The sequence below is a fragment of the Nicotiana sylvestris genome, chromosome 10 (genome assembly GCF_000393655.2).
Source record: "Nicotiana sylvestris chromosome 10, ASM39365v2, whole genome shotgun sequence".
NCBI lineage: Eukaryota > Viridiplantae > Streptophyta > Magnoliopsida > Solanales > Solanaceae > Nicotiana > Nicotiana sylvestris.
In genome coordinates this window covers 82,394,884-82,466,972 of record NC_091066.1, presented here as the reverse complement: position 1 = coordinate 82,466,972, position 72,089 = coordinate 82,394,884, and the positions used below count along the sequence as shown (strand labels likewise).

At 38.3% G+C, this 72,089-nt stretch overlaps 3 protein-coding genes across 3 annotated transcripts; 1 reads left to right on the top strand and 2 right to left on the bottom strand.

Moving 5' to 3' along the window:
• The first annotated feature begins 3,988 nt into the window (after positions 1-3,988).
• On the top strand, positions 3,989-5,751 carry LOC104226492 (uncharacterized). Its single transcript, XM_009778502.2, has one exon. It carries the CDS (start codon positions 4,535-4,537, stop codon positions 5,561-5,563), a length of 1,029 nt encoding a protein of 342 aa, XP_009776804.1. The 5' UTR covers positions 3,989-4,534; the 3' UTR covers positions 5,564-5,751.
• A 4,820-nt stretch (positions 5,752-10,571) lies between these two features.
• LOC104226491 (PHD finger protein ALFIN-LIKE 4-like) lies at positions 10,572-15,559 on the bottom strand. Its single transcript, XM_009778501.2, has 5 exons — positions 15,242-15,559; positions 15,064-15,096; positions 14,054-14,282; positions 12,003-12,135; positions 10,572-11,129 (listed from the first exon to the last, which is right to left on the bottom strand). The coding sequence occupies exons 1-5, from the start codon at positions 15,336-15,338 to the stop codon at positions 10,860-10,862; spliced, it is 762 nt and encodes a 253-aa protein (XP_009776803.1). The 5' UTR covers positions 15,339-15,559; the 3' UTR covers positions 10,572-10,859.
• Positions 15,560-34,513: 18,954 nt separating this feature from the next.
• LOC104226490 (protein ENHANCED DISEASE RESISTANCE 2-like) lies at positions 34,514-62,213 on the bottom strand. The gene is made up of 22 exons (XM_009778499.2): positions 61,633-62,213; positions 60,512-60,586; positions 57,543-57,596; positions 56,176-56,241; positions 55,955-56,058; positions 55,058-55,125; positions 54,859-54,975; positions 54,640-54,680; positions 54,434-54,534; positions 50,726-50,821; positions 42,417-42,481; positions 42,254-42,325; positions 41,957-42,112; positions 40,517-40,746; positions 40,407-40,446; positions 40,152-40,306; positions 39,957-40,058; positions 37,048-37,092; positions 36,826-36,966; positions 35,947-36,042; positions 35,714-35,815; positions 34,514-34,878 (listed from the first exon to the last, which is right to left on the bottom strand). The coding sequence occupies exons 1-22, from the start codon at positions 61,768-61,770 to the stop codon at positions 34,768-34,770; spliced, it is 2,175 nt and encodes a 724-aa protein (XP_009776801.1). The 5' UTR covers positions 61,771-62,213; the 3' UTR covers positions 34,514-34,767.
• Between the last annotated feature and the right edge of the window lie 9,876 nt (positions 62,214-72,089).

Here is a 72,089-nt window from a genome sequence, read left to right as displayed (position 1 = left end):
CAGGGAAATAAGAATAGAAGAGCAGTAGTAAAGCCAAATTGCAAACACACAGCCAGAAGATTTCAGAAAAGAGTAGAGTGATGAATTGAGAATGTAGGAGTATTGAAATTGAAAGTGTTCAATAAGTGTTGTGTCAGTGTTGAACTCAAGGTCCTAAAGAGCATTGAATTGGAAGTCCCTAAAAGTGCAGAAGGGTCGTGCCCTTTATAGTGCAGAAAGCAAGTAATAAAATGTAAGAAAATAGTTTTGAAATCAATCACATAAGGTCTCCCTTCAATTAAGAGATTCTGATTTCAAACGGGCAAGATAATTAGGGCAAGAGTTTGATCAGGATCTTTTCCAAAGTAGCACAAGATGGGTAAATACACAGAAGTTATTTAAGAAAAGAGTTTGATAGCAACACGGTTTGTGCAAATAAGGAAAGGCAATCAATCAACAGCCAATAAAAAAATCAGAAATTGAGTTTTGGTATTAATGAATCCAACCAAAAAAAGGTGAAGAAATGTTTAATTAAAGAAAATCAGTAACAATCAATCGATCCTTATTAAAAGGAATTCTGAATCAATCACAAGTTGACAAAACCTTTTGAAGGAAAAAATTCCTCATATATAAAGCATACAGACATATCAAACAAGAAAGAACTGTCATGCTAAAAAGCCTAGTATAGAAGAGTTCCAGGTCAAAGAAGTTCGAGTTCAGTACAAAGACTCAAAACGAGTCTGAGAAACCTAGAGTTCCAAAATAGAACCGTAGTCTTAAACACAATATCAAAACTCGCCAAAAACCCCAAACCATAGGGTTTTCAACTCGAGTCAGATACAGAGAAAAGAAGACAAATAACGGAAACAGGCTCAGAGGTCTTTTTCAGAGACTTATGAAAAAAAAGATGTAATAGCAAGTTTGAAACAACAAAGTGAGAAAACTGATTTGAAGCATAAAGAACACGTTTTAAGAAAGCTTGGAACTTAAACAAGTTTCAGAAGAGAAACAAGATAGTATAGGACTTAAGAGAACAATAGAGGAAACATATTTAACAAAGAACTCAAACAAAGTCCAGAAGAAGGCAACTAAAGACCTAAAAGCTTAGTGGAAAATACAGTAAAGGAACATAGGGGTAAACGAACACATAAGATAAACATGTGAAAGCATGATATAGAAACCAGTAGAAGAAAGAACGGAGCATAATAGAAGAACATGCAAAATAAGGCAAACATAAAGATACAGGAGAAGAACATGCTAGATAGAAAAATAAAACATACAAGCATAGCATAGACAGATACACACAAAGAAAAGAAGAGGAAGAGTCAGAGAAACATTTCGAAAAAATTTCAGAAACCCTAAATCGAAGAGAAACAAAATTTGAAAGAAAAAATTGGGGAAAACGTTTTAAAGCCCCATTAGAGCACAGATATAGCATAGATTTAAGAAAATAACCAGATAAAAACCTCGAATGGCTAGGGTTTCAGAGAAACCTTAGAAATGAGAAAGGCTTGGAAGAAAAGTCTGATCTTGAGTCGGATGAGTTAGAACCAAGCTCGAAATGTTTTAGATGTGCCGGAGCAAAGGCCGGAGAGGCTTTAAAACCATGGATCTGAGAGGATCTGAACGGACACCACTGAGGTCAGACCTCAAAGCTTCGAACCCCAAACGTTTGAGAGTGGAGGGAGGTGAGTACAGGCCATCCATGGCCTGAGAAGCCATGGATTCTGGTGAGGTTGTGGTTGGAGAGGATGAGAGAGGCTAGGGTTCCAGGAACCTTCGAGAGAGTTTGAGAGAGTGAGAGTATTCAAAGGAAGCCAACTGATTGAAATGAGGGGATTAGGTTAGGGTTGGGGAATTAAAAAGGCAAGGGACGATCGTGGCCATTGATCAAAATGATCAACGGCCTGGATTGAAAGAAGGACCGAGCGGGTTAATTGGTTGGGTCGGGGTCGAGTTAAAATTGAAATTGGACCGGTCTAATTGGGGGTCAAGATTGGGTCAATTGGAGGGTCAATTTTGGCTATAATTGAAACAAATTGGGGTAATATATTAAATAGCCAGTTTTTCCCTTTTATTTTACAAAAAATAGTAAAACTAATTTTTAAAACAAATTAAAAGCACTGGATTACTTAATAACACATAAATATTAATTTAAAAATACTAAAACCAATTTTATGATTATAAAAATGTTATTAAATCTTAAAGTAGGCTAGAATTGCAATTATATGCAATTTAGCTTTAAAAATACCAAATAAATTTGAAAATATATATAAAAATTACCTTAACTATATTTTGGTATAAATATGGGAATAAAATAAATTATTCACCAAAATTGATGATTCTGGGAGTAATTATTGATTTTGTACTGCTAAAATGGACAATAAATTGGTTTTAAAAATCTTTTAAAAATTGGGAAAAATACTAACACACTTGGGCATGCTCGTACATATGTTATTTTGAAAGTATTTTGTATATATAAAAAATATACAGGAAAAAATTGGGTATCAACACTAGCTTCCACGAGTAGGCGCCATCACGACTCCCGAGGGTGGGAAATCCGGGTCGAGACATTGACGTTTAAATATTTTTTGGTTGTTATAGATAAACTTATCCAAAAATCAATTATTATTTTTTTATATGTTACATATAAAAGATAAGAAAATTTTTTAAATTTAAAAAATCTCAAATATGCATATTTCACTAGGTATATATTGAAGAAAGCTAATACATTATTAATAAATTCATAACTAAGCATACAAAGATTTAAACTCTAAGACACACATTTTAAAGCTACTAGGAAAATAAATTCTTTCAAGATTGATGGAAGAACTTTGTAATTGTAGTTGTTTCGTAGATTTCATTCTCTTACTACCGATATAATGCTTGAATTGGTGAGGATTCGTGTCTAAATTTTCAGCAAAAAGATATCTAATAGAAAATGTATCATGTGCATATCTTCAAATCTTATGTCTTCTGCGAGATAGAAACTTTGTTCAATAGAAAAGATGGTGTGCATATTTTTAGAATTATTATTAGTAATCTTAAAGATTCTATATAGCTATTATAGACGAATAATTTTATAAAGAGCGTGTTACTATAAATATGATTGTTATTGTTATAAAAAGGTAAAAAATCGATTATAAGAAAAACTTGACTTTTATAGTGAATGATTGTTATATAAGGATGCTGCTATAGAGAGACCTGACTATATACGCATATTGTTTAGTTTAAATTGATCCGTCCATGAACCAAACAAATATTTTGCGAATATGATCCTGTTTGTTTATTAATTTTGTTAACTATTTGCTAAAATATACTTAATCCGTCCACTTGACACAGTCGACGAGCTAAAGAAATTCTTTCAAAAAGAAATATAATACCTTAAATTCTGAAAATTAAATGGCTGCCAACGCCAAAAGTGATGAGCCCACTGGTGCTAGCCACCTGTTTACCCACAGTTTATGTAATCAGCATCCCATCCATCTGCACCCCTTCTTCTAATTGGTTGAAATCATATCCCTGTCAGTTCATGCACACGCTCCTACATTATTTACAATTAATTGTATACACGTACTTACAGTTATAAAGAATTGTTATATTATTAAAATTATTTAAGAATCTAATCCCAAATAATTCTGTAAAACAAATACGGCATGAATAAATAACTTCCTAAACAACTGTCTACTCAAATTAGATTGTTAGTACACAAGTTTATTAGGTTTTCATTTCAATATATTCATTATATTCTGAGTGACATAAATATTTAGCATAGCACCAGAAAACATGAATGTGTTCTTGCTTTCTTAAATTTAGTACTAAAACACATAATTGAAGTGAATGACGTATAAACGATAACACTTTTTAACTTACTGTATGTTAAATGGTCATGATCTCATATGTTGACTGACACGTGTCCACATGCACAAACCCTCGGCTTCAAATCCACAGCCCTCCCTTCATTTCTACAGTGTTCAGCCACCTCTTGACTGTTACACTCACTATAAAATGAGCTTTATTTCCCCCGAGGAGATGATAAATCATTCTATGCTGAATCATTTTAGCTCTCAAATCAGCCTCCACAAAAGCAAAAAGCAATGTACATTTATACAAGTATTGGATATATAGTGTATACATTGTAACTTTATATGTGCAGCTTTCATTGATCTATTTGAGAACTCCACAAGTTAGTACTAGTAGGGTTGGTTTTAGTTTTCCGTTTTTCTCCTCTTTTATCTTTTTTTTTATTATTCATTCTTGGTAGGGTTCTTTTTCTTTTCTTTCCAGTAGATATTAGGTGGTTTTTTAGAATATTTAATTTGAAGGGAGTTGCTAATTTTTAGGAAAATATATAGAGTATAGAATTTAACTGATTTGGTTTGAAAATATAATGAACTTTTAGTACTTTTGCTTATTATTTTTATTCTCGATACTCTTGGCTTGACGGTTCAGAATTCATATAGTCGGCCTCAATTTGCTTGGGATTAAATCGTAGTTGCTGTTGTTAATTAGTTTGAGGCGTTTTAATATATAGCGAATTTGAAAAGTGGTGAAAATGAGCTTGAGTATGGCAGAGGATGAATCAACTTCAAAAATCCAACTTCCTGCAGATATAGATTGGGAAATGCTTGACAAATCCAAGTTTTTTTTCTTAGGTGCTGCGCTATTTTCTGGTGTCTCGAGCACACTGTATCCGATTGTAGTGTTGAAAACGCGGCAGCAAGTTATGACTAAGCAAATACCATGTCTAAAAATGGCAGTATCCATGTTGAGGAGTGAAGGGTACAGAGGATTTTACAGGGGATTTGGTACTTCCCTCACGGGGACCATTCCTGCACGCGTCCTTTACATGGGCGCGCTTGAAATGACCAAAAGTAATGTTGGAACTGTTACTGCTAAGTTGGGATTGGCCGAGGCATCTTCCTCGGCCATTGCCAATGCGGCTGCTGGTCTCAGCGCTGCATTGGCGGCCCAATTGGTGTGGACCCCGGTTGATGTTGTGAGCCAGAGATTAATGGTCCAACGAAGTGGAAATTCTAGGTATGGTGTTGTTGGATTGAAGTATTATAATGGTGGGATCGACGCGTGTAGAAAGATAATTTGTAGTGATGGTTTAAGGGGATTGTATAGAGGATTTGGCATTTCAATACTGACTTATGCACCTTCAAATGCAGTTTGGTGGGGCTCATACTCTATTGCTCAAAGAGTGATATGGGGTTCAATTGGCTGCTATTTTTGCAAAAAAGACGATGAGTGTAGTTATAGGCAGCCAAAGGGGAAGGCAATGTTGGCGGTTCAAGGGTTGAGTGCAGCATTGGCTAGTGGAATATCTGCATTAGTGACAATGCCACTTGACACTGTCAAGACAAGATTGCAAGTGTTAGATGATCAAGAATGGTGTTGTAGGAGAAGACCAACAATTATACAGACAGTGAGGAATTTAGTGAAGGAAGGTGGATTAGGTGCATGTTATAGAGGATTAGGTCCAAGATGGGCATCAATGTCTATGTCTGCAACAACTATGATCACTACTTATGAGTTCCTCAAGAGGTTATCTACCAAGAATCAAGAGAGCTTTGTTTGATGAAATCTTGCATACAAACAGCAAAGAAACTAAACAGGGAAAGGGGAGAAAATGTTGTTCTATATGTTCAATCCTTTTGCAGCTTTCTTTTTTCTTATCTTTTGACTAAATTGTAGTATAACACAGTGTAGATTTTGTAAAGAAAAATGTAGGAATATTTAGTAAATATTATTTTGTCTTTCATGTTATCTCTTGTCCTGCTCCTATTCTATAAATTAAAAGATGATGTTTCAGTCTAGAAAAATTGAAGCTTCTTTAGTGTAAACTTTTTGTGATTGTAAATTTCTTGAATATCAGGAAATTAAAGATTGGCCTCACGCTGCTTGATGCTAAACTCTACTCTTCAGAGACTGTACTTTGGAATTTGCAGGACATTTCTTGCCTTGCTATTTTCCTTTTCTTTTGACTGTATAAAAAGCTTTGCTCTTTTTGCCATTGGCCCCTATTTTACCAATGTTATTGCTCTTTTATCAATACAACCAACAAATTGCTCAAATTTGAGTCTTCAAAACGAAATACTGTCTTTTAGGTGTTTGGAAGCTGGTCAAATCAGTTTTTAAGCTTTTTTCAATGTTTGACAAAATAAAAAAGTACTTAAAATAAGTTAAAAGCTCCTTAAAACAAGTCAAAAGCAATAAGTTGGGCAAACCCAACTTATTGTTTTTTGACTTAAAAGTTATTTATGCTGAAAAGTCACTTATTTAAGTCAATCCAAACGAGCCTTTTATATTTCTTTTCTTTTTCTTAATTAAGCAAAAAGAGGTAAGTAAAGCATAGAAAGAATCACCTAGATTCCCAATTGTGGTACATACATATTCATAATCTCTAGGGTTGTATTGGTTGGTTGAAACTTGTAAGCACGAAAAAGGTGTTGGGCAGCTTAATACACAAAGTATCTCGTGTTCACATTTGGTCCGAAAAGGGCCATACTCAAGGGGTGTGAAGCAGATATCCTACCCTAATACAAGTATTAGTGGTTGTGTCCACGATTTGAACCCCTAAATTATAGGTCACACAACTTTACCGTTGCTCCAAAATTCCTGAAAAGGTGTTGTGGTGGGAAAATGGTTGTAAACGAATTTAGACCTGCCCTTTTTTTTAATCTCAAAAAGTTCTTCAATTGTTTGACTAACAAATTAAGAAACAAAAGTCATCAAGTGTTCTAAGTCCTATAATATAAGAAAATATTATCACATTGTTGCTGAGGAGTGCAATTATAGAGTGGAGTAAAATTGTTGAGGATTAAGAGAGTCGTTTTAGAGTGCATCAGCAGAGAGCATTGAAGTGTGATTGTCCTTGTCTTTCCTCAAGAGACAGCAACTGTTGGTCAGAGGTTGGGTGGCTCCTGAGTCCATAATCGAAATGTGGTTCTTTTGGACTCAAAATACTGTTTTAGGTGTAAAAAATAAAGTTAGCATTCTATATAAAACGCGGTTATGAATCGCATTTTACCTTAACAGCCGTCTGGGACGTTAAAGTAAAATGCGGTTCATTACAGCGTTTTATATAAATCACGGTAATGAACCGCGTTTTACATGTTAGCTGATAAGACAACTATATAAAACGCGATTTATTATTGCGTTTCATATTTTGTGGGCCCACCAATAACTCTTCTGCGCTTAACTAACATAACAATAATTCAAATATGTAAAACGCCCTTTTAAATTACATTTTACTTCCAAAAATTTGAACCCCCCCCCTCCCTCCCCTCCCCTCCCCTCCCCGTTTGGGCATTGCCTTATTTAAAGACGTTAAGGGTTTTGAGAAAAATCATTCAGAAATACTCCAACTTCGTGATAAATTTTTCTTGTTGTTAAATTCTCAAGTTGTTTTCTTAATGTCTAAAGAACGAAAAGTAAGGGTTTCATTATGTTGGGGGAGGGTGAGGTTGTAGTGGCGAATAACTCAGTGAGCTATAGTTTATCTCCACAGAGTCATGTTAAGTTGCTATTTACAATGGAGTATGATAGACTGATATCGTTGTTATGCAATAAAATGAGGTTGAGCAAATATTTGGTGAATCTTAAAATAACCGGAAGATATCTGTATTTTGTGACTCCGCAAGGGGTTGCTTGTTATGCTGAGTTTAACATCGAGGATGATGCAACTCTGAGAGATTTTTTGGGGACTCCGGATGAATACCGGGAACTTATTTTGATAAAAATGTTGGAAATGTACGTGAAACATGAAGACATTCGCAATAATGATGTTGCGCAAAGCAGTGATAACCCTCAATCATCGGGTGGTTATTCTAGAGCAGTTTTAGCCCAACAGGTTCCGGCTGAAAGAGTTTGGCCGGATCTAAACTTATCTCCAGGGGCGAATGAGGAGAGAGAAAATAATTTCTCTCCAACTTTACATAATCCACAAGACGACTGGTAAACTTCAATTTTCCTTTGTGTTACGATGTTTATTTTTGTTGCATTGAATTTGTATTAACACTCATATATTCCATAGAGGGTACCATCCAGATATGAATTTTACAAGTTATGACCCCACGCCCAGTTGTAATATGCGTGGTTTTGGTATGTTGGATCATGGTGATCCATCCGGGAGTCATCACCAACAGGATAATGTCCATCATGGAATGTCAACACACTACGACTTGTAAGTGAAGCGATATAGCTATATGTAAAGTATTTATCAATTTGAGTAGCTTATCATTTTGTTATTTGTGCAGTGAAAACGAGCAACTTGATGGTCCTGACCTCACTCAGTTGCCCGTAGATGACGTATTTATTCGGGATTTGGCAGATGTGTAGAGTCAGGAAGATAATAGTGATTATGATAATAATGTCGATGAGTCTGGAAATGACACACCCTTTCCTGATGAGGGTGATGATGAGGAGGAAGTGAATGTCGAATCTGAGCTGACGAGGGAGCATGCTCCACCTCCCGTTAGACCAAGAGTGTACGAGTCCCACGTGTCGTTTCATTCAATGCATATTCCCTACCTTGATAATTTGCCAAGTATGTCGGATGTGGATGCCCTCACAAGGGATCTTGACGAAATTCGGTCAGCAATGTGGGATGAGTCTAGACCAACGGTGCTGGCAAAGAGCATATTTTTTCCCGATAAAGCTCGCCTATCCAGGGCTTGTAAAATATACAATGTAAGAGAGTGTCATGAGATGATAGTATGAGAGTCAAGTCCGGAGGTATACAAGGTTGTTTGTCGTAGATGGTTTACGGGTTGTCACTGGATGTTGCGTGCGAGCAAGAAGGAAACAGGGTTGTGGAAAGTGGGTAAATATATTAGCACCTACAATTGTGAAATGGACACATTCAATGGGAATCACTTCAACTAGGATGTTGACTTAATTTCTCTTCAACTGATTCCATACTTGGAAGTGTCCATTAGGTACAAGATCAAAGAGTGTATTACATCCATCCACCAGGGATATGGGTGTGCTATTACCAAAAGAAAGGCATATCTCGGGTGCAAGCATGCATTTGAAATTGTTTATGGTGACTAGGATAAGTCATTTGCATCTCTACCCAGGTACAAGGCCGCACTGAAACACTTCAACCTCGGGATTGTTGTTGAATGGAAGTTTGAGCGGAGTGCAGGAATCTCGGAATATATATTCAGATACGTGTTTTGTGCATTTAAACCAGCAATTGATGGTTTTGTGCATTCCCGTACGGTAATTTTCATATACGGTACTCATGTTTATGGAAAGTATAATATTAAGTTGTTGATTGTCGTTGCAGTAGATGCCAATGGACAAATATTTCCACTAGCTTTTTCCATCTGTGTCAATGAAAGCCAAGAGACGTGGACGTTATTTTCGAACCACTTGAAGCAACACGTTGTCAAACAATGTTCAGGTATTTGTCTACTATCTGATCGGCATGGTGGTATATTAAGTTCTGTAGAGCATTTGCCTGAATGGCAGGAACCCTATGCATACTATCGTTACTGTGTGAGGCACCTGAAGGCCAATTTCCAGAAGAAATATCCCAAAGAAGACTTGCATGATTTAATGTGGATGGCTGCAACCGATCACCAACAGTGCAAATTCAAGAGGCGCATGGAATCGATCCGGTAGTTAGACGAAAGAGCCTATAATTGGTTGATACGACATGAGCTTCACAAGTGGACATTGCATGCTGATGGTGGCAGACGATGGGGAACCCTGACTACAAATGTGTCGGAGTCTTTCAATGGGTTATTGAAGTCTGCACATGGATTGCCTGTCACTGTCATGGTCTGGATGACATTCAAACAGATGACAGAGAGGTTTGTTGAAAGGCATAGAGGTGCATCGGAATTGATGAAGAGGGGTGTTGAATTTATGTCAATACCGATGGCGGTGGTAATCCAGCTCTTGGTACAAGTTCATCTAATGTGCCCAACTATCAAGGATACACGTAGTGTTTTATTTTTTAGTAATGTTTTTTTGTAATAAGTGTATGTACTTGTTTATGTTGCAAGATATATCAAATAAAATTATGTTTCCACGGCGTTGTTACATCTTATAGATATTTAATATTTTTCAGTTGAGTAAATTAATGAATTTCTCCCTCCCATTCATGTAATCAAAAATAGTATTGGATTAAAAAACGGAAATTTTTTACGTTCACTTTCGAGTTTCACTCTAAAATTGTTAGAAAACTACATTGTCATAGGAGGAAGATGTTTGATAAATAACTAAATATATATATCGCGGTTAAATACTACGCTTTATGTGTTGTCTTGTCGATCTGAAAAGTTGTCCGACTGCGAAAAAACTATTTTTTATCAAAAAGAATCTTTAACATGCCAAGCATAGCGCGGTTAAAACTACGTTTTGTGTGAATATATAGTGCAGTTAAAGGTTACAGGTTTGAAATCCTCCCCCTTCCCCCCCCCCCCCCCCCCAACTAACATAACTCTTGTATGGCCCCTTTTTTAATGAGCGGACATAATTTTATTGGGCCACGTGGCACCTCAGTCCGGATTGAACAAACCCGCCCCAGGTCATGAAACACGATTTTGAAGAGCAATGTATCCTTGCCATACCGCTGAGGAAAACAGTTTCCGTTAATAGCATAGACACTAATTGAGACTCAACATTCTTGAAACCATCACTTTAACCTACAGAAATAATTCAGATGTGCAACCTACATAATAAACAACACGCAGGACCAAATAACTCAAACTAGACAACTACATACTTGCAACTCGACTGACAACCTAGAAACAAATCTGACATTCAAGAGCCTCTCGAAAAATCTCCATTTCTTGTACTGGACAAAGGTCTAGCTAACAATTCCCAAGTCCACGAAGTGTGACCCAATAAAGAAGGTGCAATCAAGGGCGTGCTCTCTTGTTGCTGCTGCAAGATGGGCACTTGTACTGCTTGATATGCTCTGCCCTAGCAGGAGTGATTTTAACACACTTCCCATGGAACCATATCTCACATATGTCACAGCAGATCCAGAATTCGTCAGATGCATAGTTTTCGCCGCAAGCCCCACATAGTGTTTCTCCTTGCTCGTCATCTTCCAAGCCATCTTCATCCTCATCTTTTGGTTGTGGTCTTGAATACTTGACCTGGGATTCAGATCCACGTTGTGCCACCTATGATCAGATTGAGCAAGGTTAAAATTGGCACATGAAACAGTAATTCCACTTTCAGTTTTTTTACAGAATAACATCTCTGTAGACATAAAAACTAACAAGTGCGAAATGCCTCAACTTAAGAAGTCCGCGAGCTGTCAAATTTTCTGCTTATTTCAAACAGGCTGTTTAGGTTTTCTAGACAGATGGCTTATTTATTCAGTCTGAAGGAGAATGGTCTGCAGGTTAGTCTATTTTAACTCTCCTTTAGTTTCGGTTGAAAACCTATTAAAGACATAAGCAGCCTATCTACCAAGGAGATCAGGCTAGAACAAACCTACAACATGTTTGGAGAAAGTGTATCTAATTCATACTAACGTCCAGCAACATCTCAAACACTGAAAAGGAAATTTGTATAGCTATTAACATTACGTATTGGACTAAAGTCTTGAAGTGAAGAGCATTTGCTATTTCACTCAAGAAAACTAAGGTATCAGATAGCATAGGGTACAACAACAATGCTTAACTGAGAGGTACACATGGCGAAGAGATTCACACTGCATGATTCAAGAATCTAAGAAGCCTAAAATCTAAATATTACCAAATATCAAGGAACCTAAAAGGTCCAAATATCATAATATTAGCACTAGCAACAACATAACCAATATAATCCCACATAATTAGGCCTAGGAGGGTAGCATGTACGCAGACCTTACGCCTACCTTATGGAGGAAATAAATCTTAAAAAATAAAATTTTGTAATCACCTCATAACAAGGAACTTATGAAGATTATGTTCAGCTAAGGCATTCAATCCAAAAAAAATAAATGAGAAAGGCAAAACTTCCGTCTGCAAGAAGAAGGGAAAATGGAATAAAGGTACCATGATCACTACCTTTGAGTTTGACTTAGACTTGGTGCTGCTGTGATTTGACACTGATGACTTTTCTTTTGATTGTTTCTTGGCTGTTCCAGACACAACCTCAAAAATTGTAGGAAGATCATTCATCATATTAAACAATCTTCTCCTGAAACTCAAGATAAAAAGAGCTGCTTAGAGTTTTTGTAAAAGCTGAAGAAAGGTACGACAGTCTGCTATCGACTAAAGCAAGTACCAACAAGAGTCTAGCTCAGGTTTCCCTTCCTTTCCAGAACTTTCTTCTTTGCCCCCATTTCTTTTAGATTCCCAGAAAATACTTTAGTGTTACAAAATAGAACAAAAATTAGCTCAGAGTAAATACCCGAACATTATGCAAAAGAGAAAAGAAAAAGGCTCGGCACTTTCTTATCAGAACAAATGTCAAGCATATGACAAACTTTATTTAGTGTGCCAACTAAGGAAACAAGATCAACACCCTTAATCATTAGTTCCACTTAAATCAACTAATCCCTTTATTGGACTTGTGAGGCCACCCACAAGATTTCGAAAATGTTATGGTTTTCAAGCTTTGAGATCAACCTATACCGCATTGCTAGATTATAATTTTCATTGTTCTTCTCAAAACAAAAGATTTAAAGATTGCAGATTTGGACATATTCACACTCCAACATACATTACTTTTCAGCTTAGCACAGTTGGTACTGTTAGTGGCCGGTCATCAGAAGAGGTTACCTTAAGAGCATTTATTTGGTCAACTCCCATTGAGCAAGGGGTTTTGTGTGTGTGTGTGTGTGTTTTGGGGGTGGGGGGGGGGGCAACAAGGATCCCGATTCTTTAAGCATGAAGTAAAGCGCACAACTTAAAAGTTATCTAACATATACAAATTTAGTATATATTACATCAAAATGCAATTACCAAAACTAAGTTCAGCATCCAATATACAATATAAAACTTATCCAAACAACTCAAATTAAACATCATTAGATATGATTTAACGGCAATCAATAGATAATTGTAGCCACAAACTGATTTTCACTATAAAAAGAAAAAAGACTTGACTTGTTCTGTTCAATTTCCCATTTACAAATCATTTTTTTTACTTTTGAAACAATCAGTTATATAAAAAATTTATGAGTAGAAAACGGAATAAAACAAAAGAAAAAGGAGAAAAAGAAAAGTTGACAGCAAGAGAGAGCAAAAGAGAAAAGCAAAGGTACCAACCACCACCACAACGACAAAGAGGAGAGGAGAAGGAGACATCATGATGAAGAATGAAGCGAATCCAGAGAAGCAGAAAAATAATGGTAGTACAGTCATCATAAAACAAAGCAGAAAATGAAGAAGAACTACCAGGAGTAGGAGGACAGGAAGTTAATAATATTTATAATAATAACAAGAAATGACTGGAGTGTGCCAACATCCTATTATCCCTACGCTGTAAAGCTGAAAAGAGAGTAAGATCCTAATCTGAATTTTGCTCTAAAAACAATAAGTTGCATCGCACCCACCAAAGGTGTGGCCTAGTGGTCAATTAAGTAGGTGAAAAACTGAGACTGAGGTTCAAATCTCAGCAGAGACAAAAGATACTAGGTGGTTTTTCACATCTGCCTAAGGGCTAAGCCTTGGTAGAAAGAGTTACTGGGTACATGTGCTGATGGGAAGTAGTAAGTACCTAGTGGACTAGACAAGATGCGCGCAAACTAGTCGGGTACCACCGTTATGAAAAAGCAATAAACTACATCAATTTAATTAAATCATATGACGAAACAGTAGAGTAAAGACATAGAAAAGAACTAGCTACAGATAAGGTAAATGACACATGTTGCAAGCCAAATACTAATACTGGTTTTTTTTTTTGTGCCATAGTGCCATACATCATAACAGATGAATCAGTAGAGATATACCACAAGGCAAGAAAGTAGATTAGAAATTAATGTAGAAAAGTCAGCTTTTAATTCGTAACTTCATAAACTTTGCTCAGGATCCAAGTTGCAACAGCATTCAGGAAAGACAAACATTTCAATTGGGCTAAAGAGATTTTGAAGAAATGAAAGCAGAAAACATACCTATCAGCTCTATCAAACCCAAATCTAGCACCAAAATAAAATGCAACGGAAAGTAACCATGCATCACTATGCACAGCGACCAAGGAGAGCCAGTCCTTCTCTTGCATGCCATCTCGGGCGAAGTTTATTCCCAGAGCAGGCTCGGGAAGCTCCGGTGGCACTTCTTCAGCTGGTAAATTGACTTCCCACTGTTCACTTGGAAATCCATAAAGGCAAAGGTTTTCTTTCTCTGCATTTGAATGAGAATAAAAACATAGTTTCAGCTTCTGACTGGGTAATGTAGACCACAAGAGTATAACTCAAGGCATCTGAAGATATTGAAAGAAACGGAAGAAGGAAATCTTCATCAGCTTCTTTTCTCATTGTAGAGTGCTTTGTCAAAATTAGAAAGTCTGCTACAAAATTTAACCCAGATTTAGCAAGAATTATTCATTCTATGCAAGTTTTCTAAAAACTGTGTTGTGAGTGAAAACGTAAACAACAAGAATCAAACTTAAAAACAACTTGACTCTAGCTGCCTTTTGGTGCATTTAGTCTGCAAGTACATATTTCTCTCAACATAACTCCAGCTCCACTTTCTAAAACCCAAAATAAGAAGGAAAGGAACACGAAGAAAGGCTATCTTGTCAAGAATGACTTGTAAACCTTTAACATAGCTTGGAATCCCATTTGCAATTATTTATCTCAAAACTCTCAGATTTCAATATAAAGAAACATTTTTTCAATATGTGAAAACTGCACCTAATTCATTGTAAAGCAACAGAAAATTACATAGCAAATTTGTACTAAAAAGTTTTTTTTTCTTCTTTCTTTTTTTTTAAAAAAAATAAAAAATAAAAGCTCCTAAAAGGTTTCATAAAAATGTAATAATTACAAAAGAAAATGGGAACATAAATATACAAACTAATAGCCAAATCATTGGAAAAATTGCATCAGGAGCGCAGCCAGCATCCATACAGGTACTGGAGAGCAAGAGACACAGCATTCTGAAAATAAAAAGACAACTTTACCTGGGTCACATTGTTGATAAAATTCTTCAACATCTGCAACAACCCACAGAAGAAAACATTAAATTAAAGTCATATATTTGCATGAGACAATAAAAATTGGTGCAGTACCACAACAACAAAAAAATCACAAAATAAAAATAAATGGGTTAAAAGTTGTGAAATTGGGGAGAGTGGTTACCGGTGGTAAGAGCTTTAATAAGTGCAGCTCTTCGACCCTTAAAATCTCTAAATACTTCTTCCACTGTTCGTGGATTGTATTGTTGACATCCCTCCATAACTAATTTTGCGACACACAAAAATGGATTGTGGATGAGAGAGAAAGCTAGAGAGAGAGACCGTGTGTGTGAGAGAGAGAGACTCCGCGCGCGCGCGCTTGGAGGGAAGGAAAAAAAGAATGAAATTTTGCGGTGTATCGAAATTTGTTTGAGGTTTTAATATGAGGGAGGAGAAGGGTTTTTGGGTGAAATGAGAGTTGACTGAAAGTCAACAAATTCAGTCAACAAATCAATTGGGTTTCATGTGAGGGGAAAAGTCCCAATTGACTTGTGATTTTCCACCCCTTGGACCAGCTCACGTAGCAATTCAATTAGGAATTTCCTCCCAAATCTCCAAGTTAAATCTAATACGCAAGTATTGTGAATGAAAAAATATTTTACCCTTTAATGCGCAGGCCCAAACTATTTACTACTCTTATTCATGCGCCCCAAACTATTTACCGAGTTATTAACTTTGTATAAATACTTCCACAAGAAAGAATTTGAAATATAGTGAAACAAAAAAAACCAAGAAATAGCAAAGAAAAAGGTAGTCATGGATGCGGAAGAAGGAACACAACAACCCAGCTAGTTCTTGCACACAAACTTTCCTTTTGACACACCCAGATGTCAATGACTTGGATAAAGTTCGCCTATGTGAAGAAGACTTGGAAAAACTCTTCCATTTGCCTTATATCCTTCTTCAAAGAGAAATTAGATCTGATTATCTGAGAAGTTGACCTCTGGCTAGTTTCAATTCTACTCCACTTTTTTTTGATTATTCTTTCCCTAGCTCTTGCTCTTGCCTAGGCCCTTGAATTTAAAATTTTTTATTTTGAAGACTTCCTGTTTGATTCAAAGTGTGTGTTTAGGGGTGTTCATGGTTCGGTTTGGATTGGTTTTTCCCTAAAAAGAAATCAAACCAAGTAAGTCGGTTTTTCAAATATTAGAACTAAACCAAACCAATTAAGTCGGTTTTTTCTTAATTCGGTTTATGTCGGTATTTCGGTTTTTTCGGTTATTTGTCGGCTTTTTCTTAAATATAAGACATACACTACCAAACACATATTTCGGCGACCACATTTTCAACGTAACACTATCAAATCAGTTGCCTTTTGAGAAATCTATTATTTACCAAGATATATTGATGATAATTGAATCAAATAGTGATGAATAATTTAAGGACTCAATTAAAAATATATTATTTTTAACATGAAATAGATTATTACACTTAACAAAAGAAAACTACCAATTAAACTAAAATGTAAAGGTAAAGACATGTACTAAAAGTGCAAACGATTAATATTTACTATAAAAATTTTGAAACTTTGTATAAAAGTATACATATATATAGGTGTAATAATAAATTTAAAATAGCTACTCCTATATTCGGTTTGGTTCGATTTTTTTTATTAAAACCAAAACCAAACCAAATTTGATCGGTTTTTAAATTTCAAAACCAAAACTAAACCAAACCAAAAAAGTATCGGTTTTTTGGTCGGTTTAGTTTGGTTTTCGGTTTGGTTCGGATTTTCGGATCTTTATGAACACTCCTATGTGTGTTGTTAAATATTGTTTATAGTGCCTTCTGGAAGTTCATACTGATATTTGATAGCATTTGGAGCTAATTTGAGGTGATTGAGATCGAAATTTTCAGTTGAAAATCGAAGAAGAACACAGCTACAGTATATTGCTACAGTATACAATATGTTGTAGGAGTATATAGCTATATTGCAACAGTATACTATTATAGTTTACAATATACTACAGTGGTATATTGTAATAATCGAAGAAGGACACAGTTACCTAACAGTATACCGCTACAGTATACAATATACTATACGAGTATATAGTTATACTGCAACAATATACTATTGCAGTATACAATATATTTTTATAGTATACTGTAATAATATGCAATATACTGTAACAGTATGCTGTAATAGTATTACAATATACTATAATAGTATACTTATTGCGCGTAAATTCACTTGCCTTTTCCCTTTTAATTTGCTTTAAGCTCTTACCCAACGTGAGGGGCAAGTTGAAAATGCAAAAAAAAAAAAATATCTATTATAGTATGATATATAATGTAATGATATACTCTTACAATTAGATCCTTTTAGAATTTTTTGAAATTTTTATTGCCATCTGATATTATTTCAGTTTAATAATTGAATTAAATTTTTTTAACTATTTGCGTACAATTTTATACCCTGTTGGTGTAGCTATATACTATACTGGTATCATATGTTAGTTAAGATTTTTTGATTGTATTAACTACATTTAATTGGTACACAATTTAATTTTTCTTTAGTAATAGTATAAAAAAGAATAATAAAAGTAGTGAAAATAGTAAATAAAATTAGATTATCAAGAGAAAAAGAATATAAAATAAGAAGTTAAATGAAATTAGAAAAGGAAAAAAGAAAAAAATAAGAAGAAACCGAGAAAAAAGAAAAAAGAAGAAGCATGGAAATAAAAAAGAATTGGAGAATAAAGAAAAATTCCCCACAAAAACTACTATGGGTAGGAAATGTAATTAGTTTATGGGTAGAAAAATAAATTGGTAGACAAGGGTAAATAGTTTTGTTTTTTTGGGTAACTGTGTCAAAACCCCAAAAATATTCTGGTAGGACCATTTCCCGTTTGATAAGTTTTATGTGACACAAATCTAAACTAATTTAGTCTCAATAAATCTAATGAAAATATAAAAATTATTTTCTTATTTCTAACTTAGTTTTTGACACTAGAATTTCTCCAATTTCTTTTTTGAAAAATTATTATGCAAAATAATTCATTAATTTGAATGACATGAAACAAAGAGAAACCTTGGATCATCTTATTTAACCGAAGAAGGAAAAATAAGTAAGGGTTCTCAACGAGCATACCAGACAAAAGAAAAAAAGTACCTCAAATTTAAGTATATTAAAAATGTAAGATAAACCAAATAAATTGAAAACTACAAGTACTTTGTGTTGAAAATGTGTTTTGAGGAGCTTGGCTGAACACATTACAGTTTCAAGGTAGGTTGAAACAGTAACATAGTTGAGGAAACATCTGTTGAGTTATATAGTTGTCACTTGATGATTAGAAGAGGGCATCTAAAGGCGTTTTACAGTTTTGAGTTGAACGCTCATATTCTTAAACATAATAATAAGGGAAGAGAAATTAACAGTTTCTCTTAATGCAAGGAAATGATCAAACTCGCACGCGATTAGTTTTGTCGAAGAGCGAAATTAATAAAGAAAAATATCATCTCTACTAGCTTAATGTTTCATAATGTCACACAATTCTAAGTTTTTCTCCAAGCTCCTGGTGATGGTCAATAAAATGTAGAGACTCAAATTATAGGTATGAGGATTCTCAATAATTATGAAAACTAGGGGCGTGCACATATTGTTGTGCATTTTGACGCAATTTAGACATAATCTCCCTCACATTTAACTTCTAGGGTATTGTATTTTAATTGGAAGTAAACTAATATTTGTACTTTAACTGAACGTAAACTAATGTTATATCTTGGAAGATGGAACAACTCCAAAATACAGATTATATTGATGGTAGTAACTGATGATTACAAGTCAAAGAGGTAGAACAACATTAATGGAAATATATGTGATGACCCAAAAGGTCATCACTTATTTTACAAGTCGATTCTGTGTTTCGAGACCTTAAATACCTCGTTTGGTCTCACCTTGATTTGCGTGTGCAGTCCGAGCGTGTATTCGGATAGTCATTATGTGAAAATCTGTGAAAAATGATAAATTTTGCTTTTAAAATGAATTTAAGTTGACTTCGATCAACATTTTGGGTAAACGGGCCCGGACCCGTGATTCGACGGTCCCGGAGGGTCCGTAAGAAAATATGAGACTTGGGCGTATGCCCGGAATTGAATTCCGAGGTCCCAAGCCCGAGAAATAAATTTTTGAAGAAAATTGTTTAACTGAAATTATAAGAGTTTTCAGAAGTATAAATATGTTTGAATTTGATGGTATCGGGCCCGTATTTTGGTTCCGGAGCCCGATACAGGTCTTATTATGGGATTTAAGTTGAGCCTGTAAAATTTGGTAAGAAACGGACTTGATATGACGTGAATCGGACCTAAAGTTCATAAATTGGAAATTTTGGTGTTTTTGAATGATTTCATGAATTTAGGGTTTAATTAATAGTTGTTGATGTTATTTTGATGATTTGATTGGACGAGAAAGTCCGAATGATGTTTTTAGGTTAGTTTGCATGTTCTTAGGTGAGTTTTGGATAGGCCACGGAGTGAAATTTGACTTAGGAAATTACTGGTGTGTTGTAGGTCTGCAGGCTTCGCAATGCCTGGCTCGCAAATGCGAAGTTGTATCGCAAATGCGAAGATGGACTGGGCAGGCCTTGATCGCAAATGCGACCATTTCATCACAAATGCGAAAGGGGCCAGAGTCGCAAATGCGACTTATTCTTCGCAAATGCGAAGATAGCAAGCTTCTTAAGGGCTCGCAATTGCGAACCCTGGTCGCAAATGCGACATCAGAGACCAGTTAATTGGGACTTAGACGTATTTTTCTGCATTTTTCAAACCTTTTCAAAACCTAAACACCTTTGGGCGATTTTGCAAAGACAACTACTCTTCCAAATCGATTGCAAGTCATTTCTAACTCGTTTTCATTAATCTTTAACATCTTTTCACATGATTTCAACTCAAAATCAAGGATTTCATGGGGAAAATTGGGTGTTTTGGGTAGAACTTAGGTTTTTCAAATTTTGGGGATTTGGACCTTGATTTGAGGTCCGATTTCAAAATAAATTACATATTTGGGTTCGTGGGTGAATGGGTAATCGGATCTTGGTTCGAACCTCGGGTTTGGACCATGTGGGCCCGGGTCGATTTTTGACTTTTTGGGGAAATCATTGGAAAACCTACTTTCATGCATTGGAATTGATTCATTTAGCATTTATTGATATCGTTAAGTAAATTGTGGCTAGATACAAGTGAATTGTTGGTAGAAACAAGAGTTAAAGCGGTAGTTGAGGCTTGAATTGTGTTCGTGGCATCGAGGTAAGTGTTTAGTCTAACCTTAGCTTGAGGGATTAGGAGTCGTGTCTTATTTGCTACGTGTTAATTGTTGAGTACGACGTATAGGCATGGTGGCGAGTATCTATATGTTGGTGTCAAGCATGCCTGTGAGTCTTATACTATGATTAATGTGACTCTGATTCGTATTGTTCATGTTTTATATGATGATTTCTTTTGTTGAACAAGGCTTGTGGAAGTATTATTGGTAATTGAACATTGATAAGTGTTGGCTCAAGTTGTAAAATGATTTGTGGAAGTATTATTGGTAATTGAACATTTTAGAGCATTGCCTCAAGTTGTGAATTGAGTTGTGAATTAAATGTGGAAAAGAGAAGAGGTTTATGATATTGTCTCCCTTGCCGAGATGTTATTACTTTTGATGTTATCTCCCTTGCCGGGATGTTATTGTTTTGATATTGTTTCCCTTGCCGGGATATGGTTGATATACTATTGTTCCCTTGCCGGGATTTTATTGTGATTTTATTGATTCTCTTGCCTTTATTGCTTTGTGATTGTTGTTTGGGTAAGGAAGAGTGTTAAAACACGAAGGGTGATGTCGTGCATGATATTTGTGGGAGAGTGTTAATGCACGAAGGGTGATGTCGTGCCGATTTTGTGAGGTTAAAGCACGAAGGGTGATGCCGTGCCACACGATATACAATTCTGTGCCATGATATGAGTGATAATGCACAAAGGATCATTCCGTGCCATGATTATGTGAGGTAAAAGACCAAGGGTGATGTCGTGCTAATTTTATTGATCTTATGGTGAAGACGAGAGTAAAAACACGAAAGGTGATGTCGTGCACTTGTCTTTATTTCTGATTCTTGTTGATAATTAAACTTTGGTGTTCCTTATATTTATCTGTTGTTCTTCTGTTATTACTTGATGTTCCCCGCAGCATGTTCGCCCTCCTATCCTTAACTGTACATTTCTCCCTTTATTTTTCCACTATATATGATTTAACTGCATAGGTTTATTTGGTAGTCTTGTCCTACCTCGTCACTACTTCGCCGAGGTTAGGCTAGGCACTTACCAACACAAGGGGTCGATTGTGCTGATACTACACTCTGCACTGTGTGCAGATCCCGGTGCTGCAACTTTTGGACCGCAGTGTGGGTGTTGTCTTCAGTCCATTCAGGCGACCCGAGGTAGTCCTGCAGGCGTCCGCAAGCCCTGTCATCTCCTTCTATCTTTCTATACTGTTTCTTCTATGTATTTCTGAAATAGCTTGTGTTTACCTTTCGGACCCTTATTTGTAGTACTCTTAGACCGTCTGTGAAATTGTGACACCAGATCTGGGTAGCTTTCTAGTTTATGGAATTATATTGGTATTAATATTAAACTGTTACATTTCGTTTCATCCGCTTATTTAATCTGTTGTTTTATGATGTTTGTTCACCATCGTTAAAGGATCAAAATATATGAAAAAGGTTAAGTAATTAGAACAATTGGCTTGTCTAGCTTTCATTAGTAGGCGTCATCACGACCCCCGAGGGTGAAAAATCTGGGTCGTGACAAGTTGGTATCAGAGCTCTTGGTTACTTAGGTCTCACAATTCACAGACAAGCTTAGTATAGTCTGAGGGATCGGTATGGAGACATCTGTATTTATCTTAGAGGCTACAGAGTCAGAAAAAACTTCACATCTATTCTTTCCTGTCGTGCAGTATTGTTTCTCAATGCTAATTGAATTTCTACTCTATTCTTTTGTAGATGGCGAGAATACGCGCTTTCTCATCCACTGATCAGCAGCCCGAGCCCCCAATAGCATCTCCCCCGAGGGGTAGAGGCCGAGGCCGAGGCAAGGGTAGAGCTCAGCCTAGAGCAGCAGCACCAACGGCGGAGCCTCAGGTTGAGTTTGATGATGAGGTTCCGACCCAGGTAGTTCCGGTGGGCCCAGCTCAGGCCTAGAGAGGTTCATTGCTACCCAGTACTCCAGGATGCTCTGGTCCGTCTAATGGGTCTTATGGAGAGTATCATCGGGGCAGGCTTACTTTCGGTAGCACCAACCGTCTCTCATGCCGGGGGAGGAGCACAGACTCCTGCTACTCGCACTCCGGAGCAGTTGGCTCCCCAGTTTCAGACTCTAGCAGCTCAGCCAGTTGAAGCAGTTCAGTCGGGTGTGGTAGCTCAGAGCGGTGATGGAGCAGCTATGTCTGCTGATGTCTTGTGTAGATTGGACAGGTTTACCAAGCTCTTCACTACCACTTTCAGCGGTGCTTCTTCTGAGGATCCCCAGGATTATTTAGACAGTTGTCATGAGGTTCTCAGGAACATGGGGATAGTGGAGACCAATGGGGTCGACTTTGCTGCTTTTTGCTTGTCTGGATCCGCCAAGACTTGGTGGAGAGATTATTGTTTGGCTAAACCAGTTGGGTCACCAATTTTGACTTGGGATCAGTTTTCTCAGCTATTTCTGGAGAAGTTTCTTCCTATCACTCAGAGAGAGAACTATCGTAGGCAGTTTGAGGGTCTTCAACAAGGTTCTGTGATTGTTACTCAGTACGAGACTAGATTTATTGACTTTCCCCGTCATGCTCTTTTTATACTCCCCACTAAGAGAGATAGAGGGAGAGAGAGGAGAAGGAGGTTCATTGAGGGGCTCGTTCAGCCTATTCGATTGTAGATGGCTAAGGAGACGGGGAGCAAGATTTCTTTTCAGGATACGGCCAATGTGGCCAGGAGAGTTAAGATGGGTCTACCATAGGGGAGTGGTCAGGGGTCTGACAAGAGACCTCGTCATTCGGGCAAGTTCAGTGGTGCCTCATCTAGAGGCAGAGATTCTTTTGGTAGAGGCCATCCTCCCAGGCCGTTTCATTCAGCACTTCAGGTCTTCTCACGGTGCTCCAGGTGGTCGTGGTTCTCGTATGCAGTATTCTGATCAGTTTCCCTACAGTGCACTGCCAGCTCCTATCAGTGCACCTCCGATCCAAAATTTTCAGGGTGGTTATTCAGGTCGTCATGGTCAGTAGTGTCAGCCGCCGAGGGCTTGTTATAAATGTGGCGATACGGGGCATATTGCTAGATTTTGCCCTCGAGCACTGAGCAGCTCTCAGCATCAGTGTTCTCGTGCCATGGTTCAGGCACCGAGTATTCCACCGCCTGCCCAGTCAACTAGAGGTGGAGATAGAGGTGGAGGCCAGCTAGCAGGAGGTCGTCCCAGAGATGTAGTTCAAAGTGGTGGGGCCCATCCCCGATGTTATGCTCTTCGAGCCAAGCCTGAGGTTGAGGCTTCTGATGCAGTTATCACAGGTACTGTTCTGATTTGTAGTAGAGATGCTTCAGGTTTATTTGATCCAGGGTCTACATACTCCTATGTGTCATCTTATTTTGCATCGTATCTGGTCATTCCTAGTGATCCCTTGAGTGCTCATGTTTATGTGTCTACACTGTTGGGTGATTCTATTGTGGTAGATCGTGTCCATCATTCATGTATAGTTGTGATTGGGGGTCTTGAGACTCGTGTAGATTTGTTACTGTTGGACATGGTTAATTTTGATGTCATACTGGGGATGGACTGGTTATCACCTTACCACGCTATCTTAGACTGTCATGCCAAGACTGTGACCTTAGCCTTGCTAGGTTTACCTCGTTTAGAGTGGAGAGGGACTCCTGATCATTTTACCTGTAGTGTTATCTTATATATATGAAGGCTCGACGTATGGTCGAGAAGGGGTGTTTGCCCTATTTGGCGTATGTTCGTGATTCTAGTGTTGAGGTTCCTTCTATGGATTCTGTGCATGTTGTTCGTGAGTTTCCTGAGGTATTTCTTTCAGACCTGCCGGGTATGCCACCCGATAGGGATATTGACTTCTGCATTGATTTGTCTCCAGGTACTCAGCCTATTTCTATTCTATCATATTGTATGGCCCCGCTTGAGTTGAAAGATTTGAAGGAGCAGTTGCAAGACTTGCTTGATAAAGGCTTCATTAGACCTAGTGTCTCACCTTGGGGTGCGTCGATGTTGTTTGTTAAGAAGAAGGATGGATCGATAAGGATGTGTATAGATTACCACCAGTTGAACAAGGTTACAATCAAGAATAAGTATCCATTACCGAGGATTGATTATTTGTTTGATTAGCTTCAGGGTGCCAAGGTATTTTCGAAGATTGACTTGAGATATGGCTACCATCAGTTGAGGATTAGGGCATCTGATGTACCTAAGATAGCTTTCCGCACTTTGCACGGGCATTATGAGTTCTTGGTGATGTCATTTGGGTTGACCAATGCCCCAATAACTTTTATGGATTTGATGAACCGAGTGTTCAAGCCTTGGATTCGTTCTTGATAGTCTTCATTGATGATATTTTGATCTATTCCCACAACCGGGAGAAACATGAGCAGCATCTGAGAGTGGTTCTTCAGACTTTGAGAGATAGTCAATTGTATGCTAAGTTTTCGAAGTGTGAGTTCTGGTTGAGTTCGGTTTCATTCTTGGGTCATGTTGTATCAGCAGAGGGTATTCAGGTAGATCCGAAGAAGATAGATGCAATCAAGAACTGGCCTAAACCCGCATCAGCTATAGAGATCCAGAGTTTCTTAGGTTTGACAGGCTATTACCGTCAGTTTGTGGAGGGGTTTTCATCTATTGTAGCCCCGATGACTAGGTTGACCTAGAAGGGTGCCCAGTTCAGGTGGTCAGACGAGTGTGAGGCGAGCTTTTAGAAGCTCAAGGCAGCTTTGACTATGGCGCCGGTGTTGGTTTTGCCCACAGGTTTAGGGCCATATACAGTTTATTGTGATGCATCTCGTATTGGACTTGTTGCGGTGTTGATGCAGGATGGCAAGGTCATTGCTTATGCTTCACGGAAGTTGAAGATTCATGAGAAGAATAGTTCATAATTTGGAGTTAGCAGCCATTGTTCATGTGTTGAAGATTTGGAGGCATTATCTATATGGCGTGTCATGTGAGGTGTTCACGGATCACAAGAGTCTACAGTATTTATTCAAGCAAAAGGAGCTAAATTTAAGGCATAGAAGGTGGTTGGAGCTATTAAAGGACTATGATATCACCATCTTATATCATCCGAGAAAGTTCAATGTGGTGGTCGATGCTTTGAGTAGGAAGTCAGCTAGTATGGGCAGTCTTGCTTATATTTCAGTCAGTGAGAGACTGCTTGCTTTGGATGTTCAGGCTTTGGCCAATCAGTTCGTGAGGTTGGATGTTTCTGAGCCCAGTCGGGTGTTAGATTGCACAGTCGCTCGCTCTTTTTTATTGGAGCATATCCGAGATCGGCAGTATGATGACCCTTATTTGTGTGTCCTTAGGGACACGGTGCAACACGGTGGTGCCAAGCATGTTACATTAGGAGATGATGGGGTTTTGAGGCTGCAGGGTCGAGTTTGTGTGCCTAATGTAGATGGACTTCGAGAGTTGATTTTAGAAGAGGCCCATAGTTCCCGGTACTCTATTCATCCTGGCGCCGCTAAGATGTATCAGGATTTGCGGCAGCATTATTGGTGGAGGGGAATGAAGAAGGATATTGTTGCATATGTGGCTTGGTGTTTGAATTGTCAGCAGGTAAAGTACGAGCATCACAGACCTGGTGGTTTGTTCTAGAAGATTGAGATTCCTGAGTGGAAGTAGGAGTGTATCACTATGGACTTCGTTGTTGGTCTCCCACGGACTCAGAGGATGTTTGATGCAGTGTGGGCTATTGTTGATAGGATGACCAAGTCAGCACATTTCATTCCTGTGGCAGTCTTCTATTCTTCCGAGAGGTTAGCTGAGATCTATATCCGGGAGATTGTTCGTCTTCATGGTGTGCCCGTGTCTATCATTTCAAATTGAGGTACACAGTTTACCTCACATTTCTCGAGAGCAGTTCAGCGTGAGTTAGGCATATGGGTCGAGTTGAGCACAACATTTTATCCTCAGATGGACATGCAGTCTGAGCATACTATTAAGATTTTGAAGGATATGCTCCGAGCTTGTGTCATTGACTTTGGAGGCTCGTGGGATCAGTTGTTGCCTTTAGCAGAGTTTGCCTACAACAACAGCTACCAATCGAGCATCCAGATGGCTCCTTATGAGGCTTTATATGGTAGGCAGTGTCAGTTGAATGGTTTGAGCCGGGAGAGGCTCGGTTGTTGGGTACGGATCTAGTACAGAAGGCCTTGGACAAGGTCAGGATCATTCAGGATAGGCTTCGTACAGCTCAGTCCAGGCAAAAGAGTTATGCCGACCGTAAGGTTCGTGATGTGGCATTCATGGTCGGCGAGCGGGTGTTGCTATGGGTATTGCCTATGAAGGGCGTGATGAGATTTGGAAAGAGGGGCAAGCTTAGCCCTAGGTTCATTGGTCCTTTCGAGATTCTTGATCGAGTGGGAGAAGTGGCTTACAGACTTGCATTGCCGCCGAGCTTATTAGCCATGCATCTAGTGTTTCATGTGTCTATGCTTCGGAAGTATCACGACAATCCATCCCATGTGTTAGATTTCAGCACTGTCCAGTTTGACAAGGACTTGTCCTATGAGGAGGAGCCGGTAGTCAGTTGAGTTTGAAGAGTTTCCCTTCTGTTCGTGTTCAGTAGAGAGGTTAGCCTGTTAAAGCAGCAACCTGGGAGTCCGAATCTGATATGCGAAGCTGATATCCCTATTTTTTCTCCGACTCAGGTACTTCCTTCTTATGTCCATTCGAGGACGAACGGTTTTTTTAGAGGTGGAGAAGGTGATGACCCAAAAGGTCATCACTTATTTTACAAGTCAATTCTATGTTCCGCGGCCTTAAATACCTCTTTTTGTCTCACCTCGATTTGCATGCTCAGTCCGCGCGTGTATCCGGAAAGCCATTATGTGAAACTTGTGAAAAATGATAAATTTTGCTTTTAAAATAAATTTAAGTTGACTTCGGTCAACATTTTGGATAAATGGACCTGGACCCGTGATTCGACGGTCCCGGAGGGTCCGTAGGAAAATATGGGACTTGGGCGTATGCCTGTAATTGAATTTCGAGGTCCCAGGCCCGAGAAATGAATTTTTGAAGAAAATTGTTTAACTGAATAAGAGTTTTCAGAAATTTAAATATGTTTGAATTTGATGGAATCGGGCCCGTATTTTGGTTCCGAAGCCTGGTACATGTCTTATATGGGATTGAGCCTGTAAAATTTGGTAAGAAACGGACTTGATATGACATGAATCGGACCTAAAGTTGAGAAATTGAAAATTTTGATGTTCTTGAATGATTTCATGAATTTGGGGTTTAAATCATAGTTGTTGATGTTATTTTGATGATTTGATTGCACGATCAAGTCTATATGATATTTTTTGGTTTGTGTGCATGTTTGGTTTGGAGCCCCGATGGCTCGGGTGAGTTTTGGATAGGCCACATAGTGAAATTTGACTTAGAAAATTGTTGGTGTGTTGCAGGTCTGCAGGCTTCGCAATTGCGAAGTTGTATCGCAAATGCAAAGATGGCCTGGGCAAGCCTTGATCGCAAATGCGACCATTTTATCGCAAATGCGAAAGGGGCTAGAGTTGCGAAAGCGAATTATTCTTCGCAAATGTGAAGATAGCAGGCTTCTTAAGGGTTCACAATTGCGAACCCTGGTCGCAAATGCAACATCAAGGACCAGTTAATTGGGACTTAAACACATTGTTCTACATTTTTCAAACCTAAACACCTTTGGGCAATTTTGCAAAGACAACTACTCTTCCAAATCGATTGTAAGTCATTTCTAACTCGTTTTCATTAATCTTTAACATCTTTTCACATGATTTCAACTCAAAATCAAGGGTTTTCATAGGGGAAATTGGGTGTTTTGGGTAGAACTTAGGTTTTTCAAATTTTGCGGATTTGGACCTCGATTTGAGGTCCGATTTCAAAACAAATTATATATTTGGGTGAATGGGTAATCAGATTTTGGTTCGAACATCGGGTTTTGACCATGTGGGCTCGGGGTCAATTTTTGACTTTTGGGGAAATCATTGAAAAACCTAATTTCATGCATTGGAATTGATTCATTTAACATTTATTGATATCGTTAAGTAAATTGTGGCTAGATATAAGCAAATTGGTGGTGGAAATAAGAGGTAAAGCGGTAGTTGAGGCTTGAATTGTGTTCGTGGCATCGAGGTAAGTGTTTGGTCTAACCTTAGCTTGCGCTATTAAGAGTCGTGTCTTATTTGCTATGTGTTAATTGTTGAGTACGACGTATAGGCATGGTGATGAGTATCTATACGTTGGTGTCAAGCATGCCCGTGAGTCTTGTACTATGATTAATGTGACTCTGATTCATATTGTTCATGCTTTATATGATGATTTCTTTTGTTGAACAAGGTTTGTGGAAGTATTATTGGCAATTGAACATTTTAGAGCATTGGCTCAAGTTGTGAATTGAGTTGTGAAGTAAATGTGGAAAAGAGAAGAGGTTTATGAAATTGTCTCCATTGCCGGGATATTGTTACTTTTGATGTTATCTCCCTTGCCAGGATGTTATTGTTTTGACATTGTTTCCCTTGCCGGGATATGGTTGATATACTATTGTTCCCTTGCCGGGATTTTATTATGATTTTATTGATTCTCTTGCCTTTATTGCTTTGTGATTGTTATTTGGGTAAGGAAGAGTGTTAAAGCACGAAGAGTGATGTCGTGCATGATATTTGTGAGAGAGTGTTAATGCATGAAGGGTGATGTCGTGCCGATTTTGTGAGGTTAAAACACGAAGGGTGATGCCGTGTCGTACGATGTACAATTCTGTGCCATGATATGAGTGATAATGCATGAAGGATTATTCCGTGCCATGGTTATGTGAGGCAAAAACACGAAGGGTGATGCCGTGCCGATTTTATTGATTTTATGGTGAAGACGAAAGTAAAAGCACGAAGGGTGATGCCGTGCACTTGTCTTTATTTCTGATTCTTGTTGATAATTGAACTTTGGTGTTCCTTATATTTATCTATTGTTCTTCTGTTATTACTTGATGTTCCCCGCAGCATGTTCCCCCTCCTATCATTAACTGTACATTTCTGCTTTTATTTTTTTGCTGTATATGATTTAACTGCACAGGTTTATTTGGTAGTTCTATCCTAGCCTCGTCACTACTTTGCCGAGGTTAGGCTAGTCACTTACCAGCACATGAGGTCGGTTGTGCTGATACTACACTCTACACTATGTGCAGATCCCGGTGCTGCAGCTTTTGGACCGCAGTGAGGGTGTTGTCTTCAGTCCATTCAGGCGACCTGAGGTAATCCTGCAGGAGTCCGCAGGCTCTGGCGTCTCCTTCTATCTCTCTATACTGTTTCTTCTATGTATTTCTGAAATAACTTGTATTTACCTTTCAGACCCTTATTTGTAGTACTCTTAGATCGTCTGTGAAATTGTGACACCAGATCTGGGTAGCTTTCTAGTTTATGGAATTGTATTGGTACTAATATTAAACTGTTACATTTTGTTTCTTCCGCTTATTTAATTCCGTTATTTTTATGATGTTTGTTCACCATTGTTAAATGATTAAAATATATGAAAAAGGTTAAGTAATTGGAACAATTGGCTTGCCTAGCTTTCATTAGTAGGCGTCATCATGACCCCCGAGGGTGGAAAATCCGGGTCGTGACGATATAAAATGCAGAGATTAAGTAAGATAGAAGAAAACCAAAGAAGGGGATGGCTAGACTCGGAATTGGGATTAGAGAACTTAGATACTTTACTCAACAATAATCGGCTCCTCTGTATCTCCCCCTAGATCGTCCCAAATATAATGTCCTAGCATTCTATTCGGTTATTTAATCATTGGGCCTTTAGCTCCAGGACCAATAACCCCAACTGTATCAGTCTCGTTCCATACTTCTAGCTCATAATCCCTTACTAAATCACATTGATTCACAACAATTCTCCTATCCTCACAAAAAAACTTATCCTCAAGGTTCGAGTAGAGCAACACTAATATCAAAGTGCTCGAGGTGCACTTGCGTACCAAAAAAAACACCAGCCCCATAGTTCATAATGACACTAGTACGTGAAGAGATGCTCATAGTGTCCATGATAACGCCCTTTGAGTTGGATATGTAGATGAGTTCAAGTATCGAGGAAAGTACTCTTATAATATCTTACTCCCAAAATTGTAACAGACATTCTAGATTGCATATTGGCTTTCCAAGCTTTATTTTTCCAGATATGTGAAAGAGAGCATTTGGCAGAACTCCTTTGAGAACTTAAACAGAGAAAATATGTTACACAGAAACAACTAGAGTTCCAAGGAAAATGAGCTCATCATGCTAGCAGACACGCCAACTCACCTGTTCAAGCAAAGTTGTGACCCCATCAACCTTATGTTTAAACAAACCAAAAAGCATCTCTTCAGCCGCAATACAAGCTTTAGCGAAAGGGAATTATATCCTTCCTCTCTTTGTCATTCTCATAGGAAATTCAATAACTACCAGGTGAATGGCTCGGCTAACACCAACAATAGATGTAACAATGAACTTTAATAGAGCTCCACTTAGATCCGTAGTAATAAATTGAGTCGAATGCTTAGTCACCATATCATAATAATCAAGCTGGTGACCATAGGACATTAAACTCACTTTCTCAATAACTGCGACAAGTGTCTCCGTTATTTGTTTTCGATATTTGGAAAACAAAAGCGCATAAAGATGACCAAAAAGCAAGATAAGATTAAGGGGCTTCTCCCACTTTGACCAACTCTGGTGTATCCAGGGAAATGCAATATCATGGACAAACTCTCTGGTGCATGAGTGAAAGTATAGCAGTTCCACAAATCGAGCAATTGACACAATCATAACAAGAGTAATATCATCTCTAAATATATGAGTGGAATTACTAGAGATTTGCTCATTCGGGGTGCTAACATAAGCAAAACTCGAGCATCTTATAGCTCCTCTTTGAATTGAGGAATTCCCATCAGCACAAGTAAGTGCAAGAGCAATCTTACTAGCCTCAATATTTTTCAATTGAAGATTCGAGGGTTCACTGTAGGCAACCTACATGGTTAACGTCAACCCCAACGCCTCATAGAAATCATCATTTCGTGTAATCCCAAGGCATGTAGTAAGAAAACTAGTATCAGGATCAAAAGGAAAGTCTACCAAATTCAGCATTTTTGTTTTCATATTCAACATCATTAGGTACCGCAAGAAAACTAGTATCAAGATCAAAAGGAAAGTACTACCGCCAAATTCAGCATTTGTGTTTTCATAGTCAACATCATTAGGTACCAAGGCTATAGATAGTTGTCCGAATATGTAAGAAAAAGATGTTACAACCTCGACACCTTTAGAGTCAAACTCTGCGTGGGTGATAAATGATACAAATCCATCATATTGTTGTAATTCTTCAGATTCACTAGATTAAAGCGCATTGGAATCAACCTGACAATCATGTCTCGTATCGAAAATGTCCACACAACTACATGATAGGCTAAAATAAGCACAAGCAATAATAATATATTCAAGCATTTCAGATGCCTCCGTAGAAGAGACATATGTTGCACCAGCTGGGACTACAATTAAGGACAGATTGCCAGAACTCGAATTGTTTAACTTCAAGGGCTGCAGACTTAGTCCTGGGTCCCATACATGAAAGATTACATCCTTTTCGATTAAATTATTTTGAGAAACCAGATTTTTCATGTCATTACCACATCCTTGAGCGAGTCCAGGAGGCAGGTCCAAGACACAAACAATAAAATAGCAAGCATGGTGTCAAAATATTTGTGCATACTGTTTATAAACAATTCTAAACAAGAACCACCAACCTCGATTATTTACTCCGTATCAACCCAATTGCATTTATGTAAGCAAATCATAGTGATGGAACAATATATTTTGATTAGCACCAGCAAATCGAAATTCTATCCCAGGAAATCTTCCAATAGCATTCGACATAACATATCCTTGCCTAGCAAAAAGAATCTGATAACCAGTTAAATCCCTTAGAGGAGAAATTTCTAACACTGGAGCTGCATTGTCTCTTGCATTTTCCTTCTCTTTTATTTTCATATTCTAGTAGTTTAATCACATTACAATTGAAACTAGTTAATAGATCCACTAAGGAAGTTAATAGATCCACTAAGGAAGTAATGGGAATAGAATTTAAAGGAATACCGATCTTATTAACTAGAGCTTCAGCAGTAACCTCGGTTTTCAAGGTCTCGGAGTGAGATTGGTGCATATTGCAATTTCCGTGAGAGCCTTCATCAAATACATGGACATTCTTTAATTTTTTTTGTTTAAAGTAGATTCCGTTGTATCAGTAAAGACTCCAACATCTGATCACTCAGTAGCAAATACCTTGTAACAGCAACATCCATGTGACATATTATCGAACACCTGGGCTTTGATTTCGGTAGAATATTCCTTGATTGTAGCCATGTGACCTTCCAGCGATTCGAAATGTTATTTACAAAAATAAATTCGAACCTTTGCAGCAAAGTGTTCCCAATCCGTCAATTGCTTGTTTTGGAAAAGCCATCGAAACTACTCCAACGCCTCACTGTCTAGGTAAATAAGCCCACGTAATAATTTGTTGTTTTCCGATATACCATAGAATTCAAAGTAGTGTTCAGCCTGAGAAATCCACAACTCTGGATCCTTGCCACTGAATCGTTGGAATTCCACCAGAGTAGGCTTACTCGTTGAAAGGTTTTCAACCAACTCATGTAATAATGAACGAATTTAAGCGATATCCTTCGACCATGAATCCTTTACAACCCTAACCAAATCATCAATAGTTCGAAATAAGAGTGGCAAACAGGCGGGGCGGGTCGAATATGGTTTGGGTATAAATTATTCGACCCGACCCATATTTAATACGGATAAAAAATAGGTTAACCGACGGATAATATGAGTAATCATATTATCCATGACTTCTTGCATATGATCACTTTTGGAAGAGTTTTAATCTCCCTAACTTGAGGAACCCCCAATTTGAAGCTTTATAAAAGTAAAAGTTAGACCCATTAGTTATCCATTGGTTACCCATTTTCTAAATGGATAATATGGTCCTTATCCATATTTGATCCGTTTTTAAAAAGTTCATTATCCAACCCATTTTTAGTGGATAATATGGGTGGTTAACTGTTTTCTTTTAACCATTTTGCCACCGCTAGTTTAAATATTTGGTCCTTCATTGAAGACATCTGGATGAAAGCACCAATGTAATAACTCCAAAATACAGATTATATTGATGGTAGCAACTAACAATTACAACTCAAAGACGTAGAACAACAATGGAAATATAAAATGCATAGGCTAAATAAGATAGAAGAAAACCAAAGAAGGGGATGAGAAGCTAGACTTAGAATTGGGGATAAGAGGACTCAGACACTTTACTCAACAATAATCAGCTCCTCTATATCTCCCCCGGATCGTCTCAAATATAATGTCCTAACATTCTATTCGGTTGTTTAATTATTGGACATTTAGCTCCAGCCCCAATAGTCCCAATTGTATCAGCTTCATCTACACTTCTGGCCCATAATCCCTTACTAAATCACGTTGGTTCACAACAGAAGAACAAAAAGCACGAGGAATTTATTTCGTCATAGGAATAGTCATAAATTGTACGCAACCCCTCTTGCTTCGCTTTCAAACTATGCATAAATAAAATTTGTAGTATTAATGTTCGTCGTAGTTTTCAAACATACGAAGATATATACAATGATTTAGAGCTTCAACGATATATCTTCTGCAATTTATAACCCAAATTCATACCAAAAGTTTTTCCGAAACCGTTTTCAAAAATAAATCCGAGCTCGCTCAATTGTTTCCCAAGACGAAATTTAAAGTTAATTCTTTTAAGCCAATTCCAAAACCGAATTAAAACGGGCATTAGCTCCAAATGCGAATTAGGTTGCCAGCATGGTTGATAGATAACTTTATAAAATTTCAAGACTGGCGAATTTGGGAAAACAAAACTAAAAGAGAACAAGGCACAAGAACATTCTATCAGAACCACTCTTATGACCTTCCCTATTTCCTTTTACCAAAGGGGGGAAATAAAAAAAGCAAATCATTTATTTCCAATTTGTTCGGCAAACTACATGAGAAAACAACCTCTATGACGTGATTTAAACTGGAAAATTCCAGACAACAAAATCATAGTATAATTCACATATATGTACAGACAGAATTCAGTTTTTTTTTTTTAAATTTTAAAAGGAAGAAGAAACTATCAAATAAACTTCATGTTATTTATTCCGGATCAGCACCTGGAAATAAGACTATATTCACTGCTCTTTCTGATAAGTGAGCTAAGAAAATTGAACCTAATAAAGTTGACATCTATAAAAAGACTTCGCTCCATTCTGAGCTGAAACGAATTTGAAGAGCATAATGAATGACAAATAGAAAAGAACTACATCTATGTATACATATCTTTCAAAAATCAATTTCTTCAACAAGTTAACTATGGGTATGATTTGACCTACTCTGAAGTATCAGACTCCAACTTTGGTACAATAGCAGATGAGAGTTCTATATGAGATGCACGTACGGCACCTATAAGTTGCTCCGGCAACTCATCAGGGGTGTTGCCCTAACACAAAATAGCCAAATATATCATCAGATTAGGGCATACATAGCCTCGTAAAAAGGATTACAGTGCAAGGAAGTTTTAAAAGGAAGATGAATTACACATTTGCATGACGCCAAATACATCAATCCATATTTTTCGCCTTCTTTTTGTAGTTAGGCAGCTGGGTTGCATGTTGGTTGGTGGGGATGAATTTTATTAGTAAGGAAACTTTAGATTAGAAATGAATATTTATTAAAGAATCATGAACATACAATGGCCAAAATAAAGGAGTACTCTGGGATATCCCCTATAATCCATCTTCATTTCGAAGTAGATAAAAGAGCTTCCTTTATTCCCGTCTAGTAGTGCAAACTTACAAGTCTATACAGAAAACAGCCGAATGTATCAAGTTATATGTATTAGACTAACTGCATTAATTCATTTTGTTACTCCCTCCTCTCCGAACGAATGATAGATCTAGAAGTTGAGGAATAATATAAGTCATCTGAATTTAGGTTCTATTAGGACATCAAACCTTAATCTTTTAAATGAATTTTATTCATATTCAAGAACTACTAAAAAGCACCACAAGTCACAATGTTTTATAACTGTATTTAAGAAGTATTTAAAAAATCTTAGTAATAAAAAATCTGTTTTTGACTTCTCCAAATAATAATGGTGTCATATAAAATGTGACGGAGGAAGTATTATATACTTGTACCTATATAACTCATACTAATTCACACATTCAAAGATAGTTGGACCCATACGTTCTTTGACAGAGTTCAACAAACTGTCCAGATTCAATTTATCATCAATGCGACAAAATCTAGCAGGTGAAGGTCTGCTCACATACCTGTACAAGAAAAGCCATATCAACTACTAGGCTCGTTATTACACCAATCACAAGCCCCAAAACTCCATTTGCCACAGTGGAAGAACCAATATCAACATCAATCTACAGAACATAAACAGCACATGATCAAATCCGAGACTACAAATACTCCTTACCAGTATGATATATGTACAGCACACATTGTGTCGCTACATGTTAAATAACTCAAAAGAGAAAAGGGCATAAGTCTTTACTTCCAAATACTTGGGACCACGGATGTAGTTGCAGTCAACTGCCTTCCCCAGTATGCAAGGGGTACTTCCGACACTCTGACGCACAATCCATGAGCCCTTCATGTACATGAGAGTGGTCAATTCTAAGCACATATACATTGTAACAAAGATATAGAAGGAAGGAAGTGGAGAACACAGCAAAATCTCTCAAAGATTACCCACAAGTTTCAGCATGCATATCTGTTTAACATGCATTTGATAATCACATGCATGATGTAAAAGGAAACTTGTAAAATGACATCAAACTACTTTTATTTGCAGAGATTGGTCAAACACTGGCAACTTTAAATAGGGGAGTAGAAACAGAAATTTCACTGCCGACAACCAATAAATTATCTGACAAGAAATGCACAAGAATCTCAAGAGAGAACATCTTCTTGAAAGAGGGGTCATCTACGTTTCATTCCAAGACAGTGTGTCCCTGATCGCTCAAGTAAATTCTGTATTGGTTCCATTGTTACTCTTCAGCTACTGGTTAAAGTTTCAAAGTAATATTTTGAGTTATTTCACTTATGCTGTTTCGTTGCCATCCTCTACCCACAAATCATCATATAGACCTGAGAACACTTTCTATCTCAGCCCACCCAGCTCTTCAGCCAAGTTATGTGTTCCTTATTCATAGAACTCTGAAGAGATGTTCCTTGCTTCTCTTACTGATGAGAAAAACATTCTGAAGAGATGTGTTTAAAATCAAACCATCAAAATTGTCCTAGAATTGTATAAAACCATAACTAGTTAAAATATCGGTATGGTTTGTGTTCGTCACAATATCACAAACATCATCAATCAACATTCTACTACCGGAAATCATTCAAAAGAGCTGAAAGAAATAAAAGATACCTTCGGAACTGATGGGATGAGCTTCATTCTACTGTTGCGGAACTCATCATCCCCATCAACAAACCGTTGGAAAAGAGAACCAGGCGTTAACTCTTTCATGACAAAATAGAAAACCATGCTGTAGTGTGTTGATCCAGGAACCTTTCAGAAGACAAATGTTATTTACCTATTTCTCCCTGAAGCACTTGGAAGTTTAACACAAAATACTATGGCATAACTTACTTGCACATTTATAACCAAAGAAAACAGTCCTTTTTCTGCAGCAACCTGGAAACAAATTCACAAAGACAAATTAAATTATGGTACTCAATCTAGTGCGTAGATTAAAAATGGCCACATTCGCAAGGTGCAAGTAGCATGCATTTAGGATAAAATGAGAGAAGGTCTCTTGAGATAACTTGGTCATATCCTACATCGACCTACATATGCATTAGTCCGTAGGTGTGAAACTATGGTGAGTGAAGTGTTAAAAGTGGGCGGGTAGACCTAAAATCACATGGAAGAAAGTTGTCTCAAAAGACCAACAAAGATAGGATGCAAAAGAAGAAAAAGATTCATATAGGTGATATCTATTAGTTAGGAATAGGTTTTAGACTTGTTAGAAACTTCTAATATTATTAGTATTATTACTATTCCCTTCGTCCTACTTTATGTGGGTGGTGTTTGAATTCGCACGGAGTTCAAGAAAAATAAAGGAAGATTTTTGAAACACGTGGTCTAAAACAAACCATAGATATTTGTGTGGCTGTAAATCAATTCATTAAGGGTAAAGTATGAATTCTAAAGATAAACTGCTTCTAAATAGGAAAGATGACATTCTTTTTGGGACTGACTAAAAAGGAAAGAGTACCACATAAATTGGCACGGAGGGAGCATTATATATGTTTCACTTATTTTTCACTTTTATGTTATTTGGTATGATGATGACATGAGTTGAGCTTAAATGCAGTGGGGATTCATAAAGCTAATCCAAGCTTACTTGGAACTGATGCTTAGTATTGTTGTTGTTGTAATCAATCTATTGAGTATAATAGGCTAAGCTTAAGTGCTATAGCTAAAATTGATAGCATGCACAAAGTTAAAGCACGTGAATTGGAGACTTAAGTAGGATCACGTCTGTTCTTAGGAATATGATTTTTCTGCCTTTGGTAAAGAAACTATAACCTAGCAAACCATACAGGTCTTCTAGAGAGCCCTACCCCAACATAAGCCAATTACAAGGGAAAATTATCAGCCATCACCTGGTCTTGAAACTCTTGCTTATGGAAAAATGGCCATTTGATCTTCTAAAGTTCACTGTTGGGACTATAATGAACAGTGAAATAAAGCTATACAGAAGCTACTGCTTACATCCAATGTTTGGTGTGGTGATTTGACGTAAGAGTGAAACAAAATTGAGGAAAACGATGCAGCCATTACTTCTCATTTATTAGAGTGACTTGGAAGAATAAAAGCAGGGCTTATTGAACTTCGTCAATATTTTTTTTTTTTTGATTTGCACCGGTTGTCCGAGTCTCTACGAGCCCCGACTAATCCCGGGGGTGCACAAGCCCTCGGCAAGGAGTTTCCCGCAAGTGCACCACGGTTAATTCAGGTTTTACCCAGTCCGATGACCCTCAAAAATTGTTTGCACCCAGTGGGTTTCGAACTTGAGACCTTGAAAGGGAGCAAACCCCAAGGCTCAAGTCAATTGCCACCAGGCCAACCCCTGAGGGTTTAACTTCGTCAATATTTTTCAAATAGTAAAGTACAAAGGTAGATATCCTTCTTTTCTATAAAATAGAAGGCATCTCAAAATAGTATTGCAACTAACTTCATTTCCATGTCTCAATAAGTTACTATTTGAAAAATCCATCTTCCTTTTTCTTCCCTCTATCTCAATCAAATATCCACCTTTCCGAGTAGTGAAGTTTTACGACACACAACCTTCGTCCAATTTGAATACTTTAATTTGACCAAGCACTTGTTGGGAGAACACAAGGTCATAAGATAACCTTCTATGTCTTTGAAGAATAAAATAAGAATGATTTTATTAGAAAGAGAAAAAATGTGCCCACGAATGAGACTCCCCCCAAACCCGGTGGTTGCTCCCTACAGGGGCGGAGCTATCCTTGTCCGAGGGGTGTCAACTGACACCCCTTCGCCGGAAAATAACACTGTGTAGATAGGTATTTTTTAAAAAAAATTAAATATATACAATGGGTTGACAACCCTTGACACAAGACAATCTCCTAGTGCAACGGTCTAGGGGTGTCAAAAGTGACTGAAGGTCGCAAGTTCCATTCCCTATTGCAGCATAGTTTCTATTTTTTTGCTTCTTCTTTAGATTTTGACACCCCTTTGTATAGATTCTGGCTCCCCACTGGCTCCCTATATATTTATAGTCGCTCTATTTCTCTATATTGCATTCCAGTTGGAGGTAATTTGGTGCCTAGGACGAGTAAGAAAAAATGTGGTTGCTAGATCAAATGCACTCACATGGATCAAACAACTGCTCAAACAATTGCAATTTGGAGAAATCGGCTAGACGGAAACAGTGTGATAATGAATTGCTATTCATATTGCATCGAGTTTGGTGTTTCATGAGAGAACTAAATACATTCAGATTGATTGTTACTCATCACAGAAAATAACTTTTAGGAGACGTTGTAACAATGAAGTCAAACTGAAACCCATCACTTGTCCCCACATTAGTTACATATGTAACAAGCACGGTATGACGACTTGTATGCACCAGCTTGAGGCAGAATTTTAGATAGTTAAGTAGCAAAGTATAAATAGCTATACTTGATCTAGTGTTCTCCATCAAGAAAACACAGTTATGCACACTGTGAAGTGTGCTCCTAATCGCATTCTCTCAATTTTTTCAATGCGTCTTTTATTTCTCATAATAGCCTTCATAGACTAAGCCATGTTCTTGGAAATTTTGATGAATGGTGTGTGTGTGGCGTGCATGAGCGTCGTGATGCTCACTTCTTCCTCCAACATTTTCTATTGGAACCAAAACAAAATGAGGAAAACATCTTGACTGCAATTTGATGTTTTCTATTTCTGGTTACTCATTCAGTTAGCAACTCATAATACCCTAAATGGGTAGACCTCCCCTGAAACTAAACTAATGTATTTCTTACTTGTGCTGCACAACCAGGACGCTTAGCAACATGGTCCATCCGTTTAGTATCTTTAAACCAGTCAACAGCAACAAGATCCATCAGAGGTTTACCAGCAGCAATCTGCATGCATTTTCAAAGTGATTTTAGAGCATGGTGACATAAATAATCTAAAAACCAGGCGCTTATCAAGGAAATGAGAAACAGTCAAAGGACCTTTGATTTGTCATAGCAAAAGTTCTTGCTACGAACTCTGAAGTTATTTCCATCAGATATTCTCCAGCAGTTACGACCCTTATCACTGTCATCACGTCGAAGGTTACCCGAAAAGATGGAAAAATCAATTTGATCCGAAGGTTCTTCTTCGAGGGCTTCAAAAGTAGAAAATTATTGTCACTAAAGAATATTTGTGCAGACAGTATAAATAATTAGTGAATACTACAACCACGATCCGTATGGGGCAGCACCTACCAGTTTTCTTCATTTCATGTTCAGGACTGGGTGGCATTACCTGAAAAAATCCAAGCCACATGCTCAGAAGGAGATGCCTAAAGTACTATGCATATGTATAAAGTTCAAACCTCTTGATCAGCCCCTTGAAAATCTTCTTCCTCATCAGAATACTCATCCATCATTGAAGCATTTCTATTTGCAGCACGTATTTGGTCCAAAGAACGAGTACGATGATGAAGAGTCTCCTGGAACTTTTGACTCCTCTTGGAAGAAACTGAAGCTGATGTCATATTAACCATAACTGGGATTCTTGGAGCAGCAGTCCTTTCATCAGCTTGAGAAAAGTATTCACGAAGTCCTGGAGGAGGAAAGTTAAAACATAAGTTCACATTAAACTATCATCAAAAGATCAGTAAGAAAGTACACAGTTAACTTAGTTTCTTTTTCATTTTTTTTAAAGTCAAATCAATTCATTAAATTGCACCAATATGGTGCCAAAATTTACTACTTCGTCTACAACATTACGCTTCTAAGTTTATAGAACTATCTACACAAAAGGAACATCTCTTTACACAGTATAAACAAAACATCAAAGGACTCCTGATCCTCCATAAATACTACTATTTAATTCTTTTAATCCTTTGTTCATCTCCCTCCTAATCATCCAAAACAATAAAGCGCAATCTTCCACGTGCCTTTCTTTCTCTTTTAAATACTGCTTCTCCTCCAAAGGCCTCTCTCTGTCTTAAATATACCCACTCAATGCTGAACAGCAAACAAATGAAACTTCACAAGCCCGTAGGGTGTTTGCAATCAAATGTAGGTGATCTGTGTCCCTTCCCCTTTGGCCCTTGATCCTTCCCCTCCCCCAGATTGCATCTCTATATTATGGTGCAGAGCTTTTCCGTATCAGCTATTCCCAATCCTCAAGACAATATCCCTAAATATTCCACCTGTATTCCTTCTTATCAAATATGCCAATCTCGCTTCTCCTTGACTTGCTATGGAGTACAACAGTGGGAAACTTTTAATGTTAATCCCCACACCAAATATCGAGACAAAAATGTATCTGGTTTCCATTCCCAACTAGGAAATCTATTAATTTAGCCTAGTCTCCCAAATCCCTTCATTATCCCTTTCCATGCACACAACCCATATAGTTTGTTACTTCGAGTGGACCATCCATATTCACTTCAGCCATAGTCGTTGTTTCACCAACAGAAAAGAAAAAGAACAAAGAAGGGGAAAAGAACCGTTAACTTAGTCACTTTTTTCCTTCTTGCTTTTCTGTTGACCAAACAGCTATTAATACAACCACTACCTCACCTGCAACAAGAAGCAAACAGGGGGAAGAGGAAGGCTGAAGCTTCCTGAAGTCACTTACAAGCAGTAGCGACTCTCCACCACTAAACACTATAAATCATAAACAGATGACGCACTAGCAAATTTTTTTTTTTTTTTTTGACAAAGGACGCACTAGCAAATTTAATGCAAATGAAAATGTATGCCATAACAAACTTGAAGTTTCTCAAGAATGTTAACTTCAGTAGAGCATAAGAAAAGCTAACCCGCCACACTGTTTAACATTTGCAACAGACAATGTTGCTGAAATGACGAGATATAGCCAACGCCCCACCCTTTTAAATCGATCTGCATAAGATGCTGCACTTGTGTTCTGGGCCTCCCGTTAAGAGGTTTCAGTGGGGAAATATTGAATCCACCACCTGCAAGTGGTGATAAGTGGTTAGCATATAAGATACGACCTTCAGAATACTTCTGCGAAAGATATATATGAATCATCAATAATAAGGTTTAATATGCATTCAGTGCAGTGAACTAAATGAGTGGAAGGAAATAGAGGTTACTCTCAATATGAGCTCGAACATATCCAGGTAGTGGACCACAATTCTCATGCTCCCTGGAACGAAATAACACAACTGCAATAATGATGACAAATCAAGTAGAGTCATAAATAAACTGGAAGAAAAGATAAACCAGCAAGAATAAGAGGGTTTGGGTGATACTTACCATAACTTCCATCATCATTTCGACGCCAATAACGTACATAACAAAGATCACGAGGCCATACTAACCTGCATACACAGTTAAATTCAATCTAAAATATTAACAATAGTCGAAAAAATTTGGGCCAGCATAAAGCAGAAGGTTACAGGGATTCATATAGCCAAAGTACAACTAGTTCATGGAAGCCTCCTTGATTGATTGGACTGGAATTTCGCAATGAAATTTCCTTTTTTATCTTCTTTCTTTTTTCTTGTGTCGAGGGGGGGGGGGGAGCACAACAGAAAATCATAATTTTTAGTAATTTACATTTTGTCGGAGAAAAAAAAAAAAAAAAGAGACTAGGAGATGCATGAACTCTGATAATGATTTAAAACCAGTAAATTATGAATAATGAGATCTTCTCATTTGACTCGGGTCAGGACTGCGGGAGGTGATTCCGAGCTTTTTCCGGTGATTATGGCATTACACCAAGGATATGCACTTAGCCCATTCTTATTTGCTCTGGCGATAGATGCTTTCACACCATATTCAAGGGGAGGTGCCATGGTGTATGTTGTTCGCTGATGATATAGTTATGATCGATGAGTCGCGTACCGGTGTTAATGAGAGACTGGAGGTGTGGAGGCAGGCTCTGGAGTCCAAAGGTTTCAAGCTGAGTAGGACCAAAACGGAATATCTGGAGTGTAAGTTCAGCGGCGTGACGGGAGAAGTGGACGAGGCAGTGAGGCTCGACTCACAAGTCATCCCCAAGAAGAAAGTTTCAAGTACCTAGGGTCTATTATCCAAGGAGATGGGGATATTGACAGGGATGTCAGGCACCGCATTGGGGTGGGGTAGATGAAATGGCGGTTAGCATCTAGAGTCCTGTGTGACAAGAGGGTGCCACCGAAACTCAAAGGTAAGTTCTACAGAGCGGTGGTTAGGCCGGCTATGTTATATGGGGTTGAGTGTTGGCCAGTTAAGAATTCACATATCCAGAAGATGAAAGTAGGCCGAGATGAGGATATTGAGATGGATGTGCGGGCATACTAAACTGGATAAAATAAGGAATGAAGATATTTGGGAGAAGGTGGACGTTGCTCCCGTGGACGACAAGATACGGGAAGCGAGGCTTAGGTGGTTTGGGCACGTGCGAAGGAGAACCATAGATTCCCCGTTAGGAGGTGCGAGCGGTTGGCTTTGGCAGGTACCGAAAGAGGTAGAGGGAGGCCTAAGAAGAATTGGGGCGAGGTGATCAGGCAAGACATGACACGACTTCAGATTTCCGAGGACATGACTCTTGATAGGAACGTGTGGAGGTCGAGCATTAGGGTTGTAGGCTAGGGGGTAGTTCATAGTTTTTCCCTCTTTGTACCTGGCAGTCTAATAGAGTTTTGCCTATGTCTGTTAGCGGTCTATGTTGTGTTCACACTATTTTGTTGTTTTGCATAGGATTGTATTATTGCACTCCCTTTCACTTATTTGGTGTATCTTAAGATATTACTATTACTTCTCTTGCTTCTTTTGTTGTTACAGATATCTTCTTTCGTTTCTTTGCTGATATTATTGTCTCTTCTGTTGAGCCGAGGGTCTCCCGAAAACAGTTTCTCTATCCTTCCGAGGTAGGAGTAAGGTCTGCGTACATCCTACCCTCCCCAGATCCCACTAGTGGGATTTTACTGGGTATGTTGTTGTTGTTGAGATCTTCTCATTTGGAGTTGAACAAAATGACATATGAGAATACCCTTTCCCAGTAAATTGTATACCAGTTCATAAAGCATCCAGAAAGTAGCTCCATAACAATTTGCTTTGTTGTACTTGACTAGAGGAAGAGTTCAAGAAGAGAGTTCACAACTTAATCGAGAGAAATTATTTTAAAGATAATAGCCCATGAAATGGAGTTACAGTGGCTTAAAATTAAGGCTTAATACCCAAATTGACATTCGTACTTGTAAAGATTTCTATTCTCAGCCCTTCATCTCCACGGGTTCTCAACCAGACACATAAACCTGTACAAACCTATTGTTTTAAATGCCTCTAACCATTGACCAAGCTTATGTGGCATTGATATGGATGAATTGGACAAAGTGCATGGTATACATGAATTTAGGGAGCGAAGCTGAAAAATATAGCTACCAACAGCAAGAAAGCCCTCCTTTTATATCTTTTCCTCCACCATTCCTCCATTTTTGAACATCTGAGTCAAACCTGTGGGAGAAACTCCATTTTTAAGCTGTAACCTTGCTGGATTTCTAATTTAACCATTAGAGACAGAGGAACAAATGAGAGCTTATACATCTGATATAGAAGTGTTTAGAAATAGCTATGTAATTGTCCCACATTGGAATAAGAGTAGTATCCCCTTTGTATAGAGTAGCTATAAATAGCATCTCTTGTATTGCATCACATACTACAATATCAATATATATCATATTTTCTCCCGTGCCTTCTCACATGGTATCAGAGCTATCGTGAGAGATTTATCGCTGTGCATAAATTCCAGCGATTCCGGGAAGTAAAATCAGTCACCGGAACCCTTTTTTTCCGGCGACTTTCAAAGTTGTTTTGCGTCTGCTTTGTCTCGGTCAGTGTTGTGCACAAAATCCAACACTACCACAAGAGTAGTCACTGTCCGGCGACCAAATCCCAGTGAAAATCTCCGGCGGTACTGTAGCTGTCCAAAGAAAATTTTCCGGCGAAGTTCCAACGTTGCGTGGGCCACCTTCCGGCCATTTTTTGGCGACGACTCTTCAGGACAGATTGTTTCCCTTGCAATTCCGAGCCTACCCATCCAGGTTACACCAAATTCCGACCACTTTTTTATTTTTCCGGCGTGAATAGTGATTTCAAAAAAAAAAATAAGTTCCTTCAGAACAGTTGGGTCTTCTGGTAATTCCGATCCTACCCCTACTGTTTTTATTTCATTCCGTCCACTTTGAATATTTTCCGGCTGCAACAGTAACTTTCCAACTGCTACAGTAGTTTCCTATTCTGGTTCAGTGTTCCTTACTCTATTTTCAGTGGATTACAGTTGATTATTTCTCTTATTTGGTAATAATTTACAAGATGTCTTTGGGAATTGATGTTTTTGGGTCTAAAAGCATGAGTTCTGGAAACTCTAATGTTATGATTACCTCGGAACCTTTAATGGGAGGTTCAAACTACTTAGCTTGGGCTTCATCTGTCGAGTTGTGGTGTAAAGGTCAAGGTGTGCAAGATCATCTGATTAAACAGTCTAGCGAAGGAGATGAAAAGGCGATAGCGCTTTGGGCAAAAATTGATGCTCAATTATGTAGCATCTTGTGGCGTTCTATTGATTCTAAGTTGATGCCTTTGTTTCGGCCATTCCAGACATGTTATTTGGTTTGGGCAAAGGCTCGTACGTTATACACTAATGATATATCTCGCTTCTATGATGTGATATCACGGATGACAAACTTAAAGAAGCAAGAATTAGATATGTCTACTTACTTGGGTCAGGTACAGGCAGTCACGGAGGAATTTGAGACATTGATGTCAGTTTCTGCTAGTGTGTCAAAACAACAAGAGCAGCGACAGAAAATGTTTCTAGTTCTTACACTCGCTGGACTTCCTCATGATCTTGATTCAGTACGAGACCAGATTTTGGCGAGTCCGACTGTCCCTACAGTTGATGAATTATTCTCTCGATTACTTCGCCTTGCTGCAGCACCAAGTCACCCAGTGATTTCATCACAGATACTTGATTCCTCTGTTCTTGCATCCCAGACAGTGGATGTTCGGGCTTGTCGAATATTGTATATTCACAGTCTCTTCCTACTGTTACTTTAGCCAATGGATGTCAAACTAAGGCACAAGGAGTTGGACAAGCCAACCCATTGTCTTCTATCACCCTAGATTCCGTTCTTTATGTTCCTGGTTGTCCTTTTAGTCTTGCATCTGTTAGTCGTTTGACTCGTGCCCTCAATTGTGGTATATATTTTATTGATGATTCTTTTATTATGCAGGACCGCAGTACGGGACGGACAATTGGTACAGGTCGTGAATCAGAAGGTCTTTACTACCTTAACTCGCTCAGTCCTTCCACAACATGTCTAGTTACAGATCCTCCAGATCTAATCCACAGACGTTTAGGACATCCGAGTTTATCCAAACTTCAAAAGATGGTGCCTAGTTTATCCAGTTTGTCTAGATTAGATTGTGAGTCGTGTCAGCTTGGGAAACATACCCGAGCTTCCTTTACGCGTAGTGTTGAGAGTCATGCAGAGTCTGTTTTCTCCTTGGTTCATTCTGATATATGGGGTCCTAGTAGAGTCAGTTCAACCTTGGGATTTCGTTATTTTGTTAGCTTTATTGATGATTACTCAAGATGTACTTGGCTTTTCTTAATGAAAGATCGTTCTGAGTTATTCTCTATATTCCAGAGTTTTTGTGCTGAAATCAAAAACCAATTTGGTGTCTCTATCCGCATTTTTCGCAGTGATAATGCCTTAGAATATGTATCTTCTCAGTTTCAGCAGTTTATGTCTTCTCATGGAATTATTCATCAGACATCTTGTCCTTATACCCCTCAGCAAAATGGGGTTGCAGAAAGAAAGAATAGGCACCTTATTGAGACTGCTCGCACACTTCTAATTGAGTCTCGTGTTCCGCTGCGTTTTTGGGGCGATGCAGTTCTCACAGCTTGTTATTTGATTAATAGGATGCCTTCATCTCCCATCAAGGGTCAGATTCCACATTCAATATTGTTTCCCCAGTCAGCCTTATACCCTCTTCCACCTCGGGTTTTTGGGAGCACATGTTTTGTTCATAACTTAGCCCCGGGGAAAGATAAGTTAGCTCCTCGTGCTCTCAAGTGTGTCTTCCTTGGTTATTCTCGTGTTCAGAAGGGATATCGTTGTTATTCACCTGATCTTCATAGGTACCTTATGTCAGCTGACGTCACATTTTTCGAGTCTAAACCTTTCTTCACAACTGATGTCACTTCTGCTGACCACCATGACATATCTGAGGTCTTACCTATACCGACTTTTGAGGAGTTTAGTAATCCTCCTCCACCTTCAACCACAGAGGTTTCACCCATACCAACTTTTGAGGAGTCCAGTGTTATCCCTCCTAGTTCCCCAGCCACAGGAACACCACTCTTGACTTATCATCGTCGTTCGCGCCCTACATCAGGCCCATCTGGTTCTCGTCCTGCACCTGACACGGCTCCTACTGCGGATCCTGCTCCTAGTACACCGATTGCACTTCGAAAAGGTATACGGACCACACTAAACCCTAATCCTCATTATGTTGGTTTGAGTTATCATCGTCTGTCATCTCCCCATTATGCTTTTATATCTTCATTGTCCTCGGTTTCCATCCCTAAGTCTACAGGTGAAGCATTGTCTCATCCAGGATGGCGACAGGCTATGAGTGACGAGATGTCTGCTTTACATACAAGTGGTACATGGGAGCTTGTTCCTCTTCCTTCAGGTAAATCTACCGTTGGTTGTCGTTGGGTTTATGCAGTCAAAGTTGGTCCCGATGGCCAGATTGATCGACTTAAGGCACGTCTTGTTGCCAAAGGATACACTCAAATATTTGGGCTAGATTACAGTGATACCTTCTCTCCAGTGGCTAAAGTGGCATCAGTTCGCCTTTTTCTATCCATGGCTGCAGTTCGTCATTGGCCCCTCTATCAGTTGGACATTAAGAATGCCTTTCTTCATGGTGATCTTGAGGATGAGGTTTATATGGAGCAACCACCTGGTTTTATTGCTCAGGGGGAGTCTCGTGGCCTTGTATGTCGCTTGCGTCGGTCACTTTATGGTCTAAAGCAGTCTCCTCGAGCCTGGTTTGGTAAGTTCAGCACGGTTATCCAGGAGTTTGGCATGACTCGTAGTGAAGCTGATCACTCTGTGTTTTATTGCCACTCTGCTTCAAGTCTATGTATTTATCTGGTAGTCTATGTTGATGATATTGTTATTACGGGCAATGATCAGGATGGTATTACTAATCTGAAGCAGCATCTCTTCCAGCACTTTCAAACTAAGGATCTAGGCAGATTGAAGTACTTTCTAGGTATTGAGGTTGCTCAATCTAGCTCAGGTATTGTTATTTCTCAAAGGAAATATGTGTTAGACATTCTTGAGGAAACAGGGATGACAGGTTGCAGACCTGTTGACACGCCGATGGATCCGAATTCTAAACTTATGCCTGGACAGGGGGAGCCGCTTAGCGATCCTGCAAGCTATAGGCGGCTGGTTGGTAAATTAAATTATCTCACAGTGACTAGGCCCGACATTTCTTATCCTGTGAGTGTTGTAAGTCAGTTTATGAATTCTCCCTGTGATAGTCATTGGGATGCAGTTGTCCGCATTATCCGGTATATAAAATCGGCTCCAGGTAAAGGATTACTGTTTGAGGATCGAGGTCATGAGCAGATCGTTGGGTACTCGGATGCTGATTGGGCAGGATCACCTTCTGATAGACGTTCTACGTCTGGATATTGTGTTTTAGTAGGAGGAAATTTGGTGTCCTGGAAAAGTAAGAAACAGAATGTAGTTGCTCGGTCTAGTGCAGAAGCAGAATACCGAGCAATGGCTATGGCAACATGTGAACTAGTCTGGACCAAACAATTGCTCAAGGAGTTGAAATTTGGTGAAATCAGTCGGATGGAACTTGTGTGCGATAATCAAGCTGCACTTCATATTGCATCAAATCCGGTGTTTCATGAGAGAACTAAACACATTGAGATTGATTGTCACTTCGTCAGAGAAAAGATACTCTCAGGAGATATTACTACGAAGCTTGTGAGATCGAATGATCAACTTGTAGATATTTTTACCAAGTCCCTCACTAGTCCTCGCATTGATTATATATGTAACAAGCTCGGTACATATGATTTATATGCTCCGGCTTGAGGGGAGTGTTTAGAGATAGCTATGTAATTGTCCCACATTGGAATAGGAGTAGTATCCCCTTTGTATAGAGTAGCTATAAATAGCACCTCTTGTATTGCATCACATACTACAATATCAATATATATCATATTTTCTCCCGTGCCTTCTCACAAGAAGCAACCCTTCATCTTCAACCTCAATTTCCCTGTTTCGTATCTCTCGCCCTTTTTCCCTTTCAGAAGTTTCAGCCCACATGCAAAACTTCTTTCTTGGGTCCCCATTGTTGGTTTTCTCTTCTTAAAAGCCTAAAGGCTTCTCGATCTCAGCCCAGTAGTGATACTGATCTGGGTGTGAACTGTGAAGCCTATTTAAGAAGAAGAAAATGTTTGGTACAGCCTTAAATTGCCTAATAAAGCACACCAGTAGTAAGTTGGAGTTAAGATTCTGTATCAGATATTTTGAAACTAAATGTTATGCATTAACAGGAGGTTACTTAAGTCTGGGGATATCTCCACTGATTGAAAGACCTTGGGAGAGATCTGAAGGAAAAAAGAAAAGCGAGTAAAGGGAAAGGAATTTGCAGCTTCTATGTAATCTTGCGTAAACTTGCCTATGGGGTCAAATTCAGGATTTACTAAACATTTTAGAGAGGAAAGAGAGATTTAGACATCAATAATGGTGAAGACAAATTAAAAAGCTTAAACTTCAACATTGGAGGAAGAAAAATGGAGAAGAGAAGACAAAAAGTTTTTCTTTGTCCTGCAAGATAATGATAAAGTGGCATGAATTCACCTGACGTGGATCTGATATGTTCTCCACATCAAGGCAAGTGAGGAACACACAGGGCCGGAGGTGTTTAAATCGTATGTTCTAACCAACTTGAGATATCTATTTGAAAATTGTGCAAGTATAGACATCACATTGGGTATTAAGCCTAAATTTAAACCATGTATACATACCATAGGACACATTGTTGTTATACTAAGTTATAACACTCAATATTCTTACAAGATCTATCATCCAGAAATACAGGAAGTTAAGAATAATATTTTTAGAATAAGGAAGTGGACAAGGTCATGGGGAAACCTAAATAGGACAATGCAATCCAAACACGAGCAACATAACCATAATATAAATAAGTCGTAAACAGAAGATGCAAGCATAAGCAGACATTTGTGATTTCAACAATTTCCAGCAGAGGAAAAGGAACTTCTCCGTGGAGCACACCCTTTCCAAGGCCCAAGTTCATAACGTCCGTTCTATTTCTTCTCAAGCATTCACAATACATGCATATGCACACTTATCAAAAGCAGCCAGGTTAGGAGCACCTAACAGCACATTCACATTCTAGGCATTCATTCAACAGGTGTTGCTGCTGGAGCTAATTTAACTAAACTAAAACACTAGTCAAATGAGAAATACAAAATAGATAAGCAACCATTACAACAAAGAAGTATGTAATCTTACGCAGGGAACCAGTCGAGTTGAAGCCTGTGATAAAGTATTGCTGTGTGTCCATCTACCTCCTCAACTAAACTACCATATTGGAAGCTGCAGTCCCACCTGTTTAGCCAGTAGTTAGATCCTGAACACCCAAAGAATATAACGATAATGTCTTTTACCATTAGGTTAACATAGATGTAACCCTTTTTTAATGGCTGCATATAATCACCTTGTCTAGAGACTTCGTTCAACAAAGTGAGAGACTAATTAAAAGGAATGCTTCATATTTCATGATAAGCATCTGAAAAAGTGTTTGGCATAACCGATCGTCAAGATATCGCAGAGCTTTGTTTGTTTGTAGCTTATTCTTAGTGTTAAGAACATTTTATCATCTTCTGTATACCCTTCCCTCCACAAAAACATCTTGTCACTTATAAAAAGTTAAAAGAGAAAAACTCAAAAACAGAATAAAATTACATTGACCATTAATATTGCACATACACCATGCCGCTTATTAAAGCCAAAAATCCATTTCTTTTATCTCATTTTGGATGATTACAAAATCCAAAATTTGCTTTATTTTTTTACTGTCCACCCAACTTCAATTTCTGTATTGCATCAAGCTCTATTTTAAGTAGCACAAAATAACACAATCACATGATGTAGCCCATACTTCAACATCATGCAGCCTGAAATAGTCTCCTAATTAGATGCATGAATCCTGCATCCTTCTACACAAATGCATTTTAGTATAAAAGAAGCTTGGACCTATTCCACAAAGCAACAACAACAAAAGAAAACCAGTATATTCCCACAGGTGGGGTTTGGGGAGGATAATTATACGCAGACCTTACTCCAACCTAGTGAAGGTAGAGAGGCTATTTCTAACAGACCCTTGGCTCAGAGAAGGTGGGAAGAAGAAGAAGAAGAAAAAGAAGAAGGAAAAGAAAAGTAAAGAAAAGAAGGTGGGAAGAAGAAGAAAAATAAAGAAAAGGAAGAGAGAAGAAAAAGAGGGAGAAAAGAATAAGCAATACGACGATCACTGAAGCGAACTACACAACATGACATAATATAGATCTAAGAACATGAAGGTACATGCTACTAATACTTTTAACTACCTACTAACCTTCTACCCTAATCCTCGACCTCTACACCCTCCTATCAAGGGTCATACCCTCAGTAAGCTGAAGCAGCGCCATGTCTTGTCTAATCACCTCCCCTCAGTACTTTTTTGGCCTACCTCGACCTCTTCTCAAACCAGTCATGGCCAACCTTTCACACCTCCTAACCCTCTTAACGTGTCCGAACCATCTCAGCCTTGACTCCCGCATCTTGTCCTACACGGAGGTCACTCCCACTTTATCCCAAATAACTTCATTCCTAATCTTATCTCTCCTGGTACACCCACTCATCCATCTCAACATCCTTATTTTTGCTACTTTCATCTTCTACACATTGGAGTTCTTGACTGACCAATACTCAGCCCCATATAGCATAGTTGGTCGAACCACCACTCTGTTTTATTTTCTTTATAAGTCTTGACGGCACATTCTTATCACATAGAACACCGGATGTGAGCCTCCATTTCATCCATCCCCTCCAATACGATGTGTGACATCCTCGTCAATCCCCTGTGACCTTAGATAATAGACCCGAGATAATTACCTTAGATAATGGATCCATGATCTTTGTGTTTCAAAAAAAAACATTCATATTACGCATCGATTCAGAAAAATATCAGGAATTACCCAAAGAAATACTTAGGAACCAACTCAACACAAAGATCATATATCTAACAATATAATCTACTTGATACATTAGGTCATCATTTTCTCAAAAAGGGCATACAACTTTCACCAAAAAGTCAGTTGTTTAAAACTCCAACTATTTTTTGGTCTAGTACTTGAAAAAGGAAAATAGACCTTTAAAAAAATATTAACCAAGCAAATCTATGCACAAGCCTATTCAAGTAGATATGAAAGCAGTTGACAGTCTAGTTTCCATAAGTTGTGGTTAATGGAAGCTTAAAATAGTTTGAAAAGAAAACATAATTTTTCAGTTAGTCTTGTGATTCTTCCTTAGCCTCTAGAGGTGAACTACATTGTACCCAAATACTACATAGGTAAATGGAAAGATAAATGTTTTTTTAATCAGGTAAGGTAACTCTTATTAAGAAACTTTAAAAGAGTACCAAGGGGGTAATTTCAAAGTACAAGCAAAACGTCATAGGATAGCAATTACAAATAAAGCTTCTAAAATTCCATAAAATCTAATAACTGCACCAAGTCTTCTACTACCCTTTCCTTACACCAAAAATATAGATTCTGCAAGCAACTATGTTTTAGCGTAGAAATTTGGGTCCTTTGATCTTCAAAGCATCTTTTGTTCCTTTCCAACCAGACGGTCCACATAATGCCTAAGGGAATGGTCATTCATATCTTTTTCTTCCTTTTGCCTACCGATTGACCCTGCCAACTTTCCAGCAAACTTCTAACAATGTTTGGCATTTCCCATTTCACACCATAGATATTAAGGAATAGATCCCAAATCTGTCTAGTCTGCCGGCAATGAAGAAACAAATGATTTACACACTCCTAGTTTTCTTCACATAAAGCTAAATGTTACTACGCCCCAAACCCAAAAAAGTTGGGATAGGCTGTACGAATCCTCACGGACCATGTCACTCCATTACAAAGCTCATCTCAGGCAAATATTATAATAAAAAAAACTAGAAATACTTTCTACTTTTATGTAATCTATATTCTATACAACAGGACTAAAAGACTCATAAAAAGCATAGGACCAAAAGTAAACGTACTAGTATGACTGAAACATATTCTTAACTAATTAGTATTGCCTATATAGATTTTTTTTCTTCGATTTGAGCTCTATTTTCCGTAAGTCTACATGGATTCCAAGAGATTGTAGGCCTTTCGAGAGAACTTCCTCCCATGTGATTTTAGTTTACCTTGTCTCTTTAACATCTTCACTCACCATGTAGACTGGTGCATCTCAAGGTTGAAGCTGGACATACCAAACCATCATTTGCAACAAACTGGAATTATAGAACAAGCATGTCCCAACTTGAGGGGAGCATTAAGAATGTTAAGAATCAGGAAATATGAAAAAATCCATAATTCTATTCACTGTAAATATAGAAAGGATCTTTTTTTTTCTTCTTATAACTGAAATTCAAAACTCGGGGGATAATGGGCCCATCCCTCTACCCTTCTCCACTTAAATGTTGAAAGGATCTTTTATCCCCGAAATTATGTAATTAGGAAAATCCTCTTTAAGAAAATATGTAATTAGGAGGATTATAGGGTTGTAGCTATTTTTTCCAGAGTTCTTCTAAACACTACTTAATTCTCAATAACTTGAGAGAGTAATCATGAATTCACAGAATCCCATACCTTTTCTACAATCACCTAATGGAATGAAGAGAGTTAGTCCCTAGATTACTAGTAAACCCATAGAGTAACCAACATAAGCCCAAAGCACACCTAGACTTGCTACACACCTAGAACCAGAAATTTTTGGATTCCAAAAAGCATAAGTTAAGCAAACTCGGTATAAAAACAAGAGAAAATTTAGCCATCAGGAATTACTGCCAATTGAGAGCTCTTGGCAAAACAGTTAAAAAATAATTTCCTGAAATAAACCTATCAATGAACAAATTTGGAAGTAAATACGAAAACTACAATGACTAACTAGACAGTATAGATAACTTACTCAAAACGTGTTGCATCCATGCTCATAACAAGCTCAAATATATCTTCACAACTAGCCTCCACAACCCCAACAGCCTTCATTGCTCTACTACAGCTTTTTGGCTACACAGAGAAAGAGGACTACATCATGAAAATACCCTGTAACACCGTACTTCTATAAATTAGGCAATGTTTGAGCCAGCATAGAACACAAAGATGAACTCATACTAGTAAATCGCCATCCAGAAGCTCCTCAAAAATGCGAAGCCCTGCAGCCACACGTTAGTGGAGAAAAATGGTCAATGGTCAACGAAGATACCCTTGATATGTTCTATAGCTTAACTATACTGAAAAACACGAAATGAATATAAAAAAACACAGATTCAAATCATTGCCAGACAACTCATGCTTACTGGAAGATAAAACGGATGAAAACATTAAACTGACCATTTTGGCATTGAAGTAAGCGCCAGTACTTTCTGGAGAATGCTTGGTTACTCCCATTCTGGTTTGCCAAATCAGAATCTAATTCCTTGGTCCAGTCAAATACAGACTCAGGAGGACCTGTCCATTCAATATGCAAAATGGATAGTTGAGAAAACATTTAGACAGCAAAACAAGACAAGGCAAGACACAAACTAACAACCTCTTCCTATGGTTGTTCTTCGCAGCAAGTTTGGATGAGAATCATCGTCATCCTCAGCAGCGCTGAACCTATAAAATTGGAAGCATTACATTTTGTAAAAGTTGGAGCAGTTGAAAGATAGGTGCTTGGGTTAAAATATATGTGCTACATTGCCACCTAAATCTTATAAGATGTTCATGTGTCTGTATGTGTAAAAGGGGCAATCGGGAACCGAACCATAATCTTCCAAATTATTATCGTGTGCTTCACAATCTTAGCAAGCATGATTAGTTGTTTGGTCCTCCCAAACCAAATGTCTTCTTTCACTCATAGAATCAATTCAAACCACTTTCAGAAGCGAAACCAGAAGGTGATTTATCTTTCGAAAATAAGATACTTGAAACATGAATACACTACAGGATATACGTTCTTGCACTTTTAAAAGTCTTTAAACATTTATTTTTTTATTAGAGTAGATCAAATTTGACTCTCTAAAGCTTAACAATGCCAATTAAAGCCACTAAGTTTGGAATTGAGAGCAGCCAGACCCAGTCCGTTTTAAGGACCCCCAAAGGCCACATTGGGAAGGAAAAGACAGAGCTTAGTAAATTTACCTTTACTTTTGATTTTGACCATCCTATTTAGTAGTGGACTTGATCTCTTTAATGAACAAATATCAGCAAACATTAGGAAGTATTTAGCAAACTCACTCTTTTCTCTGCACAGTTTTCTTTTTCACAGTTAGATTAAAAACCAAACTTACTGTTGCAGTGACTAGTCACGAGTAAAACTAACTTCAAAAGATGAATGTAGCAGAAATAGAGCACGAAGAAATAGCGGAATGCACTATTTTTCTACATTCTGATTCGAACACATCGACATCCCCATAAGTCGCAGAAGGCAAAAGCAGATACTTACTGACTTTCATGATCTGATGAGGAAGCATTCCTCCCGTTGTCCATCACAGAATTGTACTCAAATGAAACGTACTTATTACCATTAGTTCCTTGCGACTCCTGATGCTGAAAACTGAAGACACATTACTACCTCCAAGTATATCGAGACAAGAAGAAACGGAAGAACTCTATGTCTGAAGAGAGAATATCAAGGTGAATCTTTAATGCACAAGAGGAAACAACCTGATCAATGATTGACTCAATCTTTTCTTTCCAAATAAGTGCCTCCTGAATGTTGAAAGCTGCCATCTGGAACAAGATAATGATTAATATAAATGAACTTTTTCCAACATCTAGACCTCTATTTCTTTGCAACAAATTCTGAAGTTACAGTAGCAAAATATACACCCACTGATTGGTGGGCTCTCAGTCTCAGAAGGCAGTGTCTTGACTTGAAAATTGGACAGTTTGATAGGAAGGTGTTGAGGTCTACCATTAGGGTTGTAGGTTACGAGGTAGTGGAGCTCTTGTCTACTTCGTACCGGTGAGAGGCTAGTCTGATAGGGTTGTGTCCTAGAGTGCTAGTGGTTATTGTTGTGTCCACACTTTTCTTTCACTTTTCATAGTACCGAGCCTTTCTTACGTGTTACTGTTATTGTTTTTCATCTATTTTCTGGTACTTATGATGTTGTTATTATTTCTAAGCTTTTTATTGTTGGTACTGATATATTGTCTTTTTCGTCTGCTTGAGCCGAGGGTCTATCGGAAACAGCCTCTCTACCCCCTTGGGGTAGGGGTAAGGTCTGCGTACACTCTACCCTCCCCAAATCCCACTTGTGGGATTTTACTGAGTCGTTGTTGTTGGTTAACCTTCTAAACAAACTAGAGGCTGTGCAACTCAACCTTCAAGCAGCCTGACTCCCTCAAATGGACTGACCAGAGAGGTGGAATTTTTTTTTAATCAGAACCAGAGGTGGAAACTTCACAGTCTAGGTTTGTTGCAACACTTTGATTTCCCACATCAGAAATTATTGGCAACAGAAAAAAGATATGGAAATTAAAGCAGCATGCTTTACTTGGATAGCTGCTCACACTAAATGTATAATTCAGTCTAATTCACAAAGAAGGGTTTATCACTTTGCAACAGATGCTACCTGTGTGGAGAAGCTGCTGAAGATACTGATCACCTAGTTTGCTGTCTAGTAGCATCACAACTGTGAAGCCAATTCTTAAACATTTTTTGACCACATTGGACAATACCAAAGTTGTTTAAAGATCTTCTATTATGTTGGAATACGAGGAAATTGGTCAGAGAAAAATGATCTGGAGCACCATTCCGCTTGGTGCTTTGTTGGCACTCTGGAAAGAATGGACAACAGATGCTTTGAATGAAAGGATGACTTTGCATATAAGTTACAAGTTTAGGGGTTTGAATCAATTAGCTATGCAGTGCAATCTCCAGGATGTATCTGATATAGATTCTTGGATTGGATTTTTTGGCATCTCTACAAGAATATATAGGGAATGATCTGGCTAAATCTCCAGGATGTATATGACATAAAACCTTTTGTTTGGGACAAGAACAGAGAGGATAGAGAAAGATCACGCACCGTGACACGATTATACTTGTCTTTCTTGTTGTAAACTGATAAGACATAAACCATCTGCAAGATATACATGAGATTAATATCGCAGAGAAAAATTAAGTATGCCTATTCATCAAGCATATATCATAACACGGATCAAAAACATTAGTGTAGGACATCATACAAAATTTCAAAATTCAACTGAGATAAATCATTGTCTGCACAAGTATTTCTTATCCCAACACTCAAAAGATGGTTGGTTATTTGATTCATGTAACAATGAACTATCACCAAATTCATTCATTCAGAGAGGAGGAACAGAAGAGGAAGGTGATGGAATGGTATTCTTTACCCTACACAGCTCGATTGAATTTAGCTCCAGGCTGCCTCACAAATGGAAAGGGAAGTACACAATAATTGCACGGGCAAAAATATGATGGTCTCATGCATACGTCATAAAAGTCATTCCTTGTTAATACCTCCGAAATGCCATCCAAAATTCTAGCCGTAGCAAAATTTAGCAGTCTCACACAAAACTTAAATCATATGTCTTCAGAAATCCTCCTGTGACCACTTTATCCATCATCTTGCCTTGAGCTTACATCACCGGAAAGATATATAGGTGATGGTTGGTCTCACTGCCTTAATCCCCCGAAACTATTTCAGAAGCTTGAAGGACTCCCACTGATTAGAATGGAGAATCTCACCGTACATATACAATAATCAGTCCACCTTCTCGATTCGTCCTTCTATGAAAACCATCCTCCATATCATAATCCAAGAAACCCCAATTTACATGATTATACGACTTTTCTAGGACAAGCATACATAAGATTCTTGGGTCCCTCCCTTTTATCTTGGAGTTCCACACTTTAAAGGACACCAAAGCAGCATCAAGTACTAACCTCTCCTCCAAAAACGACATTTTCGATGTTGATATTGTCGCATCTAAAACCTTCTTTGGTCTAAGTAGAAAGCTAAATCAATTCGTATTCTCAAATGTTTTAAAAGTTGTATAAAATGAGATTATACATGAAATAGTGTCAAACAAGAAACGTCCCAAAATTAAAAGATTATAAGCTGTGACAAATGAAGTACATGAAATATCATGATAGGAACATGATATCAAACCCCGTAAAACCCATGATGAGGAAGAATATGCATTCACATTTATAATAAAGATAATAATACATGAATAAATATATAAAGTGTAATTATTAATTTTGGAAAGAGAAAAGGTGCAAGTGTGCTTCTTTTAACTCAGGAACCTTCTTCTTTTTTTCCGATAAAATAAAACTTTATTATTAAGGTACCATCACAAAAAAATATAAAAAACATCCCAGAGCGACAACCACCACCTACAACCCTCCTAATAACTCGGCAACCTAGTTGAAATTTTGGCTGAATGTTCATAATTTCTATTTTTTTATTCCATCAATTTTTTTCTCTAACTTTGGTCAAGCTCACAATTTTTGTAAAATAGATTATAGATGTGCATGTCCTTTTTTACTTATTTTCTTCTTTTCCCAAAAAACTTTTTCTTTTTGTTATGCGGTATCATATTTAATGAATGTATTTCCTAGTTATTTGGATCAATTATTTTACTCCATTTAGCTAGTGAAAGCGGAACTTGATACTAAAAAGTTATATACCGGGGTAAGTTATTAATCTAAAGTGAAAAATAGACTTTGGACTTAGACCCTTTAGCTACGAAATACTAAAAGAATTACATATGGGGGAGTTTAATAATCTAAAGAATAAACTAGACTTTGTCCACACAAAACCACCTCAATTACTGTATACTGAAATAGGAAGGGGGAATGTTTACAACTTAAAGTTGACGGCGAAGATCAATTTTATATCGTAAAGATGGAGATGGAATATGATATTTAACCTTTCTTAATTTTTAATTTGAGAAGTAACTCCAAAAATTCCTACAGTATGAAGAAATTGTTCGCATGGTGCATACCCCGTCTCTCTTTTTGGTCTGCGTATTATTTTGGTAATCTGAATCAATTGAACGATATGTAAGAGGGTGCAGTTTGTGGAATTCTTTAGAGTAGGATTGATTCATGGAGTCTAACTGAGTTAGTGAGTAACTTTTCAAATGTTTTAAGTTAGGCAGATTTAGGCTACATTTTAATCAGAAGATTTATTTTGCTTTTTAATTGTATGATGCATTTCTTACCTTACGCTGTTTTGACTAAGGGACGTAAGAGGGACTCCTAGAACATCTCCACCGTCATTTCCCCCTCCCTCTCAAAAACTATCATCAATCTCCCAGCTTTAATACAGCATGTTTATCATCTTTTCTGGACCCGCAATGGTTCATGCATCCCTAGGCCTTTATCCATCATAAAAACCTTTTTAACCCAGCAATTTCCAAGAATTTTCAACCTCAAATATGCAATAAATATAACTCTAGAAATCTGTCACAAGTCACAGTGCAACTTAATACTTGACACATCCAGGTCATACAACAACTCAGTTCAACCATTGATGGGTTAAACAATACTAGCATTATACATCTTAAACATATTGTGCCCCTTTGCATTGTTATATTTAGTAACTACAGTTGGTGATTAAATAGCAAAGACAGCTCGTGTTTACTTTTTTTTTCATTAGTCATCCACCCCGGCTTTCACCTCCCATGGTGGTGGGACAGCTCTTGTTAATTAAATAAAAAATAAAACAGTAAAAGAGGAATTCTTTTTCCCACAAGCATTTATCATACATTCTTAACTGGACTACACTCTCATAAAGCAAATAGTGTGAATAAACAAATTAAACTATTACCGCCCATACTCAGATTTTTTTATTACCTAATTTTTCATGCATATTAGAAGACCAGACGAAAAAATGCTAGATGAACAATGACAACTTAACACTTACACCTAGAAAATTCCATTAAATTGATCAGTTTCTCTCAAAGAAAGTTATTACTTCATGTATACTGATCAGAAAGTAAACAACAACAGTAAAGAACAACTCACATGTCCATGATGAGTCTTCAGGCCTCGGTCCTCCACTCGACAATTGCCATCTATGGGAAGGGTCTTGATTGGTACCTAATAATAAAGCAACATTATAAATCAACTCTTAAGGGTTAAAAGACTACCAGTTTCTCCACTGATACAGCACTATTAGAAACAACAATCCAATCAAAGTTCCACAACTCACATTTCAACATCCTACACTAAGCAAAGCTGATATCCTGAAAGAACATCATTTATGTAAGAATTCAATTCAGAAATCCTTCTCTCCCAAATCAAAAGGTCAAGTAAATTGAGTTCAAAGTCACACATCAACAAAAGGATGACCAAACTAACAATAACAGCATGGATCAATTCCAAGGAATCCAAGCTTGTTCGGATCTGATACAAGGTCTGAAATCCCCTTTGTTAAAAAATTATGCTGTGCACATAGGATAAAAACTAGTGCTTTCGGTTATATATAAGTTGTTGAATCCCCTTGACAAAGGGAAAGTTGCAAAGAGGGTTCAAAAATTTCATTAGGTCAAAGGTTCAAACTCCAGGTGTAACATTTTTTTTATCCCCTAGTATAAGTTTTTGGCTCCGCCACTGGCTTGAAATATGAATTCTCACTCTACAAAGCTCCATTTTCAACTCGTTTCATCCAATAATCAAGAATTTGGAGTTCTCTAACACTAGCGGTTCTCTAAATTTTATACTGTAAACAAATCTCTATTTTGAATCCTCTAGTATAAATTCCTGGCCCTGCCACTAGACTGATATATGAATTGTCATTGTACATTTCGCTCCATTTGGACTCGTTTTATCCAATAATCAATACATTGGATTTCTGTAGGTTCTCTAAACTTTCTACTGAGATACTAATCTCCATTTGAACCCCTCCTCCTCCCCCCCCCCACCACAAGTATAAATTCCTGGTTCCACCACGGGCCTGATATATCAATTCATTCTCACTGTACATGTTAGCTCCATTTTCTACTTGTTTCATCCAATAAGTCAATAATTCCGAGTTCTCTAATACTAGAAGTTCTCAAAATTTTCCACTAACATACAAATTTCAAAACAAACTAAAAAATATATTTAAAATTCAAAACAAATGATTCAAAATTGAGGAAACTAACCACATTGTCCTGAGGCTTCCTCTTATAGTAGGCCAACAATCGAGTCTCGAGGACAAAATAGCGCATATGAATATAGGATCTGCCTATCTTCCTTCGCCCATACCTCACCATCCACCCTTCATACACGACCTTCGACATATTTTTTTCACTGAGATCCACAAGGTTCAAGCTTTTGATACTATGATCCCTTACAATTAACGATAAAAGACCTAAATAAAATTGCCAGATAATCCGGAAGCTTAGAGTTGAATCCTCACTTCCGCCAGTTCGATGAACACTATGCGACCGTTTCCATTTTTCACCGAGATAAATAAGATCTTTCAACCAAAAGTAGAACTCAAGCTCAAATTCAAATTCAATTTGCCAGTTTAAATAATCTGAAATGAAGCGAAAATCTCTAAAAACCGTCTGCTAAATCCACAATTCTGGATTAAACAATTGCTTGACGAAAACGAGATTGAAAAGTTTAGCATAAGGTAATATTAGACTCCGAGAAGATGATCGCAGCAAAAAGAGTCCAGAAAGAAGGAATTCGAATCTTCTGAAAGACAGTATAGAAAAAGGAGCTAATGAACGAAACTGAGGGGGAGAGATTTGGTGGAGTTATTTAATGTTTATGTAGTCATAATAGTCATATAAGGAAATATCTAACCCAATTGAAGTATATTTACTTTTTGTTATCTATTGTTTAATGTTTAATACTTCTAATGTGATTCCATATAATTCGAATTCCATTATGTATCAGAATTTTTTTCACTTCTGATTTTTGACCCCCCGTAACAGAAGTTTTAGAAAAATAGCTTGGTGTCATATTATAATTTTAGCGAATTATTGTAATTATTAGTATTTGTGGCAAAATTTTCAAGAGAATTTTCTCATATCAGAATTTTCTAGCATTATAGCTGAATTACTGGTATTTCAAAATTCTACGTAATTTTTAGTAATTATATATTCGAAAATATATTCTGAAAACAAAAATAACAAGGAAAAATAAAAATATAAAAGAAGCAAAAATTAATGTGAGCCCACTGAATTTATAGTATTACCTTAAGGAACTTAATCCCTCCTAGTATTCGAGGTTTAGGATTATTTCCTACCAAGTTAGAACGAATTAACCTCGCTGGTGTAGTGATAATTCAAACCCCAGTGACCTACGAACTCAAAGATCGGTAGCAAATCACACTTACTTTTGTTTACTTGTTGTTAGAAAACAATACAAAAGGAAGGAAAATTCAGAATTTTCGTAAGGAAAATTCAGAATTTTCGTAAGGAAAATCTGAGAGAATGTTCTGGTATTTATAGCCAATATATTGGGTACAAAATAAGAGGTGCAACTCTTCCAGATGGTCTTTCGCATAAAACGAATATAACAAAAAGGGCTATTTATGCAAAATAAAACGAAAAAATAAAATTAGAGGGAAAGTTAAATTACTGTTACAAAAATGATTGATTTGGATTAAACATATTAATATAATTTTAATATTCAACAAATAAATTTGGTCCAAAAAATTAATCAATCAAATCATTTAACCAAATCCAAATCCAAATCTGAAGCCGAAATCGAAGCTGAGCGACGACGACGACGACGGCACGAGGCTTGACTTCTTCTCAACTTTTTAAGAGTTAGAAGAAATGTAATTATATATATATACCCAACACATAATCTTTCATCCTCCAATGGGCCAATATTCTCCAATATGGAACAATGTTCCTTTATACAAGAGAAAATTCAAAATTTTATTTTTCTTTCCATTTTTCATTCACCTCATTTTTTAACAAAAAATCCCCAACAATCCCCCGCATGAATGAGAAATGGTTATACAACTGAAATATGCATGAAAAGTTGTGTGATTCGCAAGCCAGGATTAATTGCATCTCGATAAGTAGATTTGAACTTTCCATAGTGAACTTATATTAGATATAATCGGTCAATCGGTAGAATTGATATCTTTGAACTGTGAAACTTTGGTGTAAACCTAGACAACCATAAGTCACACAATCAATCATCTATAGTCATTGGTTCCCATTGTTGTGTTTGTTTCAGCCATGAACACAGCCTGGTTTCATAAGCGCGTAAAAAACTGGCATTACAAATTCTCCTTGAAGCGGGGCTAACACTTCACACTTATATGGGTCATTCCTAAACGTGTCATCCCGTAAATCCATATTTGATATACCCCTATCAAATTTAGAAACCATTAAAAGGCCTTAATGTTTTATCCTTGTTATTGAATATTGTTGTAACAACCCGACTTGTCGTTTTGCTTTCTAGAATCTCGTTCCCCTAAATAAGACTTTCCACACTTGCTTTTACTAATTTATGACTTGCGGGGATGGTTGGTTCAGGATTTGGAAGAGTTTGAGTTGAAATTGGAACACTTGGTTCCTTAAGGTTGGCTTAAAAGGCCAAGTTTGACTTCGGTCAATATTTTGAGTAAACGACTTCGAAATGGGGATTTGAAAGTTCCAACATGTCCGTATGATGATTTCGGACTTAGGCATATGTTCAGATCAAATTTTGGATGACCCGAGAGCATTTTGGCACCTAATAGTGAAAGTTGATTCCTTAAGAATTTTGAAGTTCTTTAAATTTGGTTTGGAGCGGGTTTTTGTGATATCGAGGTCCGAACGAAATTTCGAAATAAGGGAATAGTTCCATAATGTCATTTAAGGCTTGCATGCAAAATTTGGTGTCAATCCGAATAGTACTAGTGTGTTTCGTCACGTTGGAAGTAAATTGAAGAACTTGAAGTTCATAAGTTTGAATCAATTGGTTTTAGGGTGTAATTTCTAGTTTTAATGTTGTTTCCGGTATTCCAAGGGTCCGAGCGAGTCCGTTTTATTATTCCAAACTTGTCGGTATGTTCTGGCGGGGCTCTGGGGCCCAGAGCATCAATCGGACGAGACTCGAGCTTAGTTGAAAATGTGAGAAGGAGCTGAAGCTCCAGGCTTCTGTCATAACTGCACCTGCGGTTGGCCAGCCATCGCAGATGCGGCCATGGGTGGCCAGCCCAGAAACCGCAGAAGCGGTCCTCACTCCGCAGAAGTGGTTGGTCCTCCGCAGAAGCGGTCCAGCAGGCCCAGTAAAGCTCCATAGAAGCGGACCACTTTTCGCAAATGCGGTGGGGGCAGGTGCGGCCCAGGACCGCAGATGCGGAAATCACGGAAGGTAGTAACCTTCATTTATTACGGGAGTTAGTTATTTTGGCTCATTTCCACTTCATTGTTGGGTGATTTTAGAGCTCTTGAGAGGAGTTTTTACCAAGCTTTTGGAGATAAGTAATTTCTACTATATGTGAGTTAAATACTTGGTTTTTGGGTAGATTAACACATAAAGATTAGTGAAAATCTTGGGATTATTGTAAAGCCTAGGGTTTTAATAAAAATAAGATTTAACCACGAAATTCATTATGGAATGAAGTAAAAATTATATATCCTTGATTTAGGTTATGGGTAACAACTTTCTTCAAAAAAAATTGGAATCCGAGCCCGTGGGACCGGGGATAAATTTTAGGAACTTTGCATTTAGGGTTAGGAAACTATTTTAATGATTAGAATATGAACTCTTGAGCATGTATTGACTAGTTCTTACCTCATTTGAAAGTTTTGGATCGTCCGGATCCGATTTGAGGGTTTGACCGTGTTCTTGAATTCAAAAGTAAGCTTTGGGGAAAGATAAGTCTCCTTTCTAACATTGTAAGAGGGAATTAACCCCATAGGTGAATAAAATTAATGTATGTGACTATCTATGTTGGCTACGTACGTACGTGGCGACGAGAGTCCGCACGTAGCTACTATTATGCTAATTGTCCGGGTAGTTTAGGACCTATATAATGATATACTTGCAAATGTTGCGTCCTTGCTTGCTACTAAGATCACTTAGGTCATGTTAGAAATTTGGTAAATAAATATAGACGGCTATACGCACTTACTCGAGAACTTGTATGAATTATTTGACTACAAATGGGCAATGTGTGCTTACTTGATAATAAATTGCTATTTGTGGATCGTGTAGATCGCCTCGGTAGTAAATAAATGCATCTATGGTTCGCGCCATTTGACCCTCTGGCAGTGCACAGTTTAATATTATGTTGGAACGGGCCGTACGACCTCAACATAATGTGCGCATGTTATATATTTGGAATTTTTCCGTGATTTACACTTTTTAAATGCTTGAAATGTAAGTGTTACATGATATGACTGAAACTTGACATGTTATTTATGAAAGAATATCTTACTTCTTCATAATCTTAAACTGTCATTACTATTCATGCTATCTATGCTTAGCGTAACACTTAAATTATATTATTATTGATCCTAGTAAGTGTCAAGTCGACCCCTCGTCACTACATCTTTGAGGTTAGACTGGATACTTACTGAGTACATATTATTTATGTATATACTACGCTTCTGTACTTAATTGTACGGGATCTAAGGCAGGTGCATCTAGCTACCCAGCCGACGCGCATCCTTGATATTTGATCGAGATTTCATGGTGAGTTGCCCTTTCTGAGCCGTTCAGCAGCATGCCGGAGACTTTCCTTTTGTTATTACTGTCTATTCTATTCCAGGCAGTAGAATAGTTATATTCTTTTGTACATTCTACTAGTTGCGCTCGTACTTGTGACACTAGTTCCTAGCACACACATTAGTAGACTATTATTTTTGGGTTGTATCAATATTGTTATGATCCCCTTTAGTCTTTCCCGATTCAGTCGTCTTTTTTTTAATTTATTAATTGTCGATTGTTTTGAATTTAAGTCAAGTAAATGTCGAGAATGATTAAATAAAAGAATGAGAACTCACTAGTTGATTAGGGTTGGCTTGCCTAACAATGGTGTTGGGTGCCATCACAACCTGTAATGGAAATTGGGTCGTGACAACATGGTATCGGAGCACTAAGTTCACGTAGGTCTCACAAGTCATGGGAAAACCTAGTAGAGTCTTGCGGATCGGTACAGAGACATATGTACTTATCTTCGAGAGGTTGTAGGGTGTTAGGAAACTACTCTTTATTTATCTTCTATCGTGCAGTTGATGGTATACTAAATTTCCTTCTTCTATTCTCTCGCTGATGGCGAGAACGCGCACGACGGTCGTTCCAGACCCGGGAGGAGCTGCTCCCCCCGTTGCTAGAGGCCGAGGTATAGGCTGAGGGAGGGAACTGACCCGAGGTAGGGGACGAGGGCATCCCAGAGCTGCCCCAGTTGCACCACCATGGATCCAGTAGGAGATCCCATTATTAAGGAGTAGGGCGAGGTGCCCGCAACAGCGCTTGCCCCGGTAGATTTCATAACAGCACCAGGCTTCTAGGAGGTCATGGTCCGTATACTGCGGTTCATGGACTCTATGACTCAGGCTGGTTTATTTCCAGTAGACCCAGCCACATCTCAGGCGGGAGAGGGAGCATAGACCCCTACTGCTCAGGCTCCTGGTCATGCAACTGCAGTGTATCAGACTTCGGGTGCACTACCCGTAGATGGGGCCCATCCAGTTGTAGCTGTGGCACCTAAGCCCAGACCAGCTGCGGACGTCGATCCGCAGAAGTTATTGGATAGATGGACTAGGCTACACCCTCCTATCTTCGGAGGTGAGCGTCATGAGGATGCCCAGGATTTCATTGATAGGTGAAGGGCAGACTGCACAGCATGAGGATATTGGAGTCTCATAGGGTTGATTTCACTACATTCCAGCTGGAGGGAAGGGCCCGTAGATGGTGGTAGTCTTATGTTCTTGGCAGGCCAGCGGGTTCTCTTTCCATTACTTAGGGTCAGCTCACACAGCTTTTCCTGGACAAGTATATTCCACCCTCCGAGATGGAAGAGTTGCGGTATCAGTTTGAGCAGCTTGAGCAGGGTCAAATGTCCGTGACCGACTATGAGGCAAGATTTTCTGAGTTATCTCGCCATTCACTAATGATACTTCCTATTGACGCAGTTGCATTCTGGTCTTAGGGCCAATATGGCCCGAGAGGTTGATATGTGGACTCCTTATTAGCTGGTAATAGAGATTGATCAGAGTATTGAGGGCTACCATTTGAGAGGTAGAGAGAAGATGCAGCAGGACAAGAGGGCTCGATTCTCCGAAGAGTTTAGAGGTGCCCCAGCTAGGGGCAGAGGTCAGTTTATGAGGGGCCAGCCCAGCAGGCCCCCATATTCAACACCACCACCTCCTTGATGTGCTCCATCGCACCCCTATTTTAGTGCCATACCAGAGAGTTATTACCACCCGCCAGCTATCCCGGGTTCTTCCAGTGGGTATTCAGGTCCCTAGGGTTCTTCCAGATCCTACCTTAGTGCTATACCGGAGTGTTCATACCACCCACCAGCTATTCAGGCTTCTTCTAGTGGGTCTACAGGCCATCAGGGTCAGACTTCAGGGTAGCAGGTCACCGCACCGAGTGGTTGTTTCGAGTGTAGAGATCTCGGTCATATGAGGAGATACTGCCCCATACTATAAGGAAAGGCAGTACAGCAAGGTCATCAGCCCATGGTTACAACACCGGCTATCCAGCCGCCTAGAGGCGGATGGCAGACTGGTAGGGGCCGTCCTATAGGTGGAGGCCAGGCAGTGAGAGGTCAGCCAACTACTGTTCAGTCAGGTGGAGGCCAGCCAGCCGGTGCTCCAGCTAGATTCTATGCTTTTCCGGCCAGACCAGATGCATTAGCCTCAGATGCCGTTATCACAGGTATTATTTCCGCCTGCGGTAGGGATGCTTCAGTACTATTTGATCCAGGGTCTACCTATTCATATGTATCATCTATGTTTGCTCATTTCCTAGATATTCCTCATGAGTCCTTGGGTACTCATGTTCATGTGTCCACTCATGTGGGCAATTCTGTGGTTGTGGATCGGATCTATCGGTCTTGTGTGGTCATATTCTATTGTTTTGAGACTAGAGTAGATCTCTTGTTGCTTGATATGATTGATTTTGAGGTCATCCTAGGCATGGACTGGTTATCCCCATATCACGACGTACTAGATTGTCATGCCAAGACTGTTACTTTAGCGATGCCAGAGTTGCCGAGGTTGGAGTGGAAGGGTTCCTTAGTTAGGACATCTAGTCGGGTTATTTCTTTTCTAAAGGCTTGACATATTGGTCGAGAAGGGTTGTTTGGCTTATCTAGTTTATGTTCGGGACACCACCGTAGAGTTTCCGACGATTGATTCAGTTCCAGTAGTCCAGGAATTTGCCGATGTGTTTCCTTCTGACCTTCTAGGTATGCCACCAGATCGTGATATCGATTTCTGTATTAATTTGACTCCAGGTACCCAGCCTATATCTATCCCACCGTACCGTATGGCTCCGAAAGATTTGAAGGAGTTGAAGGAACAACTTGAGGAATTATTAGCAAAAGGGTTTGTGAGACCTAGTGTGTCATCTTGGGGTGCACCAGTGTTATTTGTAAAGAAGAAGGATGGAACCATGCGGATGTGCATTGATTACCGCCAGTTGAACAAGGTTACCATCAAGAACAAGTACCTGTTGTCGCGCATTGATGATTTATTCGACCAGTTGCAGGGTGCTAGGGTATTCTCTAAGATCGACTTGAGATCGGGGTATCATCAGCTGAATACTGCTTTCCATACTAGATATGGCCATTATGAGTTTCTGGTGATGTCCTTCGGCTTGACTAATGCCCCGGAGGCGTTTATGGACTTGATGAGCAGGGTGTTCAGACCTTATATTGATTCCTTTGTTATTGTCTTCATTGATGACATCTTCATCTACTTACGTAGCCTGGGGGAGTGATCGGCTCTAACCCTGTACCACTATAGAATGGCAAGAGTGGTCGATGCAGCTTTTACCCGAAAGGTCGGGATCGAATCCTCAGAGAGTTAATATTGGTTTGGAATCGGGTTTCTATCCAATCTAGCTACGTGTGTTGTTCTTAATTGCACTTCTAAAAAGGTTTGGTTTGTTACTATTCTACTTTAATGTTAATGAATGCTGAAACTAAGCTAAGTACAATATTTTTGTAAGGGTTTTCTCAAGTAATAAAAGGCACTAGGGAAGTGACTTACACCTAGGTGAGTATCTAATGGGATCTAAAATTTAGGACAAGCTTGTTATATTTGAGGTCGTGATATAACCTTTACATATAATTACTCACTCTACACCTTTCGGTAGTTTGAATAACTTTGCCCTAATTGGCTTTCTCAAGCCCAATTGGGTGTTCAAACAATACAAGTAAAATTGGCTCAAATCGGGTATTATTATCTCTAGGTTTAACCCTTTAATTGGGTCTATCAATCTCTGAGTGCATCTCAATTCCTTGTTAGCCTGAATTTCCTAGACTTAGATCCTCTTTCTCAAGAAGACTCTAAGTCATAAAGGCATAAATTAGTGTTTGCAACCACCAATTCTACAATTAAAGCATGAAACAAGCTAAATATCACTAACTTATAAACAATTAAGCCCTAAAATAGAAGACCCATTAAATACCCACATTAGGGTTGGGTCACAACCCTAGCTAATGGTTTTAGCTACTCATAATCAAGGAAGAAATCAAAGATGGAGATGAAATATAAGCCATAAAAAGTAATTACAAGATTAAAATCTAAGATTAATTACTAAAGATGTTCTAAAATTACTACAAAAAGGCAAAAATGGTTGTTCACGTGATCTACTAAACAATAGATACCCTAAAATCTGAAAAAGATCTATTTATACACAGTTGAAATTACTGGACAAACATGCCCGTATGGAGGTTTCACTGACATCGTAAAATTGAGCGCCTCAATGCTGGGACTTCCGCGGCTGCGCAAAAGTAAGCGCGGACCGCATTTCTTCTCCTCTGGGCTTGGTCTAGACTTGATTCCGCTGGGAGCAGAAAATTAACCGCCTCAGCATAGTCTTCAACCGCGGCCACGAAATATGTTCGCGGACCGCACTTTTTATTTGAGCCCAAATCTCCGGTCCTCTGATTCTAACTTTCGCCCTCAGCGGAATATGGACCGTGACCGCGTTAATAATTCCGCTGCCATGGAATTTCACTACGGGCAGCAGTGTCTGTTGAGCCTAAAAGTGCCTTCTCTGAACCTTAATCTGCTAAGAGCGTGAATATGGTCGCCTCAGCGGTTCAACTTCCGCGGCCACACTATTTTTTTGTTGTCGGCGCTTTTAGCTCAGCTTTGGACTTGTGCAGGTTTCACTCCTTTATGAGCTGATTAGGATTTTCTTGCCTTATTTTGACCAAACACTGCAAACAAGCATAATAAATTAGTTTTAGGAATACTTCTACACATTTTTGATCCAAAACCTAAGGAAAAAGGAACATAAGATAGGCTAGAATCTATTGCTATCAACTCCCCCAAACTTAAGCTTTTGCTTGTCCTCAAACAAACAAAGTAATTCCCACCTCCACAAAGTAAAAGAAAGAAGAATTTCAGTTGTTCTAAGGTGACTTCAACAAGTATCACTTGGACTAACAATTACCCTCAACACCAATGTATTATCAACAACACACAACCTTTCTAGCACCATGGTTCTAGTGCGACACAAGAGCTTCAAGAGTTGACTTAAATCATCAAGGAAGCTCACTCTACTACATAGGTCTCTTTAGAACCCAAACTCTTTCTCCTCTGTTCTCCGTAAGCAAATCTCACCTTAGATTATAGCACTCAGAACAAGGATTATGGAAAAATACACTTATCTCTCTTAAAGGAAGGTCACAAGTCCATCTCTAAGTACCATAAGCTTGTCCCTCATGTGAATCACCACTAATGTAAGCTCACTCAACTCGAAATCATATAGGAATTTGCGGGAATATAATGAAGGTTTTTGGTTCAATGTAGGATATATCGGTCTATGTAGGCTTTATCTTTCCTTAAGCACTTCATTTTCTCATTTCGGCTCACACTTTCTTGACTCTTTGAGTCATTTTCTTCTTCCTAGGGGACTAGAGAGACACACTGTCACTCTTTCTTGTTCATTACAATCATCTTTCTCCTTTCTAATCATTCCAAGCCTTTCATCATTGCTTTTGTTGAATCCCTTCTTTTTCTACATTGTTTACTTTCTTTTTGGCCTTTTGGCTTTTCTTTCTTTGTTCTTTTTCCTTCCCTTTTCTCTATTTTGTACCTTTTATCACTTTTTCATTCCTCGTCTCTCTCCCCCCAAACTTATACTTTTGCCAATTGTGCTAAGGAAAGATCGGGTGCCAAGAAAGGATCATTTTAGAACGGATAAAAGCTTGTATCGTGGTTATTGAAAGAACAAGGGTTATGGCTCAACGGGTTTGACTAGGGATCTCATATTTGGTAGGCTATGGATGCTTTCAAGTTTTCAATTTGGATCATGGAGAGCCTATAATCATTTCTCAAGTCAAACTACATTTAGAATTTTGCCTAGACAAATATTCAGGGCAAGTTCTAGACTTATTGGCACGGGACTTGGACTTGCAAATCAAAACCTCACCACACAAGCTATTGGATTGCTAAAGAGAATTGAGTCG

Excerpts from the sequence above, each read along its gene's own strand:
- LOC104226492 (XM_009778502.2), top strand. The coding sequence starts at position 4,535 with ATGAGCTTGAGTATGGCAGAGGATGAATCAACTTCAAAAATCCAACTT.
- LOC104226490 (XM_009778499.2), bottom strand. The coding sequence starts at position 61,770 with ATGTCGAAGGTCGTGTATGAAGGGTGGATGGTGAGGTATGGGCGAAGG. Across the intron at positions 40,447-40,516 it reads TTCAAGGGGCTGATCAAGAG|GTAATGCCACCCAGTCCTGA; the intron begins GTTTGAACTTTA and ends GGATTTTTTCAG. Across the intron at positions 36,043-36,825 it reads TCATCCCATCAGTTCCGAAG|GGCTCATGGATTGTGCGTCA; the intron begins GTATCTTTTATT and ends ATGTACATGAAG.
- LOC104226491 (XM_009778501.2), bottom strand. The coding sequence starts at position 15,338 with ATGGAGGGATGTCAACAATACAATCCACGAACAGTGGAAGAAGTATTT. Across the intron at positions 14,283-15,063 it reads TTATCAACAATGTGACCCAG|AGAAAGAAAACCTTTGCCTT; the intron begins GTAAAGTTGTCT and ends ATTCAAATGCAG. Across the intron at positions 11,130-12,002 it reads AGTCTAAGTCAAACTCAAAG|GTGGCACAACGTGGATCTGA; the intron begins GTAGTGATCATG and ends ATCTGATCATAG.